A 69,705-nucleotide genomic window follows, 5' to 3' on the forward strand; every position below is an offset into this window, starting at 1 on the left:
AAGAGGCCAAGGCGGGCACTGGCAGGAACAAAAGGGCAAACTGGATGGAGCCTGGTGCAGCTGGAGAGGGCCCTGAGGGGGGAGGCCTGGTGCCAGATCGCAGCCAGAGGCTGCGCCTCAAAGAGGAGCCTCAAATTTCTGTGGTTTTTTTGTTTTTTTTAACAAGTCTCTCCAGGATGTGAGATTCATCATTTCTCAGAACCTGAGATGTCTAAGGCCCCCCTTCTCTGGGGTCCCTGAGGTTTGGGCCAGAACAGTAGGGAAACAGTGACCAGGGGTATAACAGGAGGGGCAGCTGATAGCAGCTCCTACCCCTCTCTTGAATGTGATACGAGCCCCCAGCCCTGCCTTCATTAGGTTGTTTGCCAGACCAGCTCTGTCACACCCACACCCCCTCTTTCCTGCCAAACCTCTACCCTGACTATAAAGGGAAACAGAGTGCCCTGCTGCTGCCTGCTTTGAGGCCCTTGGCAGGAAGTGGAACTGTGGGTGATTGAAGAGCACTGTCAGGGCTTGTGTCACCCTTCAGGGCCTGGGCCCCGGTCCGGCAGCAGGGGCATCACCTCAGAGACCCTCCGACCCACCTCCATTACCCCTATTTCTCTCCAAATACATTGTAAACATCACATTTATTTGAGGTTTTCAAACCTCCGGAAAGCAAAGCAACAGCAGGGCTCTCCTTCATGCTGCCCCGGGCTCCAGTCTGTCAGGCATGCAAGACCGAGCTGGGAGACGAGTCAAGACAGACGTCTTCAAGAGCAGAGCCGGGGAGCAGCCAGCCCCACTCTTTCCTGTCCCCATCCCCCCAGCCTGGGCCTGGACTGCAATCAGCAGGGCAGACCCAGCCGATCCCCAGACCCCTCCCACCGCAGGGGCCTCTTCTCGGGGCTGCCGCCCCTCTCCCTCCTCCAGCCTCTCTGAGCCGCTTCTGGAGCTTGGAGCCCGAGCTGCACGCATTGCTCCCTCACACTGGGACCAAGCCAGCTGCTGTCAGGCTGTTTCTGTCAGCCCTGGCTCTCCAGTCAGGCAGGCAGCACAGCACAGCAGGCCTGGCTCTCCTGTCATCGCGCTGTGCACCCAGCTCAGACCGGGTACGCGGCAGGGGACCAGGATCAGCAAAGGCTTGTCCAGAGAACCACTGTGGATGAGAAGGGCAGGGCCGCCTGACTCGGCCTTTCCCAGTCTCCAGGGTCTCCCAGCCTCCACTCCTTGGCTCTTGCTGGGCCTGAAACTTCTCAGGGCCTCAACAATCCAAGGTGCAGTGTCAATGACTCCTCCTCCAAGATGCCCCCCTGGCTTGGTGCCAGGCTCGGGGCTGGGCTATGGACAGTCAGCCAAACCTGCTACTTCAGGGCCCTGAGGACAGCCTCCAGCTTCATGGCCACGGCCAGGTCGCCCTTCACCTTCAGCCGCCCGCTCATGTAGGCCCCCAGGGGCCGCAGCTCCCTGCACAACAGGGCCTGCAGGTCCTCCTCGGCCATCTCCACCACCACATCAGGGATGGCATCAGGCACCCCATGCCCCACCCTCCCTTGCCCTGTGGGGAGAAAGAAAACTGAGCATTAGTAGGGGGACGACTATGCTGCAGGGGGTAGAAGAGGTTAGCATGTCCCACTGGGAGGGGTGGAAAGAGTGGTTAAGCGTTCAAATTCTAATACCCTGGGTTCAAGTCCCATTGGCTGTGTGACCGCTCAGAGCCTCAGTTTCCAAACTGGTGAAATGGGGATGACGAGGATAATCCCTAAATCACACGCTGATGATGAGAAGTAGGTGGGATAACGCACAAAACATGCTCCGCGCTGAGCCTGCCGTGAACAGGACCACAACGTGTGTGGGGCGCCTGGCACAGGAAGCTCGGCCATCTGAGTTGTCCTGCTGACGAGGACAGGGCAGGGAGACCGAGGCCTGGGTAGTCACTGTCTGCAAATGGCATCGGAGCCCCTGACTGCTATGAGTTTGCCCTAAACTGGGGGCAGGAGCAGGGCCCAGTCTGAAAAAGGACCGTGGGTGGTCGGGGCTACGAGCAACCCAGGTGGAAGGAAGACAGCAGGGAGGGCAGCTGCACCTGTAGTGAGGTCCAAGAAGTAGATGCTCTGGGTGCCACTGGGCAGGGCGACATTGAACTGGTAGCAGGCCCCGACCTGGCTGACCAGGGCCTCAGACAGGAAGGGCTTCAGAGCCGTCAGCAGCCCCTCGGCCACAGGCTGCTTGGGGCTGGACCCGGCACCACCATGAGGGGCAGACGGCTCAACCTCGTTCACCATATCCAAGGTATCTGCTGGGGGCGGCCGAAGGGATTGGGGAGGGAGGCAGAGAGAAGGAGGTCAACGTGCTGCCAAGGTCAACGTGTGGCCTCCGTACCTTCGCGGCAGTTCCGTCTTACACCCTCTTCAGGCCCACGTTCAGTTTCCTCCTCAGTTTCCTAAGAAGCTGCCCTTGAGATTTGAGCCATAACCCCAAATGCCATTTCTAAGCTACTCCGGCCTTGAATCCAAAACTCTTTGCTGGATGCTGTTGCTTCCTCCCATGGAGGCTCCCAAAGGCCTCCACACACTCAGACACCTGGACTCTTCTCACTGCCTTAGCTCTGGTCAGCTCTAGAATCGGGGTGGCCTGAACAGCTGGGCGGGGTGTGCACTGCACAAGCTGCTTGGTTAAGGGAACAAGTAGCAAAGTTCAGTCTGTGCTGGACACCAAGCTGAGCGCCCCGGGGACCACCCTCACTCTTTCCCCGAGGCTCCTTACCTGGCTCGGGGAGTGGGGCACCTCCTGCCACTGAAGACATGCCTCCTTCCAGGAAGTGGAGGGCCAGCTGCTGCAGGGTGCTGTCCAGGCTGGGCCCAGCTGGACTGTCCTGGGGCAGCTGGAGCACGGCCTCCACTGCCAGCTCCACGCGGTCCACCTCCAGCCCCCAGGCCCTGGTCACGTCGTTGATCTCCAGCTGCAGGATGGTGTGGGGAGAAATGGCACTCATTCAACAAACCTTTCCAGAGCACGTTCTTTAGGCAGGCTGGTATGGCCATGGTGGCACATGAGGCACCAGGCCTGCCCTTGAGAAGTTCCCAGCCTGGGACGGAGGCAGAGGGCAATTACAACCCAGCTGTGGGCAGCTGGTAGTGAGCAATCAGGAGAGGGTGTGGGGCAGGGAGGAGGGGGTGATGCCAGGAGGAGGAGGAATCATCCAGGTGAAGGGGCATCAAAGGAGGGCCCTTCCAGGCAATGGGAAGAGCAGGTGCAAAAATGCAGAAAGGAGCACCTCGAATGCTCGGGGAACCGTGAGGAACCACAGTTCCATTTAGCTGGACCCTCAGTTGTGGCCTGGGACACCAGAGACAGCCGAGGGCTCAGAGGAGGCTGCTCCCGCTCACTTGGATCTATTCTGAGGCACAAGGAGTCCCGGAGATGAGTTTAGCAGGCAAGGGACGGAGCAGTCTTGCTTGTTGCAAAGATTCTCTTGGCTGCCGTGTGGACACTGGATTGGAGGGGCTAAGAGTAGAGGCATGGAGACCAGCTAGGACATTGTTTCAAACCGCAGGCAAAAGTGATGCAGATGCGGTGTCAGGCAGAGAGGCGGCTGTGAGCCGAGACACACCAGGGGAGGGGCACAACTCTGTAAACTCTATTAAGCTACAGAAGGACACTAGAGAAATAGAACCGCTGGACTTATCGGCTGCCCGGATGTGCGAAAACAAGGAGGGCGGTGAGGAGCCACGTTTCTAGTATGGCTGCCTGCACGGATCAGGAACGCGGGCGTTTATCCAGAGAGCATACACAGAGGAAGACACAGATTTGGGGGTGGGTAGGGAAGGAATGGTGACTTTTTAAACACGTTAAGCTTGAGGTGTCTACGGGACGGCCAACCGCAATTGGGTAAGTGGGGCCAGGAAGCAGGGCAGAGTGGGACTGGATCAGAGTGTTGAGAATAATTAGTGTCTAGAGTTAGCAGAAAGCCCCAGGTGGGTAAGCTCTCCTGGGAGGTCACAGGTGAGAAGAGACCACTGAGGGAAACCTGGCAACAGAAGGGCAGAAGAACAGGGAGTAACCAGGAGTGTGGAATAATGGAAGCAGAGGATCCAAGAATAATGGAAGGATGGGTCCATGGAGTCAAAGGCTGCCTCCAGGTGAAGTAAGGGAAGGACTGAGAAGTGCCCCTGTGCTAGCAAGAGGGAGGTCACCATGAGGTCGGCAGTGACGTCAGTCTTAGGAGCGTGGGGGGAGCCTAGATGAAGGACAGGAGGGGAGGAAGGAAAGGGGAGAGAGGGGTTAAGAGCTAGAGGGGGTCTGGGACAAAGGGAAAATATGTGTCCTCACAAAAAGGCAAGAAGAGGCTGAATTGAGGGAGGGAGCCGAGTCCTGAGCCCAGAGCACTGCCCGGTGCAGAGGAAGCAGATGCTTCCAGTGAGACAGGGAAACAGCACAGATGCAGATGAGTTTGAAGGGGTGATGCTGGAGGAAGCTGAAAGAGTTCTCACCCTAGAGTGTTTTCTCCTGAGGATTAAGAGGCAAGGCCTGTGGCAGAGGGACGGGTGGGGTGGCAATGGGGGAGGCTGGGCTGGGGCAGTGAGGGGTGAAGTGGCTGGCCTGGAGCAGCTAAGGAGGGCCCAGCAAGTGAGAGGTGGGGAGCGTGCAATCCCTCTAGAGGAAAAGTACGCAGAAGCAGGGGCGCGGTGAGAATGAGAAACGTATGCCTGAAACGGGCCTTAGGGAGGTGTGCTGGATTTCCGGAGATTTCATTTTAGCCAGGCAATGACCCCACTTTACCAGGAGCCAACTCAATCTGGGCAATGGCCCTACATGACTCTAATGTCCTGGTATGGGACTCACTCCCTCAGATGGCCTCTCTTGGCTTTGCTGCACCAAAGCCATGTGCAACAAGGCCGACAGCAATTTTCTCTTCCTAAAGGTAGATCAAAACGGAATGTGGTTTCATGAAAAAAAATTATCAAATTGTGATCTGAGTTGTATAGGACTGAGCACTGGATTGGGGGCTGGGGGGAGGTGACCTGGCTCTGGTCCAGCTCTGCCCTGACCACAGGTCTAAGGGGCAAGTCAAATAATTTCTGAGCCTTAGTTTCCTTCCTCCAAAATAAAACAATAATACCAGCCTTTGCAGCAAAATGTAAAGCAGAGATACACCGAGCCAGGCAAAATGCTATGCATGTGAGAGCTCCTCTTGGGAATTTCACCCAGTTGATTTATTTCCTGAAGGGACTGCGACCTCCAGGACTGGCATTACCCCACTCCCCTTCCTGTCCTCTAACCCTGGGGAAAGCAGATCTTAGGGGAACGAGGGGAAACTTCACCCACGGTCCCCTGCCAGGACATGGGAGAAAGCACAAGGTGAACGTGAGGAGCAGGGGACACGCCTTCACACATGTATTTCAACCCCATCTTGTCACAGGAGGGATCTGAGGTGAATTCCAGGGTAACTGCTCACACTCAGAGAAGAGGCAGGAAAAAGGCCCAAATGCCCTCATGTCCCTTTGTTCTCTTCAGAACAAAGAACACAAACCCACAAAAATGCACATGCTGCCTCGGGGAGCATGGAATTCCCCTGAAGGTGACTAGGCCAGGAAGGCCCCTGCTCCTTTCACCCACCTGCCTGCCCCATGAGGGGCTGAGTGCCCCTGAGGCCCAGTGTTGTCATGGCAATGCCTGCAGAGCAGTGAAGAGTGAAACCTCAGGCAGTCGGGGCAGGACCCAAGAATTTCTGTCAGGCCACTCCCCTGTCCCAGCCCCTTCACCTCTCAGGGATAGATTTGCCTAAGATCGCTACGGTGCCATCTTCTGTTCCTCGACTCACAGTCCCACCCAGACCACTGACTCTTCAAAAGTTGTTACACTCTTGGGACATAAGGCAAACTGAGGCCCAGAGCGATCTGGTGCTCTGCTAAAGTGCCCTGGCAGGCAGAGCTGGGCTGAGATGCCAGCCCCGAACCCTGCCCTGTGTGGAGCTGCCTACCAGGAGCTGGTCGCTGATCTTGGGCTTCTCCATCTGGATCTCCCGCAGAGGCCTCTTGAGCAGAGCCTTGGTCATGGCGTTCTGGGCCGTCATGCGTGTGGCTGTGTTCAGGTCCTTCACTGTCATCACCGACAGTACCGGGTCCCAGATGCGGAACTGGACGTCAGCCCCCACAGACAGCACAGCCCCATCCTTAGAGGCCAACTGTTGGGGGAGGCCATGAAAGAGGGGCTGGGGGCGCAGGGAGGCCAGGCCCACTGAGACCACCCAACCTGACCCACTCGCCTGGTCACTAGCTCCTCAGGAGCAAAATGGTATCCCCAAGTGCGTGGGCTTAGGTATATGGATCAAGGCTGTCCTCCCAGCCCCCTCCCCCTTTTTCTGGTATCTTCCTCATTCCTCACCCCTAATGGCTACTCACAGGCCAATACACCCAGCATAAGCCCCCACTCCCTCTGTCCACAGGAGCCAAGAAGCCCCTCACCTTGCAAGGAGGGACACTGAAGGCTCGTGTCCTCAGATCCACCCTCTGAAAGGAGTCAATGAAGGGCAGGAGCAGAACCATACCGGGTCCTTGAGGGGTGCGGATCCGGCCCAGTCGAAACACGACCATGCGCTCATAGGTGGGCACGATCTGTCCACAGCAGCAAGGAAAAGGGTTGAAAGCACTGAGCTGCTTCTGGCAATGATGTCTCCCCAGGTCCCTCCCTCTCCTCTCTCCCTCTGGCCTTGTTCAGTGTCAGGTATCCTGAGCTCTGTCTTCCGATGAAAAAAACAAAGCTCTGAGAGGTTAACTGACGTGCTCAAAAATCACAAAGCCCCCAAGTGAAACACACGAGATCTGAACGCAGTTCTGAATGACTCCAAAAGCCACGCCCTCAACTGCCATACTGTATTGACTTGATCCTCAGTGAAACCTTTCACCTGTGTGATCTGAAGCTAGACATGACTCAAACCAGGAAACTGTCTGCCCTGTCTTAGTTAAGGGAAAAGCTGGGCTGCTCTAATAGCAGCCCCGAGCAAAGGGCTTTGCCAACTTCAGGTTCCTGGAATCCTCAGACAAGGAAATATGTCCAAATTGAGAAATGAAGTCTTAGAGAGGCAGTGACTTGCCCAAGGTCACATAATACTTGTTTCAGTGGCAGTTTGGGGACTAGGATTTAGGACCTTCTAAGGACTCCCTTCGAGATCACACCAAACCCCAAGCTTTCTAGAGACACTGGCTGTTGCCTGGGGCCACACGAGGGTAGGCTTCCACCTTCACTGCAGCTTTTAGGTGCAATCCTCAACTCTAGTTCATCCTTTCCCATCTGCACCATCCCTTGTTGAAAACGAGGCCTGAAATTCCTATTACTCATCACCTGCTGGGCCAGGTTGAGTGTTTTTCGTTTCTAATTTAGCCTAACCCAAAGGGAGGAAGATATTTGTGTGCACCTTAAAGCCAGTGTTCAGACCCCCAAACTTGGGAGTTTGGGAAGACTTGTTTCTGCCACTTACTGGCTCCCAGTATGACTTTGGACAAGTCTGAGCTTCAGTTTCCTCATCTGAAAGGTGAGAATGAACAATTATTTTCCAGCCCATTTCACAGAGCTGTGATATTTGGGGGAAGGGGGCAGAGGATGGGGAATTCACCCACCAATGCCAAAGCTCTCCACATGGCCCAACCATTCTGGGGGCTGATCCAGCCAGCCTTACCTTCAGGGCAAACCAACCAGAAATGGGGAAGGTGATCAGCAGCAGCAAGAACCCCAGGAAACTGATGAGGCCATGGCAGAGGCAGGAAGGCCAGCTCTGAGGTGCATCTGGGGACAAGAGAGCAGAGGTAGTCAAGGAATGCCGACTGGGTCTGGCAGGACAGCTGCTGGCTGGGTGAACTCAGTCAAGTGTACCTTTTGCCCACCTCCCCTTTCAGTGGCTCCTTCCTTTTCAGGGCTAAGATGTTCTTTCCAAGCTCACAGTTCTTCACTCCACTTTAGTGCCGTGCCCTAAGAACCTAATACTACTCCCATATCTTTGGGCAGGTGCTAGTTAAGGACTGTTCCTTCCTCCCATACACCAAAACAAATCTGTCCCAAGTCCCACCCTCACAAGGCCTATTCTCTGCGAGACAGTAGTCATTGGAATTGAGAAGCCAATCACATGATGCTCTCCTCACTGGGCTGAGCAGGAGTCAATCCTTTTGTCTGATTTATATTGCCTCCCATAGCTGGCAAAGCCAGGAGTACCTGGGCATCTGTAAGCACATGCTGGGTTGAACTGAATGCTGCTGGCATAACACCTCCTCTACTATCAGCCCCAGAAGTGTGCTTTCAAGGAGTCCTTTTGGAGACAGCCTAAGGCTATCTGGTGAGGGTGGCATCACTGGACCTTAGCTTAAAGGGATGAAGCATCAATTGCTCTTCAACAGATGCCAGAGATGAGGGCAAAGATGTTCTTTCCTAGTTCACAATTCTTCACCCCCCTTTAATGCCCTCTGGGCCATGCCTCGCTTGAAGCAGCTTCAGGTGAGAGGTGGGGGACGGAGAGCTAGGAAAATGAGATTCATTTGAACCACAGGTCCCTTCCCCCGTGAACCAGAAGCCCAGAATGGGAGTGAAAGCTGAGAAAACCCCAGAATCTGGGAGAGGTTATTTTCTGCTCTTTCCTCTCCCAACCCTGAACAGAGAGCAGACAGGAGCCTCGGCTCCACACTTCCAGGAACCCTGTACTTCCGGGCTCTCTGGGCCCCAGAATGCTAAATCTCCTTTCCTGCCTCGTTCTGACCCATGTGGCCCCTGCAGGAAAGGAACCCTTGGATAGGGGCAGCTGTCATTAGAGGAGGATCACAGAGGGGCCACATCCTCTGGGGTTTTGGTTGTTAGGCTGTGGCATGTGGGATCTGGCCTACGGGCCAAGGGAATAACTCAAGGATTTGGAGCAAGACAGGGCCCGGAAGACATGACAGGCACCTGAGGGCCTGCACATCTCCACCAGGGAACAGGGACATGCTCAAGCTTAGGGAGTCTAGAGGTGCCCCCTGAGGTGAAGATTCTGCCATTTCTCTGCAGCCAAGTGCCCTTGGCATGCTGGTGACCTCCTATGCCTAGACCTTAGTTTCTTTCTAGGCAAAATGGAAACCTGAAATCTCTGGGCTGATAAAAGCCGAGGAGAAACGAGGTGGGGCGACGCTTCTTGGAAGATGAGAGACCTGTGGTGCTGCAGCCCCGTGGCCCTAGGAGGGCTGGATTAGCAGTAGCATCCCAGCGCCTGATGCAAGCCCTTCTCCACATCGTGGAGACCCCCTCTCGGTCCCTCCTGTAAGGATGTGAGCGCGCAAGACCGGCTGACTCCCGAGAGGCAGAGGGTTCGGGCCCAGGATTGCCAGCCGATCTCTCCCAGGTCCGCTGTGCTGGGCGGCCACTCACCGGCCCCAGGCCCCACGCCGCCCGGCTCCGGGGACAAGCAACCCTTCTGCGAGCCCAGGAAGCCGAAGCTCGACTGCTGGAAACGGTCAAAGTCCCCCAAGGGCAGCGCTCGGTACCCAGACCTGCCGAGCATGACTCCTAACGGGGGTACGCCCCGCGCCCCAGCACTGTACGCAGCCTGACCAGCCGGCCGCTACACCGCCCCACCCCTGCTGGTCGCCGTTCCCGGTTTCGCCTGCGCGGCCATGGGCGGTGGCCCTGGCGCAGAAGGAGGAGGCAGGACGGGCTCGCCTCTCACCGTCGCACAGCGCCCCCTGCGCTGGGAGGACCGAAATGCGGCCGCGGGGCAGGGAGGGAGGGTAGTCCGTGTTCCTGGAAGCCCGCAGGAGTCCGTCCTCCTACACCTTGCTCCCACTAGGCCTTAGAAAAGGAGCAGGAAGAGAAGTTGAGCTTTGTAAGGGGCTCAACTTTGTAAGATTCAGGAGCTGAATCTTCTCCAGAAGCAAGGAAATGCTACCAGCCTTCTCAGCACGAACTCAAAAACTAGGGACGGATTTTGGGAAGGTTGCCCTTATATGGAATTAGGTTTTCTCCAAGGCATGATAAACAAATTATTCCTCTTTGTGTCCCCTCAGCCCAGCAAGCAGGGCCTGGCAAAGAGTGGATCTCAGTGCTTATCTGTTGAATGAAGGAGTAGCCAGATCATTGTGGGTCAAGGTGGGGCAGGAGGGCCTGAACTTGGGCACAAAAAGAAAGAAATTTCATGTGCAGACCTCAGGGAGCATGGCAGAGTAAGGAAGGAGGGGATTGCACAGTGCTAACCCAGGGCAGCCCTCCAGAGCATCACAGAGGTGAGATCCTCAGTCTTGCAGTTGCAGAAGCAGCATGCCCCTTGATCCAGGTACCCAGAGGTAACTTGTCTCTCCATGGCTTGAGAAAACCCAAATGCAAATGGTGAACTTACTCTGAGAAGCATTCATTTCCAACAAGGTGTTGGGCAGGCTGTCTTCCAAAGCGGGCAAAGAAATTAATAAAGCTTTCCTTGTCTCACACATGCCAGCCCTCAGGCGCCTCAGTCCACTTCCAGGTCCCTTCTGCAGATGGCTGCTTACCATCTTTGGCTTTTACTGGTTTGATGGCCTGATTCTAAACCTCTGGAGGCACTGATCAAGCTGCAGGGTAGGGTAGGCTCCTGAGGCTTTGCACTGTCCCTGGGAAGTTAGTTCTCCCCGCATCCCCCCACCCCCACCCCAGACTATAAACTTTACAAGAGATAGGCCCCATCACCATCCCTCTAGTCTGTCCCGGACTGGAACTGAGCACAAAATGGGTACACGGGAGTCAGCACAATGACTGGGATGCTTTGAAGTTTGAAGACAGGGGTATTGGCCCAGTGATGCCACCTGGAGTTGTGCTTTCTCCCCTCACCAGCTTGGAGCTGGGCTTCTCCTTTGGCCAAGAGCTAACTTGCTCTCTCATTTTTTTTTTTTTTATAAATATATTTATTTATTTATTTTTGGCTGCGTTGGGTCTTTGTTGCTGTGCACGGGCTTTCTCTAGTTGCGGTGAGTGGGGGCTACTCTTCGTTGCAGTGCGCCAGCTTCTCATTGCGGTGCCTTCTCTTGTTCCAGAGCACAGGCTCTAGGCGCGGGCTTTAGTAGTTGTGGCACATGGGCTTAGCTGCTCCGTGGCATGTGGGATCTTCCCAGACCAGGGCTCGAACCCCTGTCCCCTGCATTGGCAGGAGGATTCTTAACCTCTGCGTCTCTCCTCACTCTTCTCATACCTGCCCACCAGCTCTTCCCATTCCCTCCCCACTCCCTACTGCCTCAGATTCACCAGCCCTTCCAACTGTCACACAAGGCATCGTCTTGTTCCCCTCATCTCCACTCAGTGTCCTCCTAGTGTCTCTGACACTGGTCTCTCCCCACATCCCACGGCCACTATCCTAGACCAGGCCACCTGCCCCTAGGTTGTCAGAATGACTGTCCCAATATACACTACAGATCATGTTGTTCCTCGTTTCCAAACCCTTCACCGACTGTCGCCCACAGTACTTGTCCATCTGCTTAGCTATCACCTTGCCCCAGCGCACTCCTGGGTCAACATTACTCATGGGTTCCCTCTTAAATCTGAAAATAACCAAAACTGAAACTGAAAACTAGTTGTTTTTTCTCAAAACTAGTTTCTAAACAATCTCTCCTGTTTCAAACCTCCATGCCTTTGCATGTGCTGTTCTCTCTGCTTAAAGTGTCCCGCCAATTTCTGAATCCCTGGCGAATTCCCACCATTCCTTCATGTCCCAGCTGAGGGATCTCCTTTCCAGCCAGTCTCAATACTGTGTGAAAATCTCCTTTTGGCGGCCTGCTCCTCCATTAGATCTGGGGTTCTTCCAAAGTAGGAGCCACGTGTGGCTCACCTCTGCGTCTCCGGCTCCCAGCTGAGGGCTGGCACAAAGCTATGCCAGTGTGAGATGAATGAATGTTTCAAAACCGAGGGCGGGGGCTGCCTCCTTCCCGGTCAGCTCTGACACTGTCCAGCTGTGCGTCTACCCCTCTCCTCCCTCTCCCTCCTCCCTGCTCGAGGCGAGTCTTCAGAACCCACAGTCTACTTCTCCGCCCCTAGAACCGCCCACAGCTAGTGTCTCACTTCCTCTCGGGAGGCGGACGCTTGGGGGCCCCTCCCCTTTCGGACGCTTCGGGAGCTCAGACGTCAGCCGCAAGCCTCTGGTTCAGCTTCTCCCGCCCTTCAGCATCAAAACCGAGAATCGAAACTCCGCTGGATTCCATGCAGCAGGAGCCTAAACCCGCCGGATCTCCGGGGCCCCAGCAGGACCCCGCACTGCCCCACGCCCCCACCATGCCTCCCCCGGAGTCCCTCTCCGAAGGCCACGAGCACAGCCACAGCCCCACAGAGGTACTAGTACTGCGTTTGGGGAGATGGGGTTCAGGCTTTGTTGATTTTGGTTGGGGGAGATGTGGGGAGGGACAGGGGAAGTTGGCCAAGCACCTTAAAGAGTGACACAAAGAAGGAAGACCAGGCATGAGGTCCTGACCTTCTCGGTTTGGGGTAGCGGTCACGGAAAGTAGAAAATGGGATGAGGATAAGTAAGTGGGGGGGCCTCTCTGGGCTGCGATTCTCCACGAGCAGGGGGGTAAGATGCTGAGGGTCAGTGGCACCCCGGACCGGACTCTTCCGCCCCCACGCTGGGACCTGCCTCTTATCCCCTGCCTCAGACGTCCCCTGCCTCAGACGAAGGACCACCTGTTAGGGAGAGTAGTAGCCATATCGCACCGGCCTGGGAACCCCCAACATGTCCCAGGTGTGGAAAAACAAGAACCCTAGTTCCCAGATCAGAAAGTGGGAGAGAGGTGTCTTGCCTTGGCTAAGGCCTCAGAGTTCCTGTGGCCTCTCCTTTAGGAAGCTTCTTGGATCCTTTTCTTGGAGCACCCTGCTCCCCTAACCCCCATCCCCAAGGGGTTTATTAGTCTTCTCCTGCACAAACTCCCTAGCCACCCCCGACCCCCAAAGGAACTACTTAGATCAGTTGCTCTATGTTCTTCCAGGCCCTTTTTACTGTCCTTCATGAAAGTACAAATAACACCATATTGCAGTAACTTTCATTATTTGCATTTACACCTCAGAATAATACTAACAATACTAGTTAAGATTTGTGAATATTTCTCATGGGCCAGGTACTGTATTAAGCACTTTTCTTGTGGTAAAATGTTATCAAATATATATATTATGTATGTTTTCTCCATTTCTAAGTGTACACAATTCCGTGGCATTAAATACATTCACAATGTTGTATAGCCCTCACCACTGTCTATTTACAGAATTTTTTTATCCAAACAAAGTCTGTACCCTTTAAGCAATAGCTCGTCATTCCCCTCTTCCCCCAGTGGCTGGTAACCTCTAATCTACTTTCTCTGTGAATTTGCCTAGTCTAGATATTTCCTATAAGTGGATTCCTACAATATTTGCCCCTTTGTCTCTGCATGATCTTACTTAGCATAATGTCTTCAAGGTTCATTCATGTTGTAGCATGTGTCAGAATTTCCTTTTTAAGGCTGAATAATATTCCATTGTGTGTATATACCACATTTTGTTTATCCATTCATCTGTTGATGGACACTTGGGTCGTTTCCACCTTTTGGCTATTGTGAATAATGCTGTGTACAGAATAATGAGTGTAGAAGGATCTGGGTACTTGTTTTCAGTTCTTTTGGGTATATATCTAGGTGTGGAATTGTTGGATCATATGGTAGTTCTATGTTTAACTTTCTGAGGAAATATCAAAGTGTATTAAGCACTTTATGTGCGGTTATGTGATATACACTTAATGAATCTCATTTTTAAACTTAAGTTCCTTGAAGGCAGGGATTTGTCCTATACATCCTTTTATCTCAGGGCCTAGTACTGTGTCTTAGGAGAAGTAGATGCTCAGTAAATTGTGGAGTGAGAGTGGGAAGGCCTGAGTAAGTGGAGGATTGGGGTACTGATAAGCCTGGGTTTTGCATCATCCAATGACAGCCTGGTATGGCATTGGAAGTCCCACTCTCAGCCTCCAGCCATAGGGGCGGGTGTCCATTGGGTGGGGACTCCTGGGACTTCAGATCTCACCTCCCTCTCTGATCCCCCAGCAAGCCACGGAGGAAGAGTTCCAGTTCTTGCACTGCCAGGGCTGCCGGGCAGAAGCCAAGTGCCCCAAGCTGCTGCCTTGTCTGCACACGCTGTGTTCAGGATGCCTGGAGGAGCCTGGCAGGCAGTGCCCCATCTGCCAGGCGCCCTGGCCCCCAGGCCCTGATGTGCAGGCCTTGGACAACGTCTTCTTCCAAAGCTTGCAGCGGCGCCTGCATGTGTACCGGCAAATCGTGGACGCGCAGGCCCTTTGCACCCGCTGCAAAGAGCTGGCCGACTACTGGTGCTTCGAGTGCGAGCAGCTCCTCTGTGCCAAGTGCATCGAGGCGCACAAGTGGTTCCTCAAGCACGAGGCCCAGCCACTGGCGGAACTCCGCAGCCAGTCGGCGCGGGAGTTTCTGGATGGCACGCGCAAATCCAACAACATCTTCTGTTCCAACCCTAACCACCGCGACCCTACGCTGACCAGGTAAGCAGGCCTGCCCAGGGTGGGGTGAAGCTTCTAAGAGCGAGGTAGAGGCTGCGGGGAGCAGAGATCCAAAGTCTCACAGCCGGGAACGTGGGTAAAGGAGCTTCTAACGTCTTGCAACTCAAAATAAGGTCCACAGACCAGCAGCATCGATAGCGATGACCGCAATTTATGCTGTCCCGTGCGAATGGATGGATAGCAGTAGTTTCCAATTTCCCCTTATAAGAAATAATGCTGCAGAAACATCTTTTCACCCATATCTAGTCATTTCTTCAGGATAAATTTTTAGAAATGCCATTTCTAGGTGAAGGGTTATGAAAGTTTTACATTTCGATACATGTTGCCAAACTGCCCTTTAGAAAGTCTTATAGTGGAATTTTCCAGAAGCATTGCCATGGAGTCTCAGTATAGCTGGATTGTAGGATGAGATGTGGGTAGTTAGTTTCTGTCTGAAAAGTCAAAACCGGAACAATGCACTTCCTGGGAGTGTCTGTATGAGAAAAAAAAAAGTCATGTCCGGGCTTCCCTGGTGGCGCAGTGGTTGAGAGTCCGCCTGCTGATGCAGGGGACACGGGTTCGTGCCCCGGTCCGGGAGGATCCCACATGCCGCGGAGCGGCTGGGCCCGTGAGCCATGGCCGCTGAGCCTGCGCGTCCAGAGCCTGTGCTCTGCAGCGGAAAAGGACACAACGGTGAGAGGCCCGCATACCGCAAAAAAAAAAAAAAAAAAAAAAGTCATGTCCAATATTAATGATTTTTACTAAACAGCACAGGATTTTAATTCAGGATTTTTTGGATAGATAATACATTTATATGGTGCAAAAAATTACAAACAAAATTTATAGAGAGGACAAAGTCTCCATTCCACTCTGTCCCCCATCTGCCTAATACCCACCACTTCTCCCTCCCCCATCCGCGTTTAACCACGGTTACCAGTTTTGAATGTTTCCAGAGTTCGTGAATATACACACAGGTAGGAGTATATAGTCTTATAGGTCTTATTTTTCCCCCTTTAAGCAGAAGGTAGCATACCTATGTGAACTTTTAATCCTCCCTCCCCCGCATAGATAGCTTGTATAAGATTCTTGGGGATCTGCTTGCAAAGTGAAAGTATTCTTTGCCCGTTGGGGCACACTCAGACAGAGCTCCATTCCTGCTAAACTTACTTCCTGCTTGGAGATTTACCACCTGTACTACCGGATTCCTCCACAGCTGATACTATTGTTTGAATTTGGATTTCTTTGTTTATTGTTAAGGTTGAGGTCCAGTGGCTTTTCATATGTTTTTTATTCATTGAGCTTCTTCATTTGTAAATTGCATCCTGAGGGCCTTTGCTTGTTTGTTTCTTTACTCTTAGGAATTAGTCTTTAACTGTAAGAGCTTGTTATAGTGCAGATATTTTTCCTGTGTTGACCTTTGTCATTCATTCAATATGAGGTGTTGTGTTTTAAGTTTTTAGTTCTATGTAGTCCAATCCCTCAATCTCTTCCTTTGTGGTATCTGGCTTTGATCATCCTAGGAAAGATTTTTCCTATGCCAATGTTGAAAATATTTACTGATACTCTATTTTAATAATTTGTTTTTATAGTTAAAATTTTCATTCCCATGGAATTTATTTTTGTGTGTGGTATAAGGTAAGAACCCTTGCTTTGCATTTCTCTCCAAATGGAAAGCCAGTTCTCTCAACAACTTTTATTGAATAATTCACTTTTTGTTTTTTCCCATTTTTTAAAATCGAAGTATAGTTGATGTACAGTATTTTGTTACAGGTGTATAATATAGTGATTCACAATTTTTAAAGGTTATACTTCATTTATAGTTACTATAAAATATTGGCTATATTCCCCATGTTGTACAATATATCCTTGTAGCTTATGAATACTCCACTCTTGCTTTGATCTGAAATGCCCTTTTAATCTTGTACTAAATGTCCATGTAGTCATGAATATGTTTGTAAATCTCTGTTCTGCACCAAACTATTCTTATGCTGATCCTTACTACTGTAAGGAGTTCTGTAGCTTTGATAGGGTGAATTCCCATTCTTTTTCAAAAATAATTTTACTTTCATAATTTGTACAGTTGCTTTTGCTGTTACAATTCATGCAGTTTCAGAAGTTACATATTCATTGAGATTTTGACAGGTGACATTAAATCTTGGAAGAATTGTCCTCATCTCTGGTTATATCTTTGGGTTTTATAGTTTTATTCACAAACATCTTGAACTTTTAAATTATAGTTAACTTTATAATATGTAATAATATTATGAATGGAATCTTTTTCCATTATAATTTCTAATTGGTTACCATTAACATTCACTAATGCTAGTAATTTATGTATATTTATATTACATCTAGCCATCTTATTGGGCTCTTTTATTCTTGTAAGATTTTCAGTTGATTTTTTGGATTTTCTAGGTAAACAGTCATATCACCTACAAATAATAAAACCTTTTTTCTTTCCAGTATTTATACATATTACCTCTTTGTAGCTTTGTTTCATTGGATTGGCCAGCACTGCCAGGACAGTATTGAATAATGTGAAGCAGTGGTTAGAAAAGGCCATTTTGTCTTGTACCTATCTTTCATAAGAAAGTTTCTTATGTTTTCTTGTTTAGTATGATGCTTATTATTGATTTCCGTAGGTGACTTTTAAAAATCACATTAAGAAAGTTGCCTCCCACTTCTAGTTTTCTTAGAGTTTTGTTGTTGCTGTTATTTTGTTTTATTTTTAACTCAGGAATAGGTGTTCTTTTGGACTCTGAAGATGTCCTTTCACCTTTCAGTATGATGAATTATATCAATAGGTTTCTTTATGTTGAACCATTCTTTAAGTCCTGGGAGGAAAAAGTCTATTTGGTCATGATATACTATTATTTTAATTTTAATTTAAAATTAAAATTTAATTTTAATTTTATGAATATGTATGATTTCCTTGTCAAGTTTTCTTATTCATTTGATAAGACAGCTCTTTCAATGAGTTTGCAAGCTTTTTTGAACGTGATGATATGTATAAATTGCTTAGCATAGTGCCTGGCACCTATTAAATACTCAATAAATGTTAAAATGCTACTCTGAGAATTTCTCTGCTGTACACTAGTTTAAAGAACATAGCAATTCAAGCTTATAGAGGTTTCTTGAAAAACTATCTTGATACAGGTACCTTTTTTGAAGAGTAGGGTCTTTTCCCCTTTTTTTTTGGATCTTGAATCAGATTGTTTGGAATGTTTTCTAGTTCATCCTGAGTTATCTTTTATAATTTAAAAATCTCCTCTATACCTGTAATTGTGTCCCCTTTCTTATTTCTAATGTTGTATATTTGTGGTTATTTTAGTGATCTTTTCAAAGCACTAGCTTTTTGGTCTTTCCTTTTATTGCTTACTGATATTAATGTTTTCCTTTTTTCTAACTAATCATTTTGGTTTTATCATCATTTTCTCTCTTCTACTTGTCTCTCATTATTCATCATCTAACGGAACATTTAATTCATTTATTTGTTATCCTTATTTAATACATTCTCCTGTGAGTATGACATTGGCTACATCCCATAACTTTGATGTAGTGTAATCATAGTCATTTTTCTCAAATATCTATAATTTCAGTCTTTTCTCTTTTTAAACATTTTTTCTTTGATAGAAGAGTTTGGGCGAGGGAGTTTTCTAAAATTTTCAAGTGGCTTGTGATGTTTGATTTAAATATTTGATGTTAATTTCCACAGTATGGTCACCTAGTATTTGAGTTATATCTGGGACTGATGTTTTCTTTGGGGCCTTGGACCATATTCTGTGGACTAGCATATTCCTAGGATTTTTTTAAAATGTGTATTTTTTGTAGAGATATATCATATATCTCTCTCCTCTTTCTATTCTGGTTTAAATTTTTAACAAACATATTAGAACGCGTGCGTGCACACGTGTGTGTGTGTGTGTGTGTGTGTGTGTGTCTGTATCTCTCACCATCAAGAGTATATTACAACTGTTCTTCCAGATAAGATAAAACTTTTAGCATACTTTTTGTTCTCCCCTCTTTCTCTTCCCACATTCAGATATAGTTGAAATAACATGAAATTTTAGTTCTAGATATTACCAAATTTTATGTCTTTTCTATTCTAAGCATCCTTTTTTGACAGTTATTAAGTGTCATCATCACATTATAACCCACTTGTTATCTATAATCTTAGATTTTAATTAGTTTCATTGCTCACAATAATTTTTTCTATAACATATCTTCTCCTTTCTTCAATTATTTAATGTTATTAATTTCCCATTTGGCTGGAATACTTCAAGTAATTTTTTTTTGGTTGCTTTTCAGAGGTTACTTTCTGGAATCTTGATTGTCTTAACTTGCATGTCCTTCATTTGCTGTCACATTTATTTTTTAATTCATTTTTTATTTTTATTTTCGGCCATGCCACACAGCTTGTGGGATTTTAGTTCCCTGACTAGGGATCAAACCTGGACCCTCAGCAGTGAGAGCATGGAGTCCTAACCACTGGACCGCCAGGGAGTTCTCTGCTGTCACATTTAAAGGAAAGTTTAGCTAGGTGTAAAAATTCTGAGGTCACAATCACAAATCTTTCATCTTGGAGTATATACACATTGCTTCATAAATTTGTGGCCTCCAGTGCTGCAGATGAGAAATTTAATTATCTAATTATTTTGCCCCTGTGGGTAATCTGTTTTTGTTTGCTAAGGATGTTTATATAATTTTTCTTTATTCTTGAAAATGATTGATCAAGCTATAGGTCTTTTCTTTTTTCAGTAATCCTCTCTGACATTGTTGAACTGAAAATTCAAGTCTTTCTTCAGCTCAAAGAAATTATCTTCTACTTTTTTATATATTGATTTCTGTTCATTTGCTTATTTTTTCTTTTTATAACTATTGTTTTTGTGTGTGTGTGGCTTTTTTTAAATTAACTTTTTATTGGAGTAGAGTTGATTTACAATGTTGTGTTAGTTTCTGCTGTACAGCAAAGTGAATCAGTTATACATATGCATATATCCATTCTTTTTTAGATTCTTTTCCCATACAGGTCATTACAGAGTATTGAGTAGTGTTCCCTGTGCTATACAGCAGGTCCTTATTAGTTATCTGTTTTACATATTGTACTGTGTATATGTCAATCCCAATCTCCCTATTTATCCCTCCTCCCCCACTTTCCCCTGTAACCCTTCCCCCACTTTCCCCCATAACCCTTAAGTTTGCGTTTTACATCTGTGACTCTGTTTCTACTTTGTAAATACGTTCATTTGTATCATTTTTTTAGATTCCACATATAAGTGAGATCATATGATACTTATCTTTCTCTGCCTGACTTATTTCACTCAGTATGACAGTCTCTAGGTCCATCCATGGTGCTGCAACAGTTGCAGTCATGTTTTTTTAATTGCCAAGCAAGGTCAGTGTTCTCAGGATGCTTTTTCTTGTCAGCCTGTTCTTGTTTTCTCAGTGTATGTTCTTAAATCCCCCTGAAAAGCAAACTTAGAATTTTTAGAAGGTTTATGTTTCCTATATTACCCTTGTTTTCAGTGTGAGCCAGGAATCAGTTTGGTCCCCATTTTGCCTGCTGATTCTCTTCATAGGTCCTGTAGTTCTGTGTTGTCTGCTCACGTGTAAATGTGGACATCTAGACTGCACAGTCTTAGTAGCTGATAGGGGCTGGCAGCAACTGTATAAACCACAGTTTACATCTCCTACCCTGCAGTGAGGATGGGGCCTCTCCCAGAGCCCCAGATGGTGGTAGCTTACAGAGTGCTTCACCTCTAGTGTGGGGGGTGGATTTCTCCACAGTCGGCAAGGTACAAGGGGCAAGGAGGTCCAGCCAGCAAGAGGACAGGATTCTTTTCCCTTGAGCATGGTAGATGGCTTCAAAAACCTGACAGTATTGCTTAAAAATCGCACACACACAGTCACAATTCACAGTTGTTTCACAATCTACCGGTGGTTACTGGAAAAACTCAACTTGTTTCTTCTGCACAAAACCTCAGTGTCATAAATAACCGACAACTTCCTGCAAGTTACAAGTCAGTAATAAACCGTTCCATCCTTTGACATTGAGCTGACTTAGGGCTCACAATGGGGAGCAGCATCGGAAGTGGCTTTAAACTTTCAAACTCAGCCTGGGAGTGTCCTCCCTGGGGCCATTGGCATTTGATCAACCACACCTGTGGAGTCCATTCTTTCAGCCCACATTCCTACTATGTAGCAAGCCCTCTGCTAGGTGCTAGGGTATAAATACAAACATGCAGCCCTGGCCCTCTGAGGTCACAGTCTGGTGGAGGAACCAGATCTGCAGTTAACAATCAAGGCTGCAGAGTGCTTCAAGGAAACCTGCTTACCATTGTCACTCTGTGCTGCTAGTAGCCCTTAGGACAGTGTGATAAGACACCATCCTCTCCCTCATATTTTCCCTTGCCAGACGGCTGACATCCCGTGTGTGCTCAGTTATTTAAGGGCAGAAGGAAGAAGGAAGGCTGGCACCAGGCATGTGATCTCAGAAAAGGCCACCTGCCCAGCCTTGATTTTCTGGGGATGGCAGCTTCCAAGGAGGTGTCACACTTAGCCTGGTCTGTAAGGAAGCAGAAAGGGGAGGGAGCATGTGCAAAGGCAGAGGCACCAGCAAGTCTGCTGCATTTCAGGAACTGCAAGTAAAGGCTGTGCAGGAGGGCAGGGGCTGGAAGGGTGAGCTAGGGTCAAACATGGGAGAGTTAGAGTTTGGACTCTGTCCTACAATTTCCGGGACAAAGAATGTTCTCAGTTTGCTCCGTTTTCCTGCAGTTTACTCTTGTACCAGTGAGTATCCTGTAGAACACAGTGTGAATGGACCTTTGGGGACTCTGTTGGAAACCCACTGGTGGTACTGAGGCAGAGAGTGGGATAATGTTCAGATCCTCTTTCTGCACTCTGGTACTTCGATTGAACTGGGCAAGTTGAGGAGCAAGGAGACCAGGATTTTTCTTTGGCTGCATGCTTATTTACATTTTACCCTATTCCGTAAAGAATTTGAGATTTACCACCTTACTGTTGGATATATGACCCAAGCGGAACTGAAGCAAAGAATCTGGACCTGGGGAAAGGGAGCCACATTAGGAGGCTGAGCCATGGTGCAGGTGGGGGTGAGGCCTGCAAGAATGCAGAGGTGGCAGCATGGGGAGAAGGCCAGAGTGTCACACGGCCATGGCCTGCCTGACCTGGAGGTCAAGGTGGCTGCCAGCCTTTTCATCACATGTGCTGGGGAGCGCTGGGGAGTGCCTTGCAGCCAAGGGTAATGGGGGTTTAGGACTGTTGATGGAGCTGAGACCCATGTTGGGGTGTCAGATCCCAAAGCTTGGCTGGATGGGGTAGGGGAATTAATCGAGGACCATCAAAACTTGTAGCGGGAAGAGCTTTAGTTACAGTTGAGTGGGGAAAATGAAAGACCTATTATTCAAGTTTGAGAAGTATGATAAGATCATAAACTGGGAAAAGACAGCCCAAGACCAGAAGTTGGAATGATTGGCAACAGGTGGGGAGAGGCATCCTGGGCAGCCCAGGGGAGGGTTCAGGGCAGAGGTGGACATCACGCAGTGGTGGCAGGAACCAGAGTGCAGGGGACAGGCTTGAAACCAGCCTTGAGTGACGCTTCCCGATCCCTTGGTACCTGGGCAGCGCCTTTCAATAGGAAACTGAAACCTTTTCCAATATGGTCAGAGAATGGGCTCTTCTGGTTGGATTTGACCTCTTCTTAACACAATAAAGCACTTTCCTGTCTTTTGAGATGTTTTTTCCTGTGCTATTACCTTACTTCCCTGACCTTCCTATAAGATTATTGAGGAAGAGAGAATTGTTGCAAGAGGCTCGAACATTAATGGGAGCTCATCCCCAAATAGGAGATCTTGTCTGAGCCAGGGCCAGGACAGGACGCAGGATTTCTTGACTGCACTCTGCAGAGTCTGTCCTGGTGCTGCCGGCCTCCACATACAGGTAGTTTTCAACTAACAACCTGGCCGAGTTGCAAAAAAAAAGGATTCTACAAGTTACTTGTTTCGAGCTCAAGAGTGTATCTTCCCTTACAATTAGCTTATTCAAAGGAAGCATGCTATTTAAGCAATGTTAAATTTAATTTTCCTTGACTTTGATGAAAGAAAAAGATACTAAAGTAAAATTAGACTTGCTAAACTTCAAAGAAATATTTCTTTATCCTAAAACATTTCCTAAAAGACCTCTCTAAGATTAAGCAAAAAAATGACTAAGGCATCAAGAGGCTGGAGTCATTATAGTTTTTAATGAAATGAATGCATTTTAGACAGTAACGAAGTCTTTGCCGTGAAAGATCAGGATGGTCCACTCCCGTGTTTGTAGTCTTGGTTCCACATCACAATGGCTCTAATGCACAGCACTGGTCCTTTCACTTTAACACCACTTTTCATGGAGTCTTTGTTTTGATTCAGCTCTTGGTTGGACGGATGCTGTCAATTAGTTTTTCTCTAGAAGGACTTCTGTGTTCTGAATTCCTAGCGTGGTGTTGAGAATGTCTGTCAGTTACGCTTGCATGACATTTTGGCTGGGTGTAATATACCTGGTCACGGTCTTTCCTTTAGAGCTTTGTAGACTTTCCTGTCTTATCTTCCAGCATGAAACGTCTACCAGGAGAGGCCTGAGGCCAAATTTATTTCCTTTTTCTGTCTCGATGCCTAAAGATATTTTTCATTCCTTAAGTGTATCAATTTAACCAAGCTGTCTTGGTGTGGAGCGTATTGTATCAAATTACTCTGAAACCCGGCTTGCTCCTTTAGTTTAAAAATTGTTTATTTCAATGAAATTTTCTTACATAACCCCTCCTCTTTCTTCCTCTTCCTTTCCTTCTCATTTTCCTCTTGCTCTATTACCATGAGTATTACAGTTTTTAATTTATGATTTTATTTTTTTTCTTATTAGTAATCTTAAGAGTATTACCACAGTTTGGGGGAAACTTAAATATTTAGTGAGTATTGAATGAGTAACAAATATCAGAACCACAGTATACTCTCAGAGCTACATAAAATCATTTTATACTTATTTTAATAAAAGTACTTCTGGAGAATATCAAAATTGTTTGTGTCACATAAGGACACAAACTTGTTTCCTGTGTCACCAGATTCTATTAACATTTAATGATTAACTTTATAGTCATTGAATTTTGTAACAAATGCCTGCTTTGGCTTTTTATTTTAAAATAAATTTATTTATTTAATTTTTTTATTTTTGGCTGTGTTGGGTCTTCGTTGCTGTGCGCGGGCTTTCTCTAGTTGGCGGCGAGCCAGGGCTACTCTTCGTTTAAGTGCGGAGCTTCTCATTGCGGTGGCTTCTCTTGTTGTGGAGCACGGGCTCTAGGCGCACGGGCTTGAGTAGTTGTGGCACACGGGGTCACTAGTTGTGGCTCACGGGCTCTAGAGCACAGGCTCAGTAGTTGTGGCACGTGGGCTTAGTTGCTCCACGACGTGTGGGATCTTCCTGGACCAAGGATCGAACCCGTGTCCCCTGAATTGGCAGGCAGATTCTCAGCCACTGCGCCACCAGGGAAGCCCGCTTTGGCATGTATTACAGTTTGGATTTGTTCTGCCAAAGCTGTTAGAGTTGGGGAGGTATTTTGAGATAGATACAACTAAATAGAAGAGCTGTCTGTTTATACCATATGTTATTTAATACAGTATTATGTTAATGTTATCTTAATATACAGTAGCATTTTTCTTATTCACGGCTTTAGTTAATTGATTGTTTCAGCTATTTCCATCTCTTTTGCCGTTTTATTTATTGAAATTAGGTTGGATTTAAATGAAATAGCCTAATCAGATTAATAAGTAATCACTGTATGTAAACTTTGCCTTGTCCTCTTGCAACATTTACTGGCATGTAAATCCAGATTGTGTTCATGTTCACTAATATCCAATACTATATAATTATAGTGCATTATTATAAAACTCAGTGAATTTGCCCAAGTGATCTAACTTTGTTCAAAAATTGAATCTCCTTCATTAACATATTACTTATGTGTTATTTAAGATATTTCTTGCACTTGATGCTATTCTGACTGTACTTCCAAGGGGCATCATTGCAGTCACCTCAGTGTATGGTGATGATAACTTTTTTTTTTTTTTTTTTGGCTGCTCCACGCGTCTTGTAGGATCTCAGTTCCCCCGACCAGTGATCAGACCAGGGCCCTTGGCAGTGAAAGCACGGAGTCCTAACCACTGGACCGCCAGGGAATTCCCAGATGATCACATTTTAGAAATACTATGTGGTGGCACTGGGAAAGGTTGATTGGAGAGACCAGAGGCAAGGAGGCCTATTAGGGGACAGTGCTAAAGGAGATAAGCCATAATTGGGGCAAGAACAAAGGCAGTATCAATGGGAACTGATGTGACAGATTTAGGAACCAGAATTCTACCTTAATCATCTCTGCATTCTAGCCCCATACCTGTACCTAGCTGGTACTCAGTAATTTTTTTTAAGTAAGTGAAGGTAGACCTTAACAAGACTTAATAATGAGTCATTGTTGAAGCAGTCGAAGAGGGGAGGAATCTGGAATTCCCCTTGATCTTTGGCTTGAGTGACCTTTGAACAGTAGTGCCATTCACTGCCATAGAGAGGGCAGGAGAGGCAGGGCACCCATGCAGCAGTGCACCTGCTACCTACTGAATGAGTGACATGGCCCAGCAGAACACTGTCCACCATGGATGTGCCAGTCTTGAAAGCAGAGACCTACATAGAAAAGAGTGGGGAAGGAAAACTACAAACTTTCTCTTCTTTCTTGGGTGTGGGACCAGCATAAGACCATAGTGTGAAATAGACAAGGCTTCCTCCTCTCCTCTTTCTTTGCTGCTTCTCTTTTTTTTTTTTAATTTATTTTATTTATTTACTTTTGTTTGTGTTGGGTCTTCGTTGCTGCTCGTGGGCTTTAGCTGTGGCGAGCGGGTGCTACTCTTCGTTGTGGTGTGCGGGCTTCTCACTGTGGTGGCTTTTCTTGTTGAGCACAGGCTCTAGGTGTGCAGGCTTCAGTAGCTGTGGCACATGGGCTCAGTAGTTATGGCTCGTGGTCTCTAGAGTGCAGGCTCAGTAGTTGTGGCGCACGGACTTAGTTGCTCCACGACACGTGGGATCTTCCTGGACCAGGGCTCGAACCCATGTCCCCTGCATTGGCAGGCGGATTCTTAACCACTGCACCACCAGGGAAGCCCCTCTTTGCTGCTTCTCTTAACCTCTGTTATCTTCCTCTCTGAGACGGCAGGTTTTCCTGTCTCTGTCACCACCTTCTCAATTAATGAATAGTTGGAGGAGGGGAGATCAACAGGAATAATGCTTTCACTCTCTTTGAGCATCCCAGTCTCTACAATTACTCATCTCCTCTCCTGGTTTCAGAAATCTTATTTCCTCAACTGTGTCACCCTGGAGATGGCAGGAAACCAGCCTCATTAAATGCATCCATACTACTGTGTAAATGACCCACGGATCCCTTTAATTACTCTCTAGCTAATTATTTGAATTTCCAAAGGAGGCTACTCCTTTCCATACTCCACCAAAGTGAGAGCTCCCATCAACCCTTGTTGAGGTGGGGGCAGTGAAGTGGAGAGTTTTTCCGTCACCATTCAGGCAAGCCAGGCCCTGCCCTGGAGTTTTGCTCTGGGGCCATCTCTCCTCCACTAGTCCTGTTTTCATAGGATTTCTGCTTCCTGCATTCTGAGTTACCCTGTTTCCTAGTACAGCAGAAGTACCATGCTGCTATGGTCCTACTGGGAAGTGTGGCTGGTCTAGGGCGGCATGTCCCTACTGGGAAGGGAAGAGCCCAGAGACCGCACTCAGTGGTGATGTTTCCTTACTGCCTGAGGTTGAGAGGCTCACCCACCAGCAGCAGGGCTCTCCCCTGCCACGTGTACATATGTGGTTAATGCCCCCTCTTCTTTCACAGCTCCAGAATGTCCGATGTGTATCTGGCACTGTGCTGGTCACTTCACATACACCAGCCCCTTGTCTTTGTAACAGTCTGTGAGAGAGCATCCTTAGGCCCATTGTATAGATGGGGAAATTAAGACTCAGAGAGAGAAAGTAATTTACCCAAGGCCTCATAGCTAGGAATTGTGGAAGAGCTCAGATTCAGGCCTAGGTCGGGCTGCCTCCAGAACCCATATCCTGTCTGCTGTCACGTGGCCTCTGGGGTGGTGGTTTAGACACAGGCAGCTTTTGGATGGGAAGACTGAGAACCCAGGAAACATGTTGGGGTTTCTATTAAAATACTAATCATGCAGTCAATTCGCTGAACAGTCATAAAGGGATAAACGAAACAATATATCACAAGGCAGAAGAGAAAGAGCTTGTTGTAAATCCTAGAGGGGATGTTCTTTTACCATTCCCCATTGCCTCCTGTTTAAAGTCCAAACTCATTTGTTTAGAATTGATTACGGAAACTTTTGGAAAATCTCAATAAGTAAAAAGGGGGAGGGAGGAAGAGAAAGAGGTAACTACTATCAGTCTAGACTTTTTCCTTTCCTTCCTGCTGTCTCTGTAATCATCTAAAACAGAATGAACAACACTTAGTGTTACAAAGTGTGCTTTTCTTATAATAGGAGGTCATGAACGTCTTTCCAAAAAATAGTTTTGAATTTTCAGGCAGCTGCATCTGTTAATAGTATGATTTCTTCCACGTCTTCAGTGGCTGTAAGGTCTTTACCGTCATGAGAGTAAATAGTAACTATTATATCTCCATGGTGTTATTTTTCATATTTAACTCTGATTCATCAAAAATATATCTTGGTGGGGCTTCCCTGGTGGCACAGTGGCTGAGAGTCCGCCTGCCGATGCAGGGGACACGGGTTCGTGCCCCGATCCGGGAAGATCCCACATGCCGCGGAGCGGCTGGGCCCGTGAGCCATGGCCGCTGAGCCTGCGCGTCCAGAGCCTGTGCTCCGCAACGGGAGAGGCCGCAACAGTGAGAGGCCCGCGTACCGGAAAAAAAAACAAAAAACAAAACAAAACAAAAAATATATCTTGGTGTAGTGTATGAAGCAAAGCTCTAACTTGATTTATTTCCCCCCCTGTAGCCAGTTTTCGTGATATAATTGTTGAAAATCCTTTAATGTCCATTAGTTTGGACATTTCTTTATTAAATAAAATATTACATTCTGATAGGTGCCAGGGCCTCTTTCAGGACTATCTGGTCTGTTGTGCTGATTGTTCTCTTGACTATTAGACTAGTATATACCGTTTTAATAATGGTAGTTCTATAATGTTGTCAGTGGCAGAGAAAATCCCCTTCCTTACACTGATTTTTCAAACAATTTCTTAGCTATTTGATCCGTTTACTCCTTCATGTGAAATTTATTTTTTTCTTTTTTTCTTTTTTTTCATCATGTGAAATTTAGAATCAGTTGGTTAAGTTTTAAAATCTCATTCTTAATTGGGCTCAAATTGCTTTAAACCTTTATATTAACGTGAGGAAAATTAATATTATACTATTTAGTCTCTCCAGTCAGGACCTTGATACAATTTTCTGTTTTTAGACTTTCTCTCTTAGTGGGTTTTTGTCATTTACGCCATATAAGTTCTATGTATTTCTTGCTAGGATTATGTCTAGGTATTTTTTTTTTTTTAGCATTTTTAAAATTGCTGTTGTGAATGAGAACATGGAAAATTTTTCCATATGTCTTTTCATTTGCTTTGCTGGAATAGAATTAAGCTGTTTTCTTCTTTTAATTCTGGTATAATCCAGCCACTTTGCTGAGCAACTTCTTGTTGATTCTGTGGTGTTTTAGTTCATTCTTTCGAGTGTTCCAGAAGCAAATAAGTGCCCTTTTGCTTTCCAGAGCTACACCTCTCTGTCTGTGTTAAGTCTGGGTCCTTGTCATGGAGCTCCTTGTGGGTAGGTGCCCACCTCACCTCTGTCTCCCCCCAAAATGCCAAGCACACAGTGGGTGCTCAGTAAGTGTCCTTTGAATGAGGGTGAAGGAACCATAGGCCAAGGAGGTCATCCTTGGTCTTGGGTGGCAGGCCCACAATGGGTCATTCTGATTCAGGGTTTGCATCTCAGTCTTATCAGAAAGTTGGGGGCTTTGGACCCCAGGGCGTCTGATGCAGGCCCCTCAATAGAGACCTGAAGCCAATTGTCTCCTTCCATCCAGAGGGGCAGGGGTGTCTGGTTTCCCTGGGGAGACCCCATTTGGGGCAGAAGGGGCTTAAGAAGAGGACCCAGCAGAGACTGTGGTCCCCCCAGCAAGTCTTGCTCTCCCTCTAGCCAGGCCACCCTAGGGGTCCCCTTCCCAGGCCTGGAACACTCTTTCTAAGGAAGGGTCACTCACCTCGGTCTCAGCCCCTCTCCCATGGATCCAAAGCTAGGAAAATGACAACTGGTTCTAGTTCTCCCTTTATTTCTATAGCCTATCTAATTGCCCACATCTATTAGAATTCTGTTCTTTAATTAAAAACATAGGTAATATCAATACATTCACAAGGTTCAAACATGAGAGCAACCTAAAAGGCATACAGTGAAATGCCTCACTCCACCTCTTCCCTGCCCCATCCTGTAAATACTTTTATTAATTTGTATCCTTTCAAGGTTTCTTTATTCAGATGCAATCAAATATGAATATATTCTTATTTTTTTTCCATTCTTACACAAAAAGCAGCATCCTATAATGCACTTTTGTGTTATTTTTGGCTGCATTGGGTCTTTGTTGCTGCACGCAGGCTTTCTCTAGTTGCAGCGAGCGGGGGCTACTCTTCATTGTGGTGCGCGGGCATCTCATTGCGGTGGCTTCTCTTGTTGCGGGGAATGGGCTCTAGGCACACAGGCTTCAGTAGTTGTGGTGTGTGGGCTCTAGGGCGCACCGGCTTTAGCAGTTGTGGCATGCAGGCTCAGTAGTTGTGGTGCCCAGGCTTAGTTGCTCCACGGCATGTGGGATCTTCCCGGCCCAGGGATCGAACCCGTGTCCCCTGCTTTGGCAGGCAGATTCTTAACCACTGCGCCACCAGGAGAGGTCCCCTATAATACACTTTTACGCCTTGATTTTTTTACCTAAAATATACATTGTCATAATTGAACACATTCTATGGTAGTCACTGTTCTAACCTTTTATATATATTAACTCATCGAATCCTCCTAATAGTCCTATTATCATCCTTATTTTGCCAGAGAGATTTTTCCATATAATGAACTTTCTCAGTTTTTTTCAGCTGCATAGTACTCCATTGTACAGGTGCATTGTAATTTATGTAAGTCATTGCCTAGTGATGGGCACTTAGGTTGTTTCTATTCTTTGCTATTATGGACTGTGTTACGTTGTACAAATGTTATTTTTTATGTATGGAGATAGAGCTGCAGAAAAGATATCTAGAAGGGAGGGTGCTGGGTCAAAGGATAAATACATTTGTAATTTTGATGAATACTGCCAAATTGCCCTCTGTAGAGTTCCTTTCATAATTGCTTAACATTTCTCATTAGTAGTGTCTAATAAGGGAGCACTAATATTTCAGGCAATTATAATCATAGTCTTTTAAAAAAACATTCATGTAGGGCTTACCTCATTTGATCCTCTCCAGCACTCCCATATGAGGTAGGAATTATCCCTATTTTACAGGTAAGAAAACTGAGGTGCAGAGAGGTTAAATGACCTGCCAAGGAAGGGCACAGAGCTGAGGTCAGATCCACATCTGCCCAGCTTTTTTCTCTGCTCCACCTGCCACTTACCACAGCCACTGGTCCTGCCTCTGGGTGATGTGGGTCTCTGTTACTTAGATCTGATTTCCTGAGGCTGGAGGAGCTCCAGGCTCATGACCCAGTGGCAACCCCCATCCCACTTTCCACACACTTTTCTGTCTCCAGAGAAGCTTTGCTAGCGTGGCATAAGTCTCCTGTGTTTGAGCAGGAGGGTCGAGCCCTGGGACCTTACCACCTTGGGTGACTTGGGAAGGTTGAGAGCTGGCAAAGCTGAGGGACTAGTACCTGGTTTCAAGATTTTAGAATTGGGTCGGCCAGCAGGCTCTCTGGGACAAGTTGATCTCAGTAATTCAAGCCAAAGTGGCCCCAGCTAAAATCCTTTCTCCTGGCCTCAGGTGGGCTAACTTATTATTTTCATTCCTGGTGAGAATAAATTACAGCAGTATTTCTAGGGAAGTAACTAATATTTTTCCTGGTAATATTTGAAGAAGCAGCACTGCAGTGTTTCAGAGCATGGACTCTGAGCCAGGCTGCTTGGGTTTTTATATTAGTTTCCTGTTGCTGCTGTAACATTTACCACCAATTTAGGGACCTAAACCATTAGAGATATATCGTTTTGTACCTCTGGAGGTCAGAAGTCTGAAATGGGTCTCATTGAGCTAAAATCAAGACGTCAGTAGGGCTGTGTTCCTTCTAGAGGCTCTTGAGGAGAATCCATTGTCTTGCCTTTTCCAGCTTCTAGAGGCTGCCTGCGTTCTGTATTTCATGATCCCCTTCCGTCTTCAAAACCAGCAGGGTAGTGTCACTGTGACCTCTACTTCCATCATCACCTCTCCCTTCTCTCACTCTCCTGCCTCTTTCCTTTATGAGGACTCTTGTGCTTACATTGGGTCCACCCAGATAATCCAGGATAATCTCCCCATCTCAAGATCCTTAATGTAATCACACCTGTCACGTCTCTTTTGCCATGTAAGGTACCATATTCAGGTTCCAGGAATTAGTACTTGGATGGGGGCCATTATTCTGCCTACTACAATTTGCACCTAGACTCTACCGCTTACTAATTGTGTGACCTTGGACAAGTTATTGTACCTCTTGCTCAGTTTCCCCATCCTTAAAATAGGGATAATAATCCCCACTCCATAGGATTGTTAGAAGGATTAAATGAGTTGATATTTGTCAAATGCTCATAATAGGGTCTGACACATAGTAAATGCTATGGAAGTGTCTGCTGGCTAAAATATATTAAATGATAAAAATATACATACTCTTTGATCTAGCAATCCTATTATTTTGTAGTGTATTTCATAGAAACAAAAGGATGCATGCATTAGGCTACAGAAAGCATTGTGCATATTGGGGAAAAATGCACAAACAGGAAATCACTGGAATGTCCATTAACAGGATGAATGAATCAGTGTGGTCCATCTGGAATGTAAAGAAGCTATTAACGAGAATACATCAGATCCATACTTGTAGACCTAGAGGAGTGTCCTGAACAAAAGTTCAATTAAAGGAGGAAGTTGCAAAGGTTTAGCATGTTCTTATGTTTTTTTAAGAACATCAACCTGCCCAAAAGTGTTGTAGATATTTGAGCCAATTATTTAAACTCTGAATGTCTTGGTTTCTTTATCTGTGAAATGAGGATAATAGTAATTCTCCCTTAAGAAACTCAACGGAGGATTAAGTGAAATGAAATGTATCAAGTCCTTAGAATTCTGCTAGCAGCAGCATAATCTGCATATCTGTGTAAAGCTGTTTGAATAGAGAGAGGTGTGAAGGATGCACCCAGGGTGCTCACCTGGTTGCCTCCGAGGTGGGGAAAGGAAATTCGGAAAGGCTGGGAAGAGATGATTAACTTTCTTGTTGTACGTCTTTGCATTGTTTCACGGATGGAGGCTAGCTATTATTACTTTAGTAATTTTTGATGTTCTAATACGTTTTATTGGTAGTTTGGATACTATCACCATAACTACAAACACTGAATTGAGAAAAGCACGAACGTAGGAACATACCATGATTCAAAGTTTTGTAATTTTTGAAGGGGAATTTAATAACAAATATAAAGAGAAAAAAAGCAGGCGAGCCCTAAATCAGGCCAGCCCTATGTGTCCGCAGCATCTACTGCCGAGGCTGCTCCAAGCCGCTGTGCTGCTCGTGCGCGCTCCTGGATAGGGGCCACAGCGAGCTCAAGTGCGACATCAGGACGGAGATCCAGCAGCGGCAGGAGGAGCTGGACGTCATAACCCAGGACCTGCAGGAGCAGGACCGCGCCTTTGGCGCGGCGCAGGCGCAAATGACCTCGGCCGTCAGCCAGCTGGGCCGCGTGCGCGCGGACATCGAGGAGCAGATCCGCGCGGGCGTGCGTCAGGTGGTGGAGCACGTGCTAGATCAGGAGCGTCAACTGCTGGAGGAGTTGAATGCAGGGTACCAGCGCAATTACGAAGAGATAGCAGGCCAACTGGGCCGCCTGGATGCTGTGCTGCAGCGCATCCGTACGGGCAGCATGCTTGTGCAGAGGATGAGGCTCTATGCTTCCGACCAGGAGGTGCTGGACATGCACGGCTTCCTGCGTGAGGCACTCCACCAGCTGCGCCAGGAGGAGCCCCAGAGCCTGCGAGCTGCTGTGCGCACGGACAGCTTCGACGAATTCAAGGTGCGCCTGCAGGATCTCGTCTCTCGTATCACCCAGGGCACAGGTAAGCCACCCTCATGGCTGGCCTGTTTATCGTTTAAGGGCTTGGGCCTTGCCACTGTCCCTTGGGAAAGGCGGGGTAGAGAAGATCAGTTCCGTATGACAGAAAAGGAAACTGGGGTTTTTATTGTCTCTTGGGTTTGATCACATCATAGGTTACAGGGTGCAGGATAAATCTGGGGGAGAGGAGGCACTGACAGGAGGCTGAAGCCACCCAGAGGGGTCACGTTTGACTGATTAACAAGGTCCTGTGGATTAGCTGCGATCTTGTGACCCTAGAGGAAGATAAGAAACGGCAAAGCTGAGAACCAGACCCTGTATCATTTTAGCCCCAGAGGGACCAACCACTTTAGGAGGTTCTCTTAAGCCACCTGTGTCCAGCAACAGAGAAGTTAACTTGAACATGAGGTATGGGCAGAGGAGCTGAAAACCACTCCCCCTGTCCCCTGTGGTTGGGTGCTTACCCAGAACCATGCTAGGGCTCCGTGGAGGAGACCTTTTTCCCCTGGGATGGCCCGCCATCTGGACCAGCTGCCAACCTTTATGGGCCCTGCCTTGTACTGGGCACTTGGGAAGTATGGAGACAGCACACCAGTTCCTGACCTGGAGTTGTCCAGTCCAACTGGGAGACAAGGTTGGGTGGGGCCCATGACATAGCTGAGGAATGAGACAGTGCTTGGCTCTGCAATACAAATCCAGGAGTTGCAGCACCTTTATAGGAGCTGGAGATATCAGGGGGGTTCCAAGAGACACAGGGGGTACACTAGAGGGTCTCCAGGGTGGGGAGGCTTTAATGGCTCTTTGGCAAAATCTCTAGGCTGGACTCTGAGGTCTGGTCAGCTGGTGTGAGGATGCCCTTACTGGGTAAGGGGAGGGAGGCTACAGAATCTGAGAGTTCTCAGGTAGGTGCCAGTGATGGAGACCTTGCTCACTCCTGCCCTTGGAGATAGTGGACGTGGGCTTATAACAGTGCAGTACTAGAGTGAGCATGGACTTAGCCTTCTCCACCTAGGTGGTGACTGTTACCCATGTACAGGAAATGACCTGCATAGAGTTTAAACAGCTTGCCTTGGGTGTTGTAACCGGGAAGTGGCAGAGAAAGGAGTTATTTTATTCTGAAGCATGAGAGATTTAGATTTAATAAAAACAGGGTGCAGGTCAGAAGAGTATCACGGAGCTCTCACTATGCAGAGAAATCAGCGAGCAGTAAACGGTGTTAGGATTGTCCATGCTTTGCCTTGGTGGTAGCCCCAAGATGGAGAGAGCTGTGCTTGGGGTTTGGAGCCAAAGGCAAGCACTCTCTAGTGCTACCTTTCTCTTCCTTCTGGCTGAGTTCATGCCCATTATAGTCAGGGAGCTTTCTTTCCAATTACAGCCCCTCCATGGAGCTTCCCCAGTGCTGCCAGAGGCCCTGGAGAATGGGTCTCCAGGAAAAGCAACAGGAATGTTTCCTTTGTCACTGTCCTGAGACAGGATGCTTCTCACCAGGGATGTCTCTGACCTGCCTGTGACCTTCTCTGTGTTCTCCAGATGCAGCTGTTAACAGGAGAGCCAGCCCAGAAGCTGCCCGCACTCCCAGAGACACTTTTGACGTTGACCCGGTGAGATGGGCTTGAGGTCTGAAGGGGATGTGGTATGTCCTGCCGGTCAGGTGGGTTGGGAGTTCCCCTGTGTAAGGAAGGAAACTGAGTCTTGCTCTCCCTGTGTCTGCAGGCAGTAGAGGAGAGAGAGCACCTGAGAGAGGGACAGCAAGGACCTGGACTGGAGCCTTCAGTGGGAGGGAACAAAGGGCGGGCTGGCTGGCTGGCTCTGGGCTCCTAAATGCCAAAGTAGCTCTTGATGGGTTCAGGAGGGGTTAGGCCCAGGGATGGACAGGAGATAAAGGCGGTGGTCGCTGGTAGGCAGGCCCTTGATAGATGCGGCAGATGACCCTCCCCTCCGTGTGCCCCACCCCAGGTATGTGGACCTTCCCCTCGTCTCCGCCCACACATGGATCTTGGAGACAAATGGAGAATGGGGCCAGGAGTCCGACAGTGATCACAGCAGCCTGGGTTCTATCGGTGTGATTTCAGGGCCAGCATAGTTCCAAGGACCATAGTTTTCAGGGTTTGGAAGTGCCCACACTCCCTCTAATGTTGGCATTACCTCTGCAGCACCCCTGACCTGTGGCTGTCCAGCTATCATGCACACCCTCCAGGGACAGGAAGCTCACTCATTCTTGAGGCAGCCACCCCCATCGCTGGACTGCTCTTAGAGTGCGTCCCTGGGTGGAAATGCAGCGGCATCCCTTTAGCCTGTCCTCTTGGGTGCTTGCATGCATGGCTCCTCTCTGCCAGGATAAGCTTCTTCAGTTTCTTCTTGGACTGGGCATCTGGTCTGCTCCCCATCCTGGTCATGCAGGTGTACGTGCCTGTTGAGCATCTGGGCCCAGGACTGACTGGTCCTCCATGGAGAGCAAGTCTTAGGGTGAGGGTGTTCAGCCTTTCTAGCTTTGCCATGGCATGGCCTATAGGAGAGAGAGGTTGCTGTACGCTGAGGCAATCAGGAGAGGCTTCCTGTTAGGAGGCAGAACTTAGGATCTGAGAGTTTCAAAGCTAGGAGATATCTTGGATTCTGACCTTCTCTTGTACAGAGGATGAAGCTAAGGCTCCCAGAGAGGGTGTGACTTAACCTGAGGCCACACAGCAAGCTAGGGGCAGGACTTGAAGCCACTTCCTAACTGCCTTGGGTACTGCATTCCCATATACCCATATACAAAAGTAAAAAACACCAGGGGGGAACCTCCCTGGTGGTCCAGTGGTAAAGACTCCACACTTCCACTACAGGGGGGGTGCAAGTTCGATCCCTGGTTGGGGGACTAAGATTGCATGTGCCTCACAGCACACCCTAAAAAAAATAAATAAAAATAAAATAAGATGGTGCATTAAAAAAATAATAAAACAACGATAAAAATAAATAAATAAAATAAAACAAAAACCATTAAAAAAATAAATAAAACAAAAAAACACCAGGGGAGTTCTCTGGTGATCTAGTGGTTAGGATTCCAGGCTTTCACTGCCGTGACCTGGGTTCAACATCCCGCGAGCCACATGGTACAGCCAAAAAAAAAAAGTTAAAAAAGGACATTTGAGCCCATTTTTTTTTAACATGAAAAAACACATTTTATTGCGCTTAAGTTATAAGAAAATAAAATTTCTAAGTGAATCAAACCATAGACACAATCCCTTTAAAGGTTGTTTTCCTCCATCATGTCAGGTTGTTACATAACTAAAATTAACCAACTTGAATCTGATTGTTTTAAATCAGACTATAAATAAAACAAACCAAAAAATAAACCAGAAGAGGGAAAAAAAGATCACCTAGGATAGTGGTAAACCACTTTCACGGTTCAGCGTGAGTTGTGGCTCTTGGAGAATGAGGCAAACCATTTGACTTTTTCATTCATTTTGCTTGTTTGCGTGCGACGCCTTTGCTACAAAAACTGGATAGTTTCTGCTTTATCAGTTACTCAGAGCAATAAAACTGTAACAGTTGTTTTCCCAAATACTGTAAAACACTAAGACTGACCAGCAACTTCATTTTGTTTTATATATTTTTAAAATATTTTGCGAGTTTTATTACGTATGTTCATCCATTCACCACAGCCCTCAAAAAGAAAAGTTTCTCTGCAGAACAGGCGGCAACAGCTCTGTTCCAAGGAATGTGTTTTAATTTTTGCCCAGATAAAAGAAAATAAGCTTTGTACACACACTCAATTCTTTACTTACAGGCATACTTCACTCCTTATTTTCTGAAACTCTCCCATTCTCAGCCTCATAGAGGCACAGATGGTTCAAGTTTCAGTTCGCCCATTTTTTGGATAAGCAATACGATCACATGGTCAGAAACAAAAACCTAAAAGTAATAACGTCTCTCTCCCACCTTGTCCCCTGTCTGTCCAGTTCTTATACCATATTCCTATCTTTATTAATTTTTACATATCCTTCCAAAATTTCTTTATGTAATTACAAGCAAATATGACTATATATATTTGCTTTCCTTTTTTTTTTTTTGTACAAAAGTGGCACACTACCACATATACATAGTATTGTGCCCTAGGCATAATAGTATTTGGGAATTCTTTTTTTTTTATTTATTTTATTTTATTTTATTTTTTTTGGCTGCATTGGGTCTTCATTGCTGCGTGTGGGCTTTTCTCTGGTTGCGGCGAGCGGGGGCTACTCTTCATGGCAGTGCACGGGCTTCTCATTGCAGTGGCTTCTCTTGTTGCGGAGCACGGGCTCTAGGGCGCGGGCTTCAGTAGTTGTGGCGCACGGGCTTAGTTGCTCCACGGCATGTGGGATCTTCCCGAACCAGGGCTCAAACCCGTGTCCCCTGCATTGGCAAGCGGATTCTTAACTACTGTGTCACCAGGGAAGCCCCAGTATTTGGGAATTCTTACCTTATCAGTAGACAGGGAGCTTCCTGATGCCTTTTTGCATCTGCACAGGGGTCCACTGGTGGATGTAGCATGTTTATTTTTAGCTGACTCCTTGGCTATTCAGGTTGTTTTGGCATTACAAACAGTGCTAGAATGAAAAATGTCCCCAAAGAAATCATATGAATGATAGTTGGAAGTGCCCTGGGTCCACAGAGTGCACTGTCTTCCAGGTGCCAGTCGCTGGTTAATGAACAGCAAGAGAGCCCGTACTCTTGTGTGAATAAGGTCTAGGCGTTTTGCCAGGTCTTGTCTTGTGACCTCTCACTACCAGCTACTAAGCAGTTTGAACTTGGAGCCTCAGAAGAATCCTCTTCCTGAAAAGTCTCTTGCTTTCACTTTGGTAATAGGCTTGGGGGTGAGGGTGGATAGAGCTGGGGAATGGAAGTGGGTCACATACCACGCGTGCAAAGGACAGGTGTGGCCGCTTGAGGGTGGCAGGCATGGTCTGGTTGTGCCAGAAGAAAGGCAACACTTGGACCCACATTCCTGCCTTAGGAGGCAGGAACTGGGCTCCTTGGGCCAACACTCATCCCTCTTGAAACTGCTGGTGTACTTTCATCGCCACCCTGTGCCTGTAGGCAGAAAGGACGAAAAACACCAACAGGCTTAACTAGGAGCACGTGGGTGGGACAGTGGCTCGGACATTTTCCCTCCTCTATTTCTCACAGGCTCTTTTTGCAATGACGTCACAATACAATGGAGAAAAAAATAAATTGTTTTAAAACTGTAAAACAGCTATAAATCAGGCATCATGATTTTTTTTCTTAACTGAGCCCTCATGTGTGTCCCCTGCTTCATTAACATTGCAGGGGGTGTCAGGGAGGATGGGACAGAGGTGGAGAGGAGCCCAGCCCTGTCTTGGGGGAGTTCACAGCCCAGGTGGAAAGAGGTTCTCTTACATGCCAGCAGTTTGCAGAGACACACATGAAGGACAGACCAGGACCTTTTCAACTCTTTCATTTTTAATGGTGATCAAATACATACAACATAAAATTTGCCTAGAAGTGGAATTGCTGGATCATGTACTAATTCTGTTTTTAGTTTTTGAGGAACCACCATACGGTTTTCCGTAGTGGCTGCGTCATCACCGACAGTGCACAGCGGTTCCAACTTCTCTACATTTCTCATTCACACTTTGTTTTTAATAGTGGCCGTCTTAATGAATGTGAAGAGTGGTTTAAACTTTTTTGACCACCACCCACTGTAAAAAATATAGTTTACATCTAACCTACAGGGTATACACATGCACATACCTGTAGCTAAAACAGAAGTTTTGCAAAACAAATTACGCTTATAAACATGGGAGGTACTCTAATTTTCTGTTCTGTACTATTCTATGTAATACAAAAAAATGCTAGTCGTGACATTGCTTTCATGATCCCCTCGTGGGTCACAACTGTAGCTTGCAGAACACTGGCACAGGGAGTGCTGTGGAGATTGTGTACTTTCCCTAGAGGCCTGGGAGAATATGACCTGGGAGATCATCCCCTCGCCCCTTCCCACACACAGGTGCGCTCTCTGATCCGGCTCTCCTCCCCTTCTGTAAAGATGTTGAGAAAAAGAAACCCGGGAAACAAGGAGGAGGGAAGGAAATCAGTCCATAATAGCCAATGATTTGGGAGCCCACATTTCACATGAAAGCACTCGATACCAAGAAGAGCCCCACCTCAGGGTCCCGGTCCCCAGCACATGGCCTGTCGTGCGGGGCTTTCCCTGCCTTCCCCAGCCTGGGCTCGGCCAGGTAATCCCTGCTGTTCACCCCGTGAGGGTGGGCCTGACCATGTCGCCCACCACATGGGAGGGACAGAGCTTGTCCTGAGGAAGGCACATCCCTGGCCTCATCCTCGTACAGCCCAGTGCCTGGCTTTTCTCTGCTCAACCCAGAGCCCCCTCCAGCTGTGTGGGAATCCCCTTCCTTCACTGGGTGGGCCGACCGCAGGCTCCTGATGGGTGGTCATCCGCTGAGCGCACAGGGCCTGTGAGGTGCCAAGGGGTCAGGATTGCAGGCAGGAGTGGCAGGCCAGGGCCCCTGGATTGAGCCCCGGAGGCTGGGCCTCCCCTTTCGGAGGGACACGCCCCACGTCACCCACTTGGTTTCAGCAAAAGGTCCGGCTTATTCTTCAGTGTCACACGGTTGAGAAAGATGGTGCAGAGGGATGTTAAAGGATACAGTGGGTGCAGGAAGGGAACTTGCATTTCAAAAACACGATTCAAGCTCTGGTCCAGGCCCTTATTAGGTATGTGACCTTAGGAAATCACTTCACCTCTTTGTGCCTTGGTTTCCTTCTCTGTAGATAGGCAATAATCGTAATATAGTGCCATCCTCTTTTTTTAAACGATAATTTTATTGTAAAATTCACATAAGAAAATTCACCATTTTAACTATTTTAAAGTGTACAATCCAGTGACATTTAGTACACTCACGGTCTGGTACAACCATCCCACCTCTAGTGCCAGAGTACTTTCATTACCACAAAAGGAAACCCAGTACCCATGAAGCAGTCACTCCTCACTTCCCCTCCCCCAGCCCCTGGCAACCACCAATCTGCTGTCTCCGTGCATTGGCACCTCTGAATATTTCACATAAATGGAATCATACAGTATGTATTCTTCTGTGGCTGGCTTTTCACTTAGCCTGATGTGTTCAAGGTTCATCCACGTTGTGTGTGTCGGAACTTTATTCCTTTTTATGGCTGGATAATATTCCCCTGAATGGCTGTCCCACATTTTGTTTATCCATTCATCAGCTGATGGACGTTTGGGTTGTTTCCACCTTTTGGCTATTGTGAACAGGTGACAGGGAGGCCAGTGTCAGCTCAGTGGAAGGATTTCCTACCTGTTATGATTTTGCAGCTGGAGACGAACTGCTTCCATTAGTAGTGAGCACTTTGTCCCTGGAGTTGTCTAGGCTGGGCCTGTTGTCACACGAGCCTTGAATTGTTGGGCAGTGTGATCCCTGAGGTCATCTTTCAGCCCCGTTAGGATGCACAGGCATTGAAGTGGTCCCTGGATGCCAGCACCTCAGGGTCACAAGAGAGTGAAGTCATGGAGGCTGTGGGGAGGATTTCTGGTCCCCAGTAGGCTCTGGGCTTTGGACTGGGCAGCCTGCACCTGTTTCTGGGTGAGGCCTTGGGGACTGGGCTGACCCCAGGCCTGGGGACCTGGCCCTTGTCCTGCTGCCTGGTCGTTTCTGACTACCCTCATTTCCTGACTTTGCAGCCAGAGGAGGCGCAGAGGGCCCAGGTGCAGGCCCCAGGATTGACTGTGGTACAGCCGGTGCCAGGGGCACACCCTGTGCCAGTGTACGCCTACTCCATCAAAGACCCCTCCTGCAGAGAGGTAAGGTTCTCCCCCGCCCTCCCCTCCCCTCCCGAGGGCCCAGATCCTCCTAGGCGGTAAGAGGTGGAGCTGAAGTGAGAATCCAGACCTCAATAGGCACCTACTCTACGCTCTCCTGCTCTTGGTTGCCCTGTCAGGAAGCTCCTCTCCAAGCACGAGCCCCTCCCAGGGCAGTCAGAGGCCAGCAGAGGTCAGTGGTCAGTGGTCACTAGCAGGGCCAGTGTGCATGCTGACCTGGGAGGCCATCCTTTATAGAGAGGCGTGATCTGAGTGGCAGATAGCAGAGAGAAGAGCAGGAGCAAAGGGCACGGGGGGCACATGTTCCTGCCACCAGGTCTGGTCTCTGCCCGCTGCCCCAGTGGGAGGCTCCTGACCCTACCCTGTGACTCCCCGCTGCACAGGAGGTCTCCAACACAGCCACACCACAGAAGAGGAAGTCCTGCCAGACCGAGTGCCCCAGGAAGGTCATCAAGATGGAGTCTGAGGAGGAGAAGGAGTCAAGGTTGGCTCGGAGCTCCCCTGAGCAGCCCCGGCCCAGCACCTCCAAGGCAGTCTCGCCACCCCACCTGGACAGGTCCCCCAGCCCCAAGACCCCCGTCATAGGAAATGAGACCTTCCTGCCCGACAGCAACCATGCGACCAGCGACCCTGGGGAGGCAGGTAGGGAGGTGCGTGGGCAGCAGAGGCTGAGGCCTGCACGCTGTCCTCCAGGGGCTGGGTGGGACCCCTCTTCTGCATCCTGACCCTCCCCACGGAGCCCAAAGCCAACAGCATTCCCTGTGTGTCCCGCCCTCAGCTGCCACCAGACGGGGAAGGGAGAGCCCAGGGTTTGTCTGGGGGATGAGAGTGGATAGTTCAGCTAGGCTGTGTTTTGCTGGGATGCCAGTGAGACGAGCGTGACGGGCCAAAGACCACATCTCCTTAGTTCCTTTCCCTAACACAGTCTTCACACTTACAGAACCCAGCACTATGCCTCTGCATGGGGTGGGTCTCCCCAAGAAATGTTTGTTGGTGGGTGCCTGGTATGTGCCCAGAGAGGACTTGGGTAAAGTCCACACCCATCGGTTCCCCAATTTTTCTGCCACCTGCCTAAGGTACCTCGTTTGTCCTAGATACCTTTTACGGCCCCTGCCAGAGAGGGAGTCCTTTCATGTGAGTTGAGGTCAGCCCATAGAATTCTGGAATGTTCAAGACAGTTCTTCCTGGATCTGTTTTACCCAGAGTCCAGCTTTATTTTCATTCTAGGTCCCACACTGAGCCCTGTTCCTGGTCACACTGAACCCCGACCCTGGTCACACACTCAGCCCTGACTGTTAATCCTTGCTCACAAATACTATTGGTAATCAGAAGGTTTTGATTAACCTAGATAAAGTATCTTTTTTTAAAACTAATTAAGTTGTTTCTTTATTTATTGGCTGCGTTGGGTCTTTGTCGCTGCACACAGGCTTTCTCTAGTTGTGGCAAGCGGGGGCTACTCTTCATTCTGGTGCGCGGGCTTCTCATTGTGGTGGCTTCTCTTATTGCGGAGCACGGGCTCTAGGCGCGCAGGCTTCAGTAGTTGTGGCACGCGGGCTCAGTAGCTGTGGCTCGTGGGCTCTAGAGCGCAGTCTCAGTAGTTGTGGTGCACGGGCTTAGTTGCTCCGGGGCATGTGGGATCTTCCGGGACCAGGGCTCAAACCTGTGTCCCCTGCATTGGCAGGCGGATTCTTAACCACTGCGCCACCAGGGAAGCCCGATAAAGTATCTTTTAACTCAAACGTCTTGTGGCTTACGGAGCTGAGAAGTGGAACAAACCAGTGTGCCGCTTTAGGACGGCCAAAGGTTCCAAACCAGGTGGTGCTTGTCACGCCCCCTCCACAGGTAGTAAATTCTGAATCACTCCAGGGCCAACAGCTGAATTAAGCGTTCACAGGCAAGGCACAGTACGCAGTGATGGAAGTCCACCTTGAATAACCCCTCTGCACAAGCAGATGCACGCTGGCACACACGCTGAACGTTCACATCCCCCGTTGCAGGGCACACGTCACCCACCCCGTTCACTGGCCTGCAAGGATTCCCACGGGAGAACACCCTGGGCCCCGTCCACGGGCATCCCTGGCAGGCCCTAACGTTGTCTCCCCTACCCCGTTTCAGAGGAGCGTGTCGTGGTGATCAGCAGCTCGGAAGACTCAGATGCCGAAAACTCGGTGAGTGGCTCAGAAGTTCGGCCTAGGACTCCTGCCTCCCCCCATTCCAGGTCCCAGGGGCCGCAGCCACAGCAGGTGACTCTCAGACTCGCGTTGCGCCTGGGGAATTTACCAGCAAGGCAGTGAGTCCTGAGCTGTCCAGAGGATAGTCTCCAAATGCCAGCTGTGGTCTGGACCGCTCTGACCCTCCCTCCATACCAGGGCAGCAGCCTTCAGTAATCACATGTACTCTTCTGAAAAGCTGGGAGCGGGCTTCCTTCCAGGGCTCTGTCTCATTTCTGGACTAGCCAATGCTTGTGTCTGGAGCTTCCTTATGCGTTTCCTGTCCTCTTAAGTCCTCGGTGAGGAGGGCGGACAAGCGTTCATTCCCTGGTTAATGGCAGCTGTTGAGGGCTCTCTGGGGGTGTGAGGGCGCAGGGCAGCCCCATGCAGGGCCCAAACAAGCACGTGGTGACTCCATGTAAGAAGAACTTCTTTAAAGCCATCCCACAATGGAACAAGCGACCTTAGGGGTTGTGACCCTTCTGTCCCTGGAGGTTTGTTAATGGAGGCTGGGCTGTCACCTGTCCAGGGGCAGAAGGGATCAGAATAGAATGGAAGGTTGGACTGGGTGGCCCCTGAGGTCCCTTCCAGCCCTCAGTCTGAGGTTCTGTGTTGGAAAGCGTATGGAGCCCATGGAGACCGTCGCACCTCCCTCCTCGCCAGCCCAGCCTACGCCGAGAGCTCGCCGAGCGTCCCACCCCTGCTGGGCCTCTCTTCTGCCCCGTGGCACATGCCGACCCCCCGCTTGGCCTCCCCACCATCCTGCAGAGCAAGCTGCCGTCCCTGATGCTGTGTGTCCCGGACAGCCTGCCGCTCACCAGGAGCAAGCTGCCGTCCACCGTGGGATCAACTTCCTATCACGCAGAGCACAAAGAAACCCGCGCCTTCGCCATATCTTACGCCTGCCCCTCAGAGTGTATTGTGCCCCCATGTGGACTTGTTCTCCCTCCCAAGGGCCAGTCCAGGCCCCCACCCCGGCCACCACCGGGACTCCCAGCCAACCTGCCGGTCCCCAGGAGTGTCCCGCCCGCCTCACAACGGCCAACAGCCAACCCCGCCGGGCGGGACGGGCAGCACGATCCCGCGGCCGCTCCCTCCGGGGCTCCTCGCGCGTGGCCCAGTGGCTCAACAACTTCTTTGCCCTTCCGCTCTCCTCTGTGGCTCCCCAACTTGATGCCTCTCTCAGGGGGGGGGTCGGGGGAGGCAGAGCACCCCAGGCTCTTGGAGCAGGAGTCTCTCCTGGGGACTCTGGCAGAGCCCCCATGGAGAATCCCCAAGTCCAGGTCCCACTGGAAGTCCCTCCAAATGCATTCCCACCACCCCACCCTCCAAATAGGCCTCCCACGAGCACGGGCCCCCCGCAGACAAGCCTCTGAGAGCCCAAGTGCCTCCCTCCTCTGCAGCCCTGACCCTGGTCACCTTCCTCTTGTAACCTTGTGGCCAACACACCCCCTCTGCTCCCCAAGCCCCTCCACCCTGCTACCCAGCCCAGCCCACGCACCTGAAGGCCCTACACACAGTAGGCATCCAGTACATCGTCAGAGAGTGAACAAGGGCATGAATGGCTCCATGGACCTCTGGGTAAAGAGACAAGTCCTCCCCAGCCATGGGGGTGTGACTGAGATTCAGGCCCTTGTTCCTCACATCCTCAGGCCTCTTTGCCCAAGACAAGGAAGCTTCTCTCACCCTTTGCACCTCCCACTGCCCCATCCCCCCACCCCAAGCCTTCCCACTGGGCCTCTGCCAGGATGTAAGCCGAGGAGGGCAGGGACTGTGTCGCTCCCAGGCCCTGGCAGGTGCGGCTGCTCAATAAATACTTGTTGAACGATCACCCTTGCAAACCCTTCTTGCATGACCATCAGATTCCCTGCTGGGCTTAGCCCTTCCCTGCAGGTGTTTTTTGTCTCCTCCCTGCACTGACGCTTGGTTCACCTGGGGGGCTGCTATGTCCCTCTTTCCCCCACATCCTGGGAGCATCAGAGGTGGGAGGTAGGGTCCAGGCCCTCTGTGCCTCCTGTTTGGGTCCCACCGTCTGGCAAGATCCCCTGTGCCTTTGAGGTTTGGGCTCTCCAGATGAACCCCACTTGCCCCAGCTCATCTCAGACATTCTCCTGCCTTCCCTCACGTAGGAAGACTGCCTCCTAGGTTTCCTCTCCCCACGCAGGTCCAGCCTTCCTGGGTGACTTCAACATCCACCACCCTGGTCTCTCCTCACCTTGAGCTTTCAGGGATCTTTGCCCCATTCCCCTGCAGCTGCCAATCCCATCCCCCATGCCCCCTCCCCCCAGACCTCGCCATCACTGAGAACTTTCCATCTCTAAACTGTCCCACGCAGACTCTGACCACAGCCTCCTGCTTGAGCTCTCAACCCGTTCCTTCCAGGACCTCTGCCCTCTCCCTCCCAGCTCCTTCTGCCTCTGCCTCCTGCCCACCAGCCAGCAAGGTCCCCCATTTCAGCCAGCCTTTCACCAGGATCTCAGTGCCCTGCCTCCCTCACCCGCCGGCCTCCTGGTAGCCTGTCCTCCAAAGACAACCCTGGAAGGATTTGGTAGCGTTCCCCTGCTCCACGCCGCCACCAGGAGGCCGACTTGTGTTGGAGAAAAGTCAAGGCGAGGAAAGCTACAAATGATTGTCTCCTGGGCTCCCTGGCTTCCTGCCTCAGCACGCCCCTCGGCTCTCCACGGCCCCTCGCTGCACCTCCACTTCCCTAGCTCTGGTCCCTCATCCCCGCCCCGCTCGCTCTTGCCAGGTGGCTGCACCTTCTGCCCTCGGAGGTTGACAGGTGGCATGGGAGCAGCCCCCGTCTCGCTCTCTGATGACAGATTGACCCGACCTGGTTACATCCTTCCCCCGTTCCTTCTGTTAGGGTGGTGGGGATGGCCACCTCCCTGTAGGACCCACTCCCCCTCTTCCTGGCCCCACCCTCCTGTCTCCTTGGGAGCCTACTGCATCTCCCCATGCTCATCTGTGTCTTCAAACACTTTCTATGGGCTACAGCTAGGCACCCTGAAGAAAGTCTGTCCTATCTCGGCAACCCCCACCCCGGACCTTCACCCCCTTGGTGCTCCTTCCTCACCCCACTCCCCTGCCCTTCCCCACCATGCCAGTGAGCCCTGCCACCAGCGCCAAGGTAACCTCCACACCTCCGAGTCCAGTGGTCGCCTTCAGTCCTAACTCCCCGAAAGACTCTGCTTCCCTTGGGTTCAGGACACTTCCTCCTGCAGCTCTGGCTGCTCCTCCCTACTCCCCCTTCAGGTCTCTGTGTTCTTTTAACTGTTGTTCTCTGGCTTAGGTCTGGGCCTTCTTCTCTTTCTAGTCTGTGTACTCCCCCCCCCCCCACTCCCCGTGATCTCAGCCACACCCACGTCTTCACTATGGGCTCATGCCCGCAGGACCAACAGGGCCAATGGCGTCCTGACAGCTCCACTCAGATGCCCCATAGAAGCCTCGAACTCACCTCTCCTCCTCTCCTCTCAGTAAATTGCACCATCTGCCTAGTTACAGAATCCAAGACCCCAGAGCTGCCCAGGACCCCCCCTGTGCTTTTTATTATTCCTCACAGGCAATCACTTTTTGAGTCTTTCCATGTTCTAAATTCCTCTGAAATCTGGACACTTCTTTCTATTCCATAATCTTGATAAAATTAAAACAAGACTGACCTTGGGTAGAGACAGAAACCTGGGAAGGAAAGAGCGAGAAAAGGATCGGAACGCCCTTAGTCCTGCCAGACGTCATGAGTGCCAGGTGGAGGCACTGAAACCAGCAATATTTTGGAGGTGGGGTGGGACGGGGGTGGTTCGTCTAGTGCTCGGCTGTCAGCAAGGAGCCACTGGATGATATCTGAGGTTGATCAACTCAGGAAGGAGAAGCACATTTCGGGTTAGGAAGAATTAGACGATTAGAAGCAGCTGCTCACCTTTGGCGAGCCAGTCTGGAGGCAAGAGAGCCAGAGGATCACTGCCTTTGTGTAGGGCTCCTTCAGACAAGTTTTTCAAATCAACCATTACACGAGTCCAAAACTTGTCAGGGGAAAAAAAAAATTAAAAAGAACACAAATTAGATCCCCCTAAGTAGGTGCATCTCTCACCCACCTTCCATACCCCCTTCCAGATCCCTGGTGCTCCCAGAGTTCTTTGGAGGAAGGGAGCAGGGCCACATTTGCAGGGTGCTCCAGACTCCCCTGTCCTCCCCTCCCTGCAGCCTTTATCTAACCTGCCAGTGTGTGAGAGCTGTAGAAAACTGGTCTGCTAAGATACTGTGTTTCCAAGTGTACCAGGGTGTGTAGGCCCCCTGCTCGGGCTGCAGCTGTGTCAGTGGCTGGAATCGAGACGTGGGGGGCAGGTCGGTTCTGGCACAGACCTGGCGTGGTGGGCAGGGCTGGGGAGAGGCTGCCTGGGCAGCAGGGGTGCTCTGTAGGAGACCTCGCCCCTGCCGGGAGAGGCAGTGGGGCTGTAGTCTTGGGGTGGAGGGGCAAGACACAGGTCTGATGCTGGAGACCTGGAGTGAGGACTGTGCTTAAAAATGAGGTGGGTCAGACACATGTCTGCTGCGGGCCCTGTGTTAACGGATCCGAAGCAGAAAAAGATAGATGCTCTCATCCACTCTTCGGACGGAAGACTCGCCCCAGTGCCCGATAGCAGCAGGACCAAGTGGAATCAGCAGGCGGCCTAGCCGAGGGGGCAGCCCCTGGCAGGAGTGGCAGTGGTGACCGGCAGTGGAAGGGAGGCCTGTGGGGAGCACCTGATCCAGGGGAGGGACCGTGATGCTGGTGAATGAGTGTATCAGAAAAGTAAACAGGTGCTCAGCTGCGAAGATGGGAGCCGTGTCCTCCAATGGGCAGCAGCAGCCTGCAGAGCAGTGGGCAGAGGGCAGTAGGGGCTACAGGCTGGCTAATGGGATCGTTTAGGTTAACAGATAACATGTGAAGTATCTCTGGGGCCTTCAGGCTTTGCAAGAGCTGTGGTTTTGTGTCTGCAAAATACACCAGTGTGTGTCTTGCCCCACTGATCCCAGCTGTTGCTTCAGCTCGGGTGCTAAGAAGGTTCCTCAGGAGCTGCGGACTCTCGATTAGTATTAATGTCAGATACTAGACAGGTATCTTCAGGTGAGGATGTTAAATATCAAAGAGTTTGGCTCCTGTCTGATTTGCTGATGCCCGAACGTGGAATACATCAGTCATTAGGACAGTGGTTGCCAATCCTGGCTGCACACTGGTGTCACTTGGGGGGTTTTAACCAAGGACAGATTCCTGGGTCCCACCCCCCAGAGATTCTAACTGACTTGGTCTGGGGTGCAGCCTGGACGTCAAGATTTTTTTAAGCTGCTATGCACAACCAAGGTAGAGACTCACTAAATTGGGGGAGTCAATTGCACATCTGTGTCAGAGGAATGCCGCCCCTTTCTATACGTATCAGCCTTGAGCAGAGGTGAGGTGTACATTGCTGGGCTATGATCCAGGTGTGGAGGGGAAATACTGGCTCTTCCCAGATAAACCTCCTAGACTTCTGGAAGGTGATGTCAACCCAGCTGCTTCCTCTGAGCACCTTGGAATGGCCGTTACACCTGCTGTGTTGAGTTGGGATGTGACTGATCTGCTAAGTTGACTGTGATGAAGATAAGTGAAATAGAGCTCATGAACCCGATTGCCTGTGTGTCCTAGTTGCCTGTGTAGCCCGAAAAGAATCCCAGATCCCACGTGGCTCAGTCTGAACACAGTTTTGCAGTCAAAGAAACACAGTCCATTAACCAAGTGTCCAGTATTTACTCACATCTTTCAGAGACTATTACAGGGGATCCAACTCCTAGCTCACAGCAGCACTCCTTAAACCCTCCACCACTTCACTCCAGCCCTCACCATCTGCCACTCCCTGGTCCCTCAAAGCCTCATCCCACTTTTCACTTAGAGTCCTCACACATGGGCTCTGGTCCCTTCCCCACTCCAGTTCCTTCTGCTGCCATCCCTTTCCCTTCCAAGCAAATCTCAGCTTTTTCCGATGAAAGGCCCTCTTCTAGATTCTTGGGTTCTGGTCTCTGCCACTCTCCCTCTCTATCCCCCCCTCCCCATTATCCTGATTGTGGAATAAGGTCGGGAAGTGGCAGTGTCGGGGTGTGGAACAGGGGCAGAAAATGAGCAGGGCCAGAAAGACATCCTGCCCTGGAGCCTCTATGTGCTGATTCTGTTAAGTCTGGGTCTTTAAAAAAAAGTCTTTCTTAATTGTGTCAGTACTTCCCAGCTGTACTGCTGGGATTTAAGGCAGGGAGGGGGAATTGCCTTTACACCTGGCTGGAGTTCAGTGGGAGGCATTCCAGTGAGACCAGTCCCATGGGGTAGCCATACTTTATGGAAGTTTTCAAGGACAAGAGGAATCTGGGAGGAAAAGGAGTCACGGCTGGAAGATTCAACCCTCCTTCCCTCGACAACTCAGTGGAAAGGAGTGTCCTTTTATGAAGGGAGCAAGCAGGTCTTCAGTAAGTTCAGGACGAAGGATATTTCCATGACTATAAAAGAGAAAATGACCCCAGGACCTCGGGAGGCTCTTAAAAAATGAGGTTCTCATGGCTATCATAGATGACCCTGGTATAAAGATGGGGGAGTTAGCTCAAGGATGCAGGTGTGCTGCTTGCCAGGGAGCTCAACCCTTGGAGGAGAATATCTGAAGAGAAGACTCTGGCCCTGCAGCCTGAAGAGACAGTACCAGAAGACAGATGGAAGCACCCTGGGCCACTGCAAGGGCTTCTGCAGTTTAGAGCAAAGAGAAGAAGGAAGAAGGGAAAGCCCAGCGTACTGTGTCGGTGGGTGGCAGAGAGGACTTGGCCAAGGGGACAGCTCTTCAGCCGAAGCCCAGGGGAGGCCATAGCAAGGGGAGTCCAGCTCTTTCCACCAGCCCAAGTGTGAGAGCACCCCAGCCTTGTGATCAGAACAGGCACTGGAAGATTGGAGATAGAAAACAACTTGATTCTCCCATGGGGGAAGAAGGCGGCGTCTCCTGTCTACAGGCTAGCAACTTTAAGGAAGACTCCTGGAGAAGGCTCCTCATAGGGAGGCAAGGGAGCCGTGACAGCACGACAGAGACTCAGAGCAAGACAGGCCAAACGGATGTATGGTCAAATGAAGAATACAGATATGCAAGGCATATCTTTTGTCAAATTAGGGCCTCAGGTATAAAGTCCCAGAACTCACAGGCTGCTGTAAGCAACACAAGCTCTAGATGGACTCATAGTGAATGTCTGTTTCTATCAGTGACTAGGAGGAAGTTGGTGAGCCTGGGGTAGGGCTGTGAAAGGCAAATACAGATCAGCCCCTCTCAGGAAGCACGTTTTAATTGTGATTAGTAAAGACTTTGCTCTTGGCTGAAGTTTTGGTAAAACAAATGTTTCACCTGGAGGGTGGAAGGGCCTAAGAAAGTATGCTAATTCTGCCCCAGACCAGGGACGTTAGCCAGAGGCCAGAGTTCAGGGAGGCCTCAGATGGCCCCACGTGAGGCTGACTCTATCAGCCACCAGGGACAGTCCCTAAGGGGGAACGATCGAGGTCTTCTCTGGACTCTGTCCCAGCAGTGCCCCCAGCTGGCCCTGTGACATTGGCCATGTCCCTCCCAGTGTCTGGTTAGTGTCCACAGGTGGCATTCACAGGAGGTTCAGAGCAGGCCACCGAAGACTGAACGTCTGGCTTTGGCAGGTGTGCAATCTACATTATGAAAGACTCCACCCTTCTCTTTAGTCCCAGCCCCGGGGTTTAAACTCTTATAGCCAGAACTCTTCCCCAGCCCCAAGGCCTTTAAACAGTGTTCTTGCCTTGGTGAGGGAGAGAACAGACCCTCAGGTGCCAGCCTGGAGGAGGCCTGGCCTCCGGCTTCCCTAAGCACCATCTCCTGGACGCCAAACCTGGGGAGTCTTCTCTCTACTGTTCTCACAGCCAGGCTCTGTGTGTACCCCTAGAGGTGGCTGGTGTCCCAGAGGCCCAGCAGCCCTCCCCTCTCCTTTGTGCAGGACACTGGGACCTCAGCTCGCTTGGGGGACAGGAAAAGCCAGGTACCTCGCCCCTTCCAGAGAAACACCTGAGGTTCGAGATGAGCCTCCTTCCCCCCCGTCCCAGGTTTATGATATTTGTTCTGAGTCTGCTCAGAGAGACGACATCAGGAGCAGACACGTCGGGCCCTGCCAGCCTCGGCCCTGGCACCTTCCCTAATCCTCCACACCCAGCCCTGCTCGCACATGCGCACACTCACCCACAAAGTATCACACTTTCACACACACTTGTGTCGACACAGGTCCACAGCCCCACACCCCTCGTGCATACCCCTTTCACACACACTTGTGTCAACACAGGCCCACAATCCCACACCCCTTGTGCACACCCAGATGCACACACACACGATATTTGCATTCATTCCCACACATTTTTCACGCACACTCACACTTGCTCACGTGATCTCATCCTACTCATGCACTAATGCACATGTCCTGGTTCACAGGCACAGCCCTCACACGTGCATGTTCACATCCATTCATGCGCTCACTTGGAGACCCATCTTCCCTTTCCCAGTAACATGCCCTCCCTCAAGTGCACACAGATGCCCCCACCATACCCATGTGCTTGAGTCCCCCCCGCCACACTCATGCACGCACAAGCATGCACGCCTGCTCACGGGCGCAGGCTCACATCGCCACTGCGCTCCCTCTCGCCCCCCGCAGACCCCTGACCTGTTGGCTTTTCTGTGTTGCAGCCCTCGCGAGAGCTGGCCGACAGCAGCAGCGAGTCCAGTGACCTCCAGCTGGAGGGCCCCATGTCCCTCGGGGTCCTGGACAACAGCCTTGAGGACTCCCGAGCAGAAGACAGGCCCCTGGTTTTCTTTGACCTCAAGATTGACCATGAAAGTGGGTTCTCCAATGACCACCCCCACCCCTTTCTAGCTTAGTCCCTGAGTCCCCAGGATAAGTGCAGACAGAGCCATCTGCGAGTCCGGGAGAGCCCTGAGCTCTGGCCGATGGCTGCAGCCAGAGAGTGGGCAGAGCACTGGGCCTCCCAGGTATTTGAACTTGGTTCTTTGAATAAGGACATCTGCTTTGACCAGTGCCTAAAGGCTTAAGGCAAGAGCCTCCAGGGGTTCCCGCCCACCCCACCCCCATCTTAGGAAGCCTTGGGAACACGCTTCTAAACAGAAGCACGATGTGAAAGTCGCTGCTGTGAGACCAGCAGTCCAAGCACAGCCTTAGGCCATGACTGCACATTTCTGAATACAGGGCCCATTCGTTCCACGGTAGCTGCACGGGGAGGCCAGCAGAGCCAAGGTCCCAGGGAAATATGACCCCTTCTCCCTCAACTCCACAGTGTTTGCCCTGGCCCTGCAGAAGGCCAGGCCGTGTCCTGCGGCCTGGACTCAATGTGGTGCTCAGCCCAGGCAGACGGAAGCAGCAGGTGTTTCTACAGGACAGAGAAGCAGTTTGCAGACCTCACTGGAAGATTCTGGGCCATGCTTTGCATGGAGTGGACTGGGCAGGTGTGCTGTCTGACCCAGTGCTCTGACAGCTGAGGGCCTTAGCTATGTGACTGATGGGATTGGAGGCCAGGGGAAAGGGAGTGGAGGGCTAGGCAGAGGCAGCGAGGGGTCTCGAGTGCAGGTGGGTGGAGGCTGGCAGAAGACAGAGAGGAGGGGCCTGGAGTGAAAGCGTTTGGTGAGCTCGGGAAGGTGGCGGGGCAGGAGGGAGCTGGACTCCCAGCAGGGGAGCAAGGGGGCGTGGAGGGCAGCCCCGCCTCCCCTTGGGAGCCAGGGTCAGAGCTGCACGTGAGGCTGATGTTTGTTTCCTGCCAGCAGGCCCCAAGGTGGAGTCTCTGGATGGGGGGATCGGCAGCCCTAGAGGACCCCCTGCTCCCGGTGGTACCTCGCGGTGCCCTTGGGGCCTCACGCTGCCCTTCTCTCCTGCCCAGCCCAGAAGATTAGCCAGCTGGCAGCCGTGAACCAGGAAAGCCAGTTCCGCGTGATCATCCAGCCCAAGGCCTTCAACATCTACTCCAAGGCCGTCTCCCTGGAGGTGGGGCTGCAGCACTTCCTGTGCTTCCTGGGCAGCATGCGTCGGCCCATCCTGGCCTGCTATAAGCTGTGGGGGCCCGGCCTCCCCAACTTCTTCCAGGCCCTGGAGAACATGAACAAGCTGGGGGAGTTCCAGAACGCCATCTCAGGCTTCCTGGCCGCCCTGCCCCTCATCCGGGAGTGCGTGCCCGGGGCCAGCAGCTTCAAACTCAAGAGTCTGGCCAAGACCTACCTGGCGAGAAACGTGAGTGGACGCAGCGCCCTGGCAGCCGTCCTGACCATGCGCGACCTGTGCCGCCTCCTCGAGGTGTCCCCGGGCCCCCAGCTGGCCCCGCACGTCCACTCTTTCAGCAGCCTGCAGTGCTTTGCGTCCCTGCAGCCCCTGGTGCGGGCGGCTGTCCTGCCCCGCGCTGAGGCCCGCCTGCTGGCCCTCCACCTGGTCAGCTTCAAGGAGCTGCTGACCGCACACCGCCATGACCCGCAGGGGGGCCTGAAGAAGTACAACCGCTTCCTGAGCCTACAGACCCCCTCGTTGCCCACAAGCCAGCCTGCACTCAACCTGCAGGCTCTGGGCACCTACTTCGAAGGCCTGCTGGAAGGGCCGGCCTCCGCAGGGGCAGGAGGCATTGCAACCCCCTCTGGCTGGCCATAGCTTGGCAGAAAGGGCTTCCCAGCAGAGCTGAGAGGAAGGGATGACTGGCTCAGACCCTTCTGGGGACAGAGAAGGATGGGGTCCCTGAGCCAGGCCCTGCCCATCACAGCAATCCCAGGTCCTGGTCCCCAGTTCTCCTTTGTCATTTGGTCCAGAATCAGTTTCCTTCTCTGGGACCAAATTCCTCTCCTCTAAAAATCCCACAGAGAAGGTTCCAAGGCCAAGCAGCCACCTGCCAAGCAGCCACCGCACAGATCCCTGTGCGGCCCTGGGAGCGCAGGAAAGTTAGCTCACCAGACCCCTGGCCCCTCTCCTCCAGGTGCCAGAACCAGGGAGGTCCCTGGTGAAGAAGGCCTGGCCGCTGGGCTCTCGAAGTGGCCCCCGTATTGCCCCAGCCACCCGATTCCCACTCCCAAGGGTGTCCTTGCCGCTCCTCCCTGACCCCTGGCCGTGGCCCCGGGGGGGACCTTCTGACAGCACCCACAGACACTGCCTGCAACACCAGTGGTCCCACGGGTACATAAGTGCCTTTCAAACCAAACCACCCCTTAGGGATTTGGGTTCTCCTAGCTTTTGCCTGCCCGGAGGCCAGCTCTGTTCACCTCCCCTCTGGAGTATTTTCACCCACAAAGGGCCTCCTCTCAGCAGAGACAGGGGCTGCTGCACCATGCCTGTCCGTGCTTCCAGACTGCAACCCTTCCAAGCCTGCTTCCCTCCTCCTGCCTACACAGATGCCTCCCCTTAGTCGAGGCTTTGCCCTTCACGTTCTCTGCACTGTCCCCGGCCCCCAGCCTTCCTGAGGTGCGTCCTCCAACCCAGCGCCGCTTTCAGTGGACTCCAGGGACCCACAGCATTGGAATCTCCCAGCAAGCTGCTTTAGTGCATTCTCCAGACAATTCTGTTGCCTGCCAAGTTTCAGAAGCATTGCTCTGATAGACTCTCCTCCAGGGAGAAGCAGAGAAGGTCCCGGCCCTGGCCCTGACTGTGTGCGTTGAGTGGAACCCAGGGGAGGGCCTGAGCCCCCACATCCCCACCTGTGAAATGGGCTGGTTAGCCAGCACGGTCCTAGAGCTCGCATCCAGCTCTGCCATTCTGGGGTTTTAGGAATGGACAGCAGGCCTCTGAGGCAGTGGTCAAGGAGGTTTTCATTCTTGAACCTTTGGTCCCAGCCCTAAGCTAAGGTCCCCAACCTTGTGGTCACGCTAGAGGTCAGCAGCAGAACACAGGCAGGTCAGGCCAGTCTCGTGTGACTAGCAGAACCACGGTCCCTTCCCCTCTGCCCCTCTCCCATCCCTCTTCCTTGGCCCCCTGATACTGGGGTGCCTCCATGGCTTCAGCTTTCACGTGGGTGAAGGCTTTGCACGCACACCCCTGCCCCCATCCAGCGGGGGGCCCCTGAAGACCCACTGAGGGATCACGCAGGAACGTGCCATCACGTTGAGAGTGCTGTGGCCCTAACAGTGAACTCGGATGCATTTCAAATAAGATTCCGATTCAAAGTAGGCGCTGGCTCTGAAGCTCAGTAAAACAGGCTGGTGGGTGAGGGGAGGAGGGGGCTGGAGCCTCAGTCTGGCTGTGATGACCATCTTGGCAACAGCAAGGCAGCGCTTGGACCACTCCTCACAGCATCTTCCCCTCAGCCCCACCTCGGGACTGAGCCTGCCAAGCCCAGCCTCACAATGCTTTCTACCTTCAGATGGAGCTGATCACAGGTTTTACAGCAAAGGGCTGTTCTGCCCTCTCTCCACTGTCACAGCCTCTAATAAAGATGTGAATCGTCAAAGCCTGATGCCCCAATCACAAACTCTGCTCAGCCCACCCCAGGAGCCACTGGGCAGCCTCTTGCCTGGCAAAGGGGGCACTTGCTGGCATATCTGTTCTTTGTGGGATGTCTTTCAGGACTTAGCAGAGCTGAGAGGCCCTTGTTGCTCAGGTATGGGCCTCAAGGATAAGAAACCCCATTCCAAGTGGGCAGACCAGGGTGGGCCTGTCTGGGATCATGTCCAAAGCGGGGAGCCACCTGGAGGGAAAGAAGCACCCACTTCAAGAATTACCCCCTAGAGGGAGTCAGAGACCAGGGTCTGTAGGAACTTTACCTCTGCTGGAAAATCCTGTACGCTGGTTGTCACAGATGGAGTTCTCATTAGTGCCTGCAGGGATTCCCCTGGCACAGGCAGTGTAGGAATTAGCAACCCCCCTGGCCTGGGTGACGAGCCAGGTAATGTGATTTGAGCAGTGCCACTGCCCTTAGCCCCACCTACCTGTCCCAGGTGCCCAAATTCCAGTCCTGGAGTTTTAGTGTCTAATTGCAAATCCAAATATGTCTCTTGTGCTTCATCTTTGAATCCTATCTCAGGTTTATCCATGTCAACTAACCACAAGTTTGCTGGGCTAGAAGTCAGGGCGCTGAGTTTCAATCCTCACTTAGTTGCCTCTGACTCTAGTCTGGTACATCAAACTCGTCGATGCTTAGGCTCTGACTCTGTAAAATGGCATAATATGGGTTGTTTTTGCCTCATAGGATCTCGTGTGAACCAATGAGAAAATGTTTCTGAAAGTAGCCTTTTAATGTATGAAGAACCACACAAATGTAAGATCTTATTTTACTGACAACAAAGATGACAGTGTTATTGCTTTATAAGTTACAGAAAAATAAACAGATATTGGATCTTAGCAAACAGAGGACTTCGGCTTGTCTTCAGGGGAATAAAGAACAAGATCTGGCATGGAGCAGACAACTTAGTGGGGCTGGAGGGTCCTGGGTCCCAGGGAGCCAGGAAGGAGAGCAGGGGAGTCTGCCTTGGAGTGGTTGAGCAGTAGGTGGCTTTGTGTCCCAAAAATACCCAGATGGGAGGTTTCAGCCACACAGCCCTGGAGCAGACAACAACTTTCCTGTGGCAGCCCAGCTCAGCCCTTCCCAGCCCTCCCCTACTCTCAGGCCCCTTTTTGAGGCCCAAGAGCTCAGGGACACCCCCAGGAAGGTCGCTTGAAAATCTGCTTTAACCTCAACCGTGCTCTTCCTTTCAACTGCACAAAACTCAGCTGCTGCTCCAGTGCTTGGCCCTGCTGTTCCCCCACCCTGCACCCTCCCCTCATCCAGCCCTGGCCGGCCCCACCTCCACCCTTATTCCTACCCTAGACTCACTCTGACCCCTAGTCCCTATCTTGACAATTCTCCATAATTCAGAGTTGACTCTTCACCCTACACCTCCCGCAGGCCCCGCCCCCCCTCGTTCCCCCCCTCCACCTCCTCTGACCTTAGGCTTGTCTCCACCTCACACCCCAGCTGCCCTATACCTAGAGGAAGAGGTCCTTTCTCACCTCTCTTCAGTCCTCACAATTAAGGGAACTACACAGCTAGTGACATGAAATGTCAAGTCAGAGAGAGTCCTACCTTGTGGATCCTGCCCAGACCGAAGGGGAGCTGAGCCAGAGCAGCTCCCAGACTCACCAGCAGAGGGCGCTGCCGCCCCACAGGGTCTGGTGTCGAGGCTGCTGCTCCCCGCGGATGGCGAGGGGTGTGGTGTCAGATAAAGGCTCTGGGTAGCAGCGGTCTTTTTCAAAGTGCCACGCATACTTCCGGTGGTGTGGGAGATATCTTTAGGTAGATGGTGCATGGAGAAACAGTTTTAACGTGTATTTGTATTTATTTTATTTATATTTATAATATAAATATATTTGTATTTTTTTAACATCTATTAGATGTATTTATTATTTGTATTTATTTTAACATCTATTAGAAAAAATAGAGCCAGCCCATCAACACCGTGATTTCTGGAACACGGTTGCTCAGAATGACGCTAAAATGGGATTCTCTACGGGTCTAATTTAAAGACAAATATGAAGTAACTACAAGCTCCGAAGGAACACAGGTATAGCAAAACTTGCGACTGTGGAAGTGGGGGACTTAATTTTGGGAAATACTGGGCTACCAGGGGCATTCGAGTGAGGATTAGAGCTAAGGTTAGGGCCCACGTTAGAACTGGAATAAGATGGGGTGGGGTTAGGAGTTGGCGTGAAGCCTAAGGTTAAGATTTGGGGTTATATCAAATTTAGGGTCATATTTGGTCATTAAGGTTAGGAACTGAGTTAGGAATTTAATTAGGAATGGAGTTAGATAGGGAGTTCCCTGGTGGCCTAATGGTTAGGATTCAGTGCCATCACTGCTGTGGCCTGGGTTCAATCCCTGGTCGGGGAACTAACTGAGATCCTGCAAGCTTCGTGGCATGGCCAAAATATATATTTAAAAAAAAAAAAAAAGGAATGGAGTTAGGGTCACTCTTCAAGATACAGGTGTCACTTTAGCAACAGAAAAGTCCATGAAACTGTGGGCAGGAGCTTCTGAGGAGGACCCCCTAATACAGAGCCTCAAGCGTAGTCAGACTCCCTCCCCATCCTCTTCTAGAAGCATCCAGCAGGGGTTCCACCCGAGCTCACTGAACCCTGGAGAGAGCACAATGACCCATCCCATCCAGGTGTGAAAGCCTCCTGGACAACCAGGTGAATAAAGCTCCCAGCTAACACGACTGAAAGACAACTACGTGCTGGACACTCTTTTCTCATTCAGCACAGCTAACCTCATTTAGTCTCCCCAGACACCCTGTGCGGTTACATCGTCATCCTCGTTCTGTCCAGGACGTGGGATGGGGGTTAGGGCAGGAAGGTGGGGTACCTTGCTCCAGGTCATTCAACTTGAATGTGGCAGAGTTGGGATTTGCCCCACAGGGAGACTGTGGCTACATTGGAGCCCTCTGTGGGCCACACCGCCCGATGCGTTGCCATGCATTTGGGGGGGTGGTTTTCCACCCTCTCCTTCCCGTGCCCTCCTGGTCTGTTGATCTCACATGATGCAGGGCCCAGCAAACTCACACCCCAACCTTCTGGTCCCAGTGTCCCAGAATTTGAACTTATCCTAATTCTATTTTTTTCTTTAAGGACTGTGCTTCTCCAACTTTTTTGCCCATTACTGCCCCCCTGAGGAGCCTTTTTAGACAAATTTTTTCCTAGTCATGACCCCCTCAATGAAATTTTAGTACTGTGATTCCTTAGGATTTTCTATATACAAGATTAGGTCATCTGCAAATAGAGATCATTTTGCTTCTTCCTTACACAGATGTACTGTATATCTGTTTATGTTCTGTGGTCCTTTGGAGGGTCAGAAACCACTGGAATATCTAAGGTTATTAGTGCCCTCTCCACCCTGGACCAATTTTCATCCTCTCTGGGGCAATGTCCCTGTTGAGAATGCATGATTTAGGGTAAGAGCCTATCCCCAGTTATAATGCAAGTAAGAAGCGTCATGGTGGGTGTTAGTCCCTCCATGGGGCTCAGTTCACAGGTCGGGGTGAGGTGAGAATAGGCTACAGGGAGCTGGGAGGGAACGTGGGCAGAGGTCTCTGAGGACATACTTCCCCGGGGTGGCCTTGGTCCTGGACTCAGTCCCAGGCCCAGGTCCAGGATGAGCCTGGGGACAGGGAGGGACGCGGTCCGCACCAGCACTTATTTTTGTCTCGGAAACCAGGTGTCAGCTCCAAACCTTTTGGACCTGAATAAAGCAAATGCCTGTGGGGACTCTACTGAGAGAAGGATCAAGAATTTCAACTGACTCCCCCTCTCGAAAAACAAAACAAAAAGTTTGAAAATCTCTACCCACTCCTACAAAATGCATTTGCTGCCCACACAGGGAGAAATTCCTTCATTCTTGGCTCAAGGCACTTCCTTAAACTCAGCCCAGAAGAATTCTTTAAAGACCAGCTGCCTGGACTTTGCTAAAGTCAGTTTATAAACATTATAAATATCCCAAAGTTGATAGCCAAGCAGATTACAAAAGCTAGCTAGCAAACCACAGAAATTTTCCAGAAAGTTATCCCGCCAAACCAGTGTGATGGGAAATATTGTGAAATCCGGTGTCGCTTGTCTGATCGTCTAAAACTGAGTTCTTTGTGCAGACCAAGTTCAGAGGGCCCGGGGGTAGAATTTACCCGAGGGCTGACGCTCTCCTGGAGTCTACAGCCATAAAGCCCTGGCTGGACACCACAGTGGACTGATTCTAGAGTAAATCAGACCAACCAAAGAGGAGGCAGTGGGTGGGTGAGGCTGGGCCCACGGTGGTGGTGCCCTCGTTGAGTCTGCTTGGGGTGGGCAAGGATGCTGAGCAGTAGTTAGGACGTGGGCTTTGGAGGGACCTGGTTCAAATCCCAGCTCTGCTGTGTGACCTTGAACAAACTACTTAGCCTCTGTGGTCTCATAGGCAAACTGGGGGTGACAATACCTACTTAGAAAATTGTGAAGATTAAATGAGATACATAAAGCACTAAAGTTTGTGAATTGGCAATCCTCAATAAAAAAAAATAACTCTCTACATCCAACGCCACAGAGGAGAAGGCATTTGCTGACTCCCCGAAAGCACTGCAGCCTTCTCCCCTCCTCTCCTCCCTCCCCTCCCTCCCTTCTGGTTCCAGTCCATTTAGGATTTGGGCAACTCTGTCCCTAAATCCTTCTCCTGGTGCCTCTGTCCCCATCTCTCCAAACCTCCTCCACTGTCTCCTCTACCCCGACGGAGTCACCCTACAGGCTGGAGGGATTTACGGTCCCCTCCCTCCTCAGCGCCAACCTGGGTACCAGACACAGCCATCTACAGGCAGGTCACTTTCTGGCAGCACCAACAAAGATGTGGGTTGAACAGAGGAGGTCCTGGGAGAAGCAAATAAACACATCAAGTTTCCAGCTGGGTCTGGAGATAAGGGCTGGGGGTGGGGGGTTGATGGGGAGACAGGCTGAGGTATCTCAGGCGCTGCACCGGTTCACCCTTCCCAGCCTGTCCATGCTGGTTTTGCAGGCGGCAGGAAAGCCTACTGGGGGAACTTCAAAGAGGACATTGCAGAGAACTGCGGGGGGGTCGGGGGAGGCTGTCCCTCCTGGGGATGAATTTGGGTAGGGTTAGGCCTGATGAGGGAGAATGTGAGCTACTGTCCCAGCTGAGGCAGTGGGGAGGGATTCTTAGCGCCAAGGCACAGAAGAGGAAACTGGAACCAAGAAGGGAGAGAAGCTTTTCCAGAAGCCTCACAGGAAGTCAGTGGAAAAGCCCCCAACCCCTGGTCTCCTGCTTTGGATCCCCTTACACTGAACTCTGCCTGGTTGTTACCAAGATGTGGCCATTAGAACTGGATTTGCCCGGGTGCAGATTGAAGGCACGTCTGCATCGGGCCAAGACCCACCCTAGGCGGGGCTCTCCTTCCTCCAAACCTCTGCCCCAGCTGGCAGCCTGGCTGGGGAGCAGCGTGTTGTGATTAGGGCTGCTCCAATCCGGGGCACAACCTCGTCCCTCCCAGACATGTGCATGGCTCTGCTTCTGGTGCCCACGAGCCCTGGAGGAGGACTGCAGCGGGCTAATACAAGAGACCTGAAGTAGGGGCACCTGTCCCACTCCAGAAACAGCTGCCCTCTGCCATTGGAGAGGCCACAACTCCAGAGAGTCTCAAGGGCTTCCTAACCAGCAAGGTCAGCGATGGCCACTGAGCTCAGCTTGCCTTTGACCAGACTGCCCTGGGGAGGGCAACTCAGAGAAGCTGAGTGCTGGGGGCATTTCCCGGCCCTACCTGCTCTGTGACCTCCCTCTTGGCCTGTCTTCTCTCCAATAAAGCAGAGGGGTAGGGAGAGAAGACCTCCAGGCCCTGAGCTCTGATGTTCTGCAACTCTGGACAACTCCCTGTCTGTCCTTTGTCTAAGACAAGTGTAGGTTTCAGAGAGTCCTTCCGGCTTTGGCCCCAGGTGACCTGATGGAGGAGATGGAGGCTGTCCAAGGGACGCTAGCCTTTCAGAAGCCCCAAGGTTCACGCACACAGCATGTCTGAACATGTTGGGAGATGCGGGAGTCTGTAAGCTCTCTTAGGGCAGAGACATTCTCTGCCTGGTTCACAGCGGCACCCAGGCCGATCAGGGCACCTGGTAACATGGGTTGGGGGGGGTTGGGGGGGTGGTACTGAATTACTATTTGTGGAATGAATGGCGTAGCAGACCTGTTTCTGCATGCTCATCCCTCTGCTTCTGTGTGCTTTACTTCTGACAGCTCATACCTGTGACTTTCTTCCGAGGCCTGTCCTTCAGCTACTGGAACTGATTGCCTACAGGCACAGAGAGAGGGAAATGCCTGGAAGTTTCCATCCCCGAGGGCAGCCCCTAGCGAATGTCCGCTTGCTGTGCGTCTGTGGAAGCCAAGCTTCCCTACCCAAATCAGGGCAAACTGAGGTGTGATTACGCCTAGAGCTTCCTGGGGTCAGGCCGAGACTGCCTGAAATCACACCCTGGCTTGGCTTCCTCCCCTTCCGTGGCTTCCCCTTTCCCTTGCTGGTTTCTGCTAAAGCATTTCCTTAATAGATCACTGGTGGGTGAATCCTCGTCTCAGCTCTGCTTCTGGGAAACCACATCCAAAAACAAATGAAAAGCCTGGTGACAGCAAGAGACTGAAGATATCCAGGAGGAAATTCAATTTAGTCCATGCCGCCATGTGCCCCCATGGGCTTTGATGGGGACAGTGGATGCAGAGGCCTTGGGTGACCCTCCAAGAGCTCTGAGTCTGAGGGATGGAGGAGGAGATTCCCGGGGCCCTGCCCTTGTGGGCTCTGCTGGGGACCACGCTGGGCTGCGGGGAGGGAGTCTCTGACTACATATTTATTATGGCCTCTGTCCATGTCCTCTGATGGTACCAGGCAATGGACAGTCGAGGGCCCCAGAACAGAGAGGAGTGGCCTCAACCGCTGGAAGAGTTGTGTCTCCCTTCTGTATCACGCCCCCCCCCCATACCCCACCCCAGCAGCCAGGGAGCTCCTGGCAGCTTTGGCCTTTCTTCCTGGGCCTACACACCAGGCTCCTGAAACATTCATTGGTCAGATTTAATCTCTAATCACATCACCTGCTCTGCCCCCCGCCCCCCTACTATGTGAAGGAAGTGTTTTGTAGCAGGACTCCCCCTACCCACAGAGTTGTGCGTAACAGTTTGGGGAAGGGGGTGGTTAGCTCCTGGGCCCAGGTGTGCTGACGGTCTCAAGAGATGAGGCAGGCTGCAGTGTGGTGGGGAAAACAAAGAAACTGCCCAGGGGCATGAGGAGGAGGGTAAGCGGTGATCCCCAGACTTTCTGAAGACCTCCTCCTGCAGGAAGCCCTGGCAGACGCTCCCTAGAGGCCCCAATTCAACCTGCAAACCTGCTTCTCAAGCCACAGCGCCCCAGGACAGCAGCCCTGGAAGGGCCCCAGAGCACGTCTAGCCCATTCTTCCACCTTCACAATGGTAGAGACTTAGAATGAGAGAGGCCAAGGGGTTGCTTAAGATCACACCGCAAATCTGTGAAGCTGGCACCTTTGTGCTGTCTCTGCATTCTTCATAAGACCAGTAGAATTCTTCCTCCTGTTTTCCACCTCGACAGTAACGTGCCTCTCTCCTCTGCTATGGGACCCGGTGACATGTTCAGGATGCGAAGTCATGTAGGAACATCTTTGAATTCAGAAAAGTCTCCTGTTCATAAATATCCAACTAACGACTGAAACTTCCACTGCTCCCAAAATAGCTTTGGATCCCGGCACAGGCATTTCCAAGAACAGATCTTTATCCTTTCAAGAATTCTATGAAAGCAGAGAATCGCTTGTATGTCTACCCAAAAGAGCTCCCTGATCCTGGTCACACACTGAGCCCTGACCCTCGTCACGGACTGTGGCCATAGACTGGTCTAACTTCCAGGTAAGGGGGTATCTACCACAGTTCATTATAATTATGTCACTCTCAATTCATTTTGATAGAATGTTAGATTCCTCTGATCCTGAAATTCCCCAACCTCTATTTCAAGGGGATTTCTTTCTTGTAGTGAATCTTGGGATTGACTCTTCAACATCCATTTCAGGGCTAGATGATTACTCTAAGCCAATCAATTCCATCCCCTTTGCCAGTGATTGGCTCAAAGATGGGGAGTCCTAAGCCAATATGTATCAAGAAGACCTCAGGAGAGGTGATGGCTTCTGGAAAGGGAATCGAGTCTCTCTCTTCCACTAATCTGCTACTGATAAGCATGTTACTCCAGCTGCTGCTGAAGCCCTCCAATGACACTGAAGGACATGAGTCTCAAGTTGAAGCCCTGTTAAAGGAGAGGAGAGAGACAGAAAGAACCCGAGCCTGCCGATGTCATTGAGCTACTCAATCAACCAGCCCTGAAGCCACCAGCCTGGCTTCCTGCTTGTGAGATGATACACTTAATAGTTTAAAACACTGAGATAGGAATTTTGTTATCTGCAGATGGAAGCATCATAAATAATTCCCTGACCTCCCTTCCCCTGCTTCCCCCTGCCATGGAGGGGCTGGCTGCCCAGGACTCCCACTCTGGGGGAACCAGTCCTGCCTGGGCTGGGTAGAATAGCTAAGCACGTTGCCCAGGCAGGAGTGTTGCCTCTTCCAGGCAGGAGTTCCGCATCTTTGGTGAGACAAGCACAGAGCCAGATAATTACATGAGATGCCACTGGAAGAGCTGTCGTTAATTTTGATGGCAATAAAGAGCCTTGCCAGAAAGTTAAGCTCATTTCATGAAAGCACTGGGAGGAAGGTCATGAACTGGATCCCAGCTTATTAATAATGTCGAGCTTCATTTGAACCATTCAAGAAATTCCTCCCAGTTGCCTCCAGCAAACTGCCACAGGTTGCTACTCTCCTTAGAAATCAACAGTCTTCCCATATGCAGATGTGGATTTTTCTGTATTTCCCTAGAAAATAATTAAAGTTACAGAACCCAATAAATACTTCAACAGGTTGCGGTTTTAATTAAAAACCTTTCTCCAAGCCTGCACCTGCAGGTCTCTCTTCCCAAAGAGGCACACTGGTGACAGCTGCAAACGTCAGAATCTGGGTTTAAGTATCTGAGACTAGAGATCTTTACAAATAATAATAGTAATTCTGATTTTTTACCTATGCCATGGTGTGTGGGAGGTGTAGGGGGGCGTGAAGAGAGATATTTGGGGGAAGGGCCAAGGTCTTTCCCCCTACTGGGGAAGAAGGACACAAGCGTGTAGGAGCAGGTTCTGCAGAACATCTCATCATACCTGTAGCCAATGCTGCAAGGTAATAATGATGGCTAATTCTAGCTATTGTTGAAAAAAATAAAAGCTCATTTCTGAGCACTACCTAAGCACCAGGTACTAGGTGCTTTGCATGCATTGACTCATTTAATCCTCAAGCAACCCAATAAAATGGGTGTTCTTATTTATACCCCTTCCCCACCCCCAGGCACAGAGAGGTTAAGTAACTTGGCCAAGGTCACACAGTGAGTACATGGTGGAGCCTCATGCTAGAACCTTCCCTCTTAACCACTATGTAGCATGTGTATGAGGGAAAGGAGAGATGGAAGTTGGCAGGGGTTGGGGGGGTGTTTATAAACGGGGACTCCAGAAGCTGAAAGGTGGGAAGCTGTGTGTTTAGGAGATTCTGGTTGGAGGGCAGGTGGGAAGGGTCTGCTGAGTAGGCTGCTATGCTGGGGATCTGTGATGCCCTTCTGGGTCCTGGCTTTCTTACTCTCGGGGGCTCTCTCTCATTCATTAAATCACCCACCTGGCACGTTAAATACAAGGGCATGTACAGCTCTGAGTGCAGGTGCAACTGAATCGTCTGCACAGTGTTACATGTCCTAAACCTTTAATCAAACATCTATTACTTCCAACTTTGCAGTTTTCTATTCCCCTCTTAGAGACTGAAAAAGATTTTCTTTTTCAGATCTCGGGCATTTTATAAATCCCTGGCAAAGTCAGAAGACTTAAGGACTGGCTTCTAGGCCTGGGTACTGGACTCAAAGAGAAAGCACTCACGCCACACAGGGAAGGGTGGGGAGGAGTACAGGACCGTTTCGTCCCAGGACAACTAAACTTACTGGCTTGCTCAACGAGCATCCAGAAGGTGCCTACTGTGCCCTGGGCGTTGAAAACACAATGGGGTGTGAAGCCGGGGCTGTGCCTGTGTTGGGCAGGGGTGAGGAGGCTGCAGATTCCTGGGACACACGCTGGGTGGGCATGGAAAGGAAAGCTTCGGTGCCTGGGTTTAGCGTCTCCCACTTCGGAGCTTTGCGCCACAGGATGCAGAGCCGGGAGCAGTGCACGCCTGGGTCCCGGGCTCAAGCCGCCCATCGTTGGGGCCCAGGGTACCCCAGCCATTGCCCCGCGCCTCTCCGCGCCTCTGAGCCCGGCAGGCGGTTTCCAGCAGGGGGAGCGCGCGAACCAGGCCTGGGCCCGAGACTTTGAATAGACAGAACCCGGGTAGCTGGTGCCGGGATCCGGGGGGTTTAACCCGCCCTACTCTCGGGACCGTGCGGGTCGGCAAGGTCGAAGTTAGAGGTCCAGAAAAAGCTGCCCAGAGCTCCAGCTCTCCGCCCGAGGTGTATCTAGGGTCGGCACCCCAGCCTGGTCAAAAAGCCTTAGCCCGGATTCTGTAGATTCCAAATATGGGCCCTCCACGCTGGTGTCTTGGAACCTCATATCCCTCCTCTTCCCTACTTCCACACACCTAATTAGGTGTCTGTTTCTTTAACCATCAAAGGCTTGGGCGGCGGTGGGGGTGCTATCTTCGTTCCCGGTTCCCCAGCCCTTCAGTAACTGTACCATTATCAACATTACAGACATTAGAGGCCCCTGCGCGCCCGGCGGCGCCAGTCGAGATGCTCTCAGTCTTCTAGCTGAGCTCGGAGGCTGATCCTGGAGTCGTACCTCCCATCCCAGACCTCGGCGGATTCTGCCCGGGGCGACTCGGGGTCTAGCCCTGCTAGGGCGGGCACTGACCTCTTCAGGGTCCAAGGCGGGGGTAAGGGTTGTCTTTCCCCCAGGGCAGGCTTGGGGAACAAAAGCGCTTGCTGGAGAGTGGGCGGGAGCTGCGGGGGTCCGCGGGAGTCGGCGCACTCGCCTGGGTGACCACTGCGCCCTTAGTCGCCCTCCAGGCGCCTGACGCCGTGTCTCCCTGCAGAATTCCCCTGGCTTCTGCATCCCCGGCAAAAGAGCAAGGAAAGTGGGTCTTTCTTGGCTCTCGGGCCCCAAAGGTTCCCAGGACTCGGGCGGATGGGGTCCCCGTGGTCCGGGAAGTTCTCCACTGAGAGTGAGCGAGCTCATTTTTCCTTCCATTCCCCAGCCTCTGTCTTCCAGTCCTTCAACCCTTCCAAGTTATCCCCTGCTTGCCTCCCTGTACGCCTCCTAGCCGAAAGCAAAGAGAACCCCCCAACACACAAAATAAAGAGAGGTGAAAAATGGGTGGAGGGTCCACAAGTCGCGCGCCTCCGTGCCTGAACCTCGGTCACTGCCTTTACGCCAGGCTCCCCTCCCCCCGCCAGGGAAAGTCTCCAGGACCCTATACAGGACCCTATTCTCTAACCTCGCTGCTGGGTCCCCGGCTCCCCAGATCCCTCTTCCTCGGCCAAGGCTCCTCGAATTGCCCTTCAGGATTACCAAGACGCGTGGCCAACACACCCAGGACGCCCCCCTTGCTCCGCAGACAAAGAGTCTGTGCCGGGCCAGCCGGCCGCGCCATTCCCCCGCCCAGTCAGGCCCAAACCGCCCGGGACCGGCTCTCGTTGCCCCCACCGCACGGTCAAGATCCTCTTACTCCTCCTCCCTCCTCGAAGACACCTTCTCCCTCAGGGCGCCCCCGCGCCCCTCCCCCGGGGCGTCTGTGGGAACTACAGGCACAGGCAGGTGGAATGAAGTTCTGGGTTCTGAATTCTGGGTTGAGCGAGATGCGCTGGTCCCAGATGGCTGGGCTGCCTGTAGCGACCGCAGGAACAGAAGAGAGGGAAGGATGCGAAGTGTGTGTGCGCCAGTCTGTTCATATTTAATTTATAAAGGCTCCTCAGAACCCCGATCGGGTGGTCTCTTTAGAGGCAGAGCTCCTCACCCGTCTCTCTCCCCCACCTCCCCAGCTCATTAAAATGCTCAACACTGAAATCGGAAGATTGATCTCAGAGGCCCCAAACCGACCCACCTCCAGAGACCGCCACGGCCCGAGTGAGGGCTGGGGGGACACGTGCGCCCGGAGCGCCCAGTGTCTATGGAAAAAACGGGGAAGGCAGGCGCTCTGCGTGTTTCCCGAAGCCTGCACCCCTTTTCCGATTCTGGTCAGCAACTCTGTCTCCAGGGCTGCCATGGGCACTGAGGGGGAACAGAAATCGTGTTTTACACAAATGCCTCGACATCCCTGGGCTTCCACTTCTTTGTCGCCAAAAGAAATATCGGGGTTTCGCCAGAGACAGGAAGCGAGAGTCCGGAACAGCAAATATTCGAGTCTGCTGAGGCCCGTTGTTGTGTGAGGGTGTGAAACATTGGGGCGGTATCGGGCCGCAGAGGCTTTGCGGGATAGTGTGTGGGGTTGATGGTGTGTTTGCTCGTTAGACCGTGAAGATGATGGCGGGGGCGGAGGAGGGAGAGAGATGCTCAAGCCTGAAGTCTCCAACCCACAGTGCTCAAAAGGAGCAGACGTTTTGTAACCATCCCTTTCCATACCGCCGCCTGCTGCAGCCCCGGAGCCCCATTCGCCCCTAGATGGCAAGTCCTGAGGGCGAGGCGCTTGGCTGCGTCCGGGCCGGCTTCCTGGGAGCGGAGGCTGGTACCAACGCGCCCTGCCCCACCCAGCGGTGCGCACGGGCCCTCGAGCTGGGCGGTGGGCTTCCAGCGCTGGTTTAGCCACAAAAGGCAAGACGTACAGATTCGACCTGAGGAGGCTGGGCAGGGGAGCGCCCAGTAGGGCGGTGCGTTCTAGTCTTCAGGTTGGACTGGCAAGAGGTGAGGTGGGAGCTGGGGAAACCAGGGCTCGTAGCTGCCCAGAGCCAGGCAAAAATAGCAGGGAGGGTGAGGCGCTCTGCTAACACTATCAATTATGCATCGTGTTGAACGTGGCTTCGGGGAGGAGGCGGCTAGCAGCGGGGGTGCGGGAAGGAAGAGTCCGCGCGACCCCTGCGGCGCGCAGCTCACCCGGTCCCGCGCGAGGACTCTCTGCGCCACCGCCTGCCTTTGCAAAAAGAGTTTTAAGGCAAAGACACGCTTTCCCCCTTCAGGCGTGAGCTCTTCCTTCCCCCAAATTCCTTAAAGATGGTTTGTCTCACGTGTTGCGGGGCGTAAAAGAGGCTCGCATTCAATTAAGCAGCAAAGCTAACGGGCTCTGGCGGGACCCGCGCGTGAGGGTGAGTGCGCATGAATGTGTGTGCGTGCAGGAGGGGGGAAGGCTGAGCGTCCCGGGTGAAGGTGTGCCTTTGAAAATGTGTGTGAACGTAGCGAGATCTCAACACATTGATGCGATTATTACATGATGATGGGTAATTCTAACATATGAAGAGCGACTGTGTGGAGGGTGCGAGGGTCTGTGTCTGTGCCAACGCGTTTGAATGGGGAGGGAGTCGTGTGATTAGGGATAGTGACAATGTCTGCAGATGTGTAAATGGGGGGGGGACGAGGGTTATGGGAGTGTGGTGAACTGGAAAGAGCCAAGCCGGGGTGCTGGGCGTGGGGGCGCCCCTTTGTGACCAACGTCTCTTGGCCAGGGGAAGTCTCTATGGCTTTAACAAATGTAGATGATGCGGGAGGTGGGAGAGGCTGTGCGCGTCCCTGCTGAGCCCGGGAGCGCGCAAGGACTCTTCAATCTGCAGCCAGTGAGAGGTGGGGGGAACAGAGGCGAAAGGAAAAACTGAAGTGGGACCTCAGGGCCAGAGGAGTCCACAACTTACCTGTCCCTTTCTCTGCCTCTCCCCCATCTTCCCCACAGTCGCAGCAACAGATGTGGGAAGCGCCCTTAAGCTGTCGTCCTGGCTCCGCGACCTCAAGTCTGGAGAAGGGGTTGCAGCCCGAGGGCAGCGCGCGGAGAGTCGGCGAGCAGCGGGTAAGCAGCGGAGACCACCCCGTAACGCTGACCCAGATGGGGGTAAATCCCGTCCAGGGCGCCAGACCCTGCCGGCTCTCTCTAGGCTAGACCGGGGAGAAGAGGGGAGGGGCCTTCCCTCCGGAGCGAGAGGGAGTGGGGAACGCGGGTTCCAAAGACCAGAGGGTGGGAGGGGCTCTGCCGAACCTGCCAGGAGCCCTAAGTGGGAGCGGAGAATCTGTTTTTAAGTGCGTTTGTATGACTGCGGATACGAATCTTTTATTGGG

At 50.9% G+C, this 69,705-nt stretch overlaps 2 protein-coding genes across 4 annotated transcripts; one reads left to right on the forward strand and one right to left on the reverse strand.

Moving 5' to 3' along the window:
- Positions 1-585: 585 nt before the first annotated feature.
- On the reverse strand, positions 586-9,615 carry STOML1 (stomatin like 1). Of its 3 annotated transcripts, none has more exons than XM_082647587.1 (7): positions 9,367-9,615; positions 7,658-7,764; positions 6,447-6,596; positions 5,963-6,166; positions 2,746-2,941; positions 2,066-2,275; positions 586-1,537 (listed from the first exon to the last, which is right to left on the reverse strand). In XM_082647587.1, exons 1-7 carry the CDS (start codon positions 9,497-9,499, stop codon positions 1,344-1,346), a joined length of 1,194 nt encoding a protein of 397 aa, XP_082503713.1. In that variant the 5' UTR covers positions 9,500-9,615; the 3' UTR covers positions 586-1,343. The 3 variants fall into 3 exon arrangements, with proteins under 3 accessions (XP_082503713.1, XP_082503712.1, XP_082503714.1); XM_082647586.1 differs by having other exon boundaries at positions 2,066-2,278; XM_082647588.1 differs by lacking the exons at positions 7,658-7,764; positions 9,367-9,615 and adding an exon at positions 7,397-7,502 and having other exon boundaries at positions 2,066-2,278.
- Positions 9,616-12,138: 2,523 nt separating this feature from the next.
- Positions 12,139-56,230, forward strand: PML (PML nuclear body scaffold). The gene is given in 10 exon segments (XM_082647831.1): positions 12,139-12,282; positions 14,013-14,479; positions 32,256-32,836; positions 34,363-34,433; positions 40,532-40,651; positions 41,053-41,366; positions 41,368-41,497; positions 42,787-42,837; positions 51,606-51,756; positions 52,808-56,230. Coding segments are annotated over 10 exon segments (2,769 nt in total). The 5' UTR covers positions 12,139-12,153; the 3' UTR covers positions 53,563-56,230.
- Positions 56,231-69,705: the final 13,475 nt, after the last annotated feature.

The sequence above is a fragment of the Grampus griseus genome, assembly GCF_964374135.1.
Source record: "Grampus griseus genome assembly, chromosome: 2".
NCBI classification, from domain to species: domain Eukaryota; kingdom Metazoa; phylum Chordata; class Mammalia; order Artiodactyla; family Delphinidae; genus Grampus; species Grampus griseus.

What these genes read in the sequence shown, in the direction of transcription:
- STOML1 (XM_082647586.1), bottom strand. Translation starts at nt 9,499, where the DNA reads ATGCTCGGCAGGTCTGGGTACCGAGCGCTGCCCTTGGGGGACTTTGAC. An exon ending in CGGCGTGGGGCCTGGGGCCG is followed by an intron (nt 7,765 to 9,366) that starts GTGAGTGGCCGC and finishes TCTTGTCCCCAG; the next exon opens with ATGCACCTCAGAGCTGGCCT. An exon ending in TGCCCCACTCCCCGAGCCAG is followed by an intron (nt 2,279 to 2,745) that starts GTAAGGAGCCTC and finishes GGCCGCCCCCAG; the next exon opens with CAGATACCTTGGATATGGTG.